The following is a 67560-nucleotide window of genomic DNA, read 5'->3' on the forward strand; positions in this document are numbered from 1 at the left end:
GAAAGAAAGATGCTTTAATCACAGCAGTCACACGTGTCCACTGCACCATCTGGAACTCTTCTTGTTTACACTCGTAATAACACAAACACTAAATCCTGCTTCTCTGGTGCTGTTGTGTAGCAGTGTGTACACCTGAGACTGTCACCTGTCTGTCTGTCCTGCACTCGCTCTCTGTTTCTTTCTCTCTGATTGTGGAATAAAAGTATGAACATGTGTTTATAAGTTACACTTGTGTTTGAATCCTGCAGCTTATCACACATTTGATGTCCATGTGTGACGACTGCAAGTGTCCAGAGTGAGGACAGACTGAGGGACCCACTGCTGCACATCATCTGTGAGGCTTTGCACCCCTGATGATCCACCAGGACAAACTCAGCAGTGTGTGAGGAAGAGGAGGAGGAAGAGCCAGCAGCAGCTGACAGATGGAGAGAATAGACAGACTGTTCCCTGTTTGTGAAGGACTGCTAGGAAAGTTTAACTGTCTGTGCTGAATCAGTCTTATTAGGTAATGTTCACATAATGTGATCATCCCAGTGTTTCCAGTGTGGGAGAAAGTACTCAGGGCCTTCAAGCTACACACTATGAAAGGCAGCAACAAGTTTAATGTTCAGAAACCTAAAGTATGTATCAGCAGCAGAATGGAGCTAAAAATAAATGTTTGTTTCAGTTCTATGAAGCTTTGAGTATTTTGGATCAGTAGCTGCTGTGTTTGTTGCATCATATTACTGTAATTGTTTATATGCTTTATATATTCTGAGCTAAGTTGATCTATAGTGTTACATCATATTCTATGAGGATGTTATGTGTTTGTAGACTTTCTGCCCAGTTTGACCCATTTAGCAGACGTCAGCCTGTTTAAGGCTCTGATATCTATTCTGTGTGACTTACAGCAGTTATGACATGGTCTGATTTTCTCACCCAATAAAGGAATATTTCATATATCAGTCGACTCTTCATTCTATCAGAAACAGTTATCACAGCTCGTACATTTGCTTTTTACACATATATGTAAGCATTGAGCCAAATTTAGTAATGCCAACATACTGAAGTAACAACATTTGTCTCTGATATATGATACACCTATATATACACTGTCAAAGATACTTGTCTTTGAGTGAAGATTTAAGGTGATAAGACATAACTGCAACTTGAATCTGTACTGCTCAGTATTTGACACAGAGTTCATGTTCACTGCTGTAATAGCTAATAATGATTAATATAATAACTATAATATTGGCCATATTATATTTACATTACCAAAGTGAGATGACTTTAGTCTCATGAACAACATCAGCTAATTCTTATTTACTAACTAATCTTAAATAACTGTTCAGTACAGAAATGAAGCCCAAAAATCATGTTTTACTGTCCTGTGGTCTCAGCCTCAGATACTTATCAAATCACACAAAGCTCTTGTAGAAACAAACAAACAAATGAACAAAATATATTCTCCCTCATTTCTGTCAAACCAAGTTGTATGACACGTTTCCAGCGGTTAGTATCATGGTTGCTAGGCAACCTGGGAAGCGCGACAGAGACTAGACCGTCCCATACAGACAAACTTGCCGTTTATTTTGCAAATAGAGCTCAACACTGCCCCTAGCGTCCTGGAGCACTTCCGTTGTGTTTTTGAATTTGCATGTGTTTTTGAGTTTGCAAGTGTTTTTGAGTTTGCAAGTGTTTTGGATTTTGCAAGTGTTTTGGAGTTTGTACGTGTTTTGGAGTTTGCATGTGCTTTTTAGTTTGCATGTGTTTTTTAGTTTGCAAGTGTTTTGGATTTTGCAAGCGTTTTGGAGTTTGTACGTGTTTTGGAGTTTGCATGTGTTTTTTAGTTTGCAAGTGTTTTTTAGTTTGCATGTGTTTTGGAATTTGCATGTGTTTTTTAGTTTGCAAGTGTTTTGGAGTTTGTACGTGCTTTGTCTCTAGGGGCCACCGTAGCAGCTGGAAGACTCAACACAGACCTAAGATTCAGTGTAACGGTTATCTAAATGTTGTGTGTCCTGTTTGTAAGCCCAGAAAAAGAAATTAAATAAAATGACGACCTTGAGCTTCAAGCTAATGTAAGCGTAATGCTATAGCATAAAGCTAATGCAATGATGAGGTTGTTAAATTAGTAAAAATACAGTACATATATCCAACATGAATCATTTATATTTTTGGTCTAAACATAATTAAGTCTCACGCCTTTCACTTGTTTTAGAAGGATGTTCAGTCTTTTAAAACCAGTCATATCAAAATAACAGAAAATAGTTATGTTTTCTGTTGAAACTCCACCCACTGCGAGGGAAAATTCACTGTGGTGGTCCGCCATTTTTTGTCTTCGCTTCGTTTACGTTTGGTGCTGAGCTTTACTTTGTCGAAGTAAACTGAAAACTACATGTTTGAGGAGAAACGAAGAGAACATCCATTAGATGGGGAAGTTTTTCTCATGAATGGCTGTTGAGCAACATAATGGAAAAAACGAGTAATTCCTTAAGTTAACTAACAATAATGCTAGCTTAAGCTGTGGGACAATATTGTAGCGGGTCAGGGCTGTTCGGGGTTCTGTTTTTACAGTTATGTTTTGTTTATGTTACCATAGTGACGGGTGATGCCCTGTCGCTGCGACGGTGTGTCCTTCCGGGGTCAGAGGGCGCCCTGTGTGTTGTTGTTGTTGTTGCTGTGCTGTTGCCGCGCTGAGCAGTGAGCTAGCGGCAGTGTTCTCCTGGCAGATGTAAATAAATGGCTGTGCTCCCTGGCTAAGAGGGCGGGGGAACAAAACCGAACAGAATTCTGTCTCCTCCTTGTCTGAGCTCGCCACATTGGTGTCAGAAGTGGGATAGCTCACCCTCGCCGTAATGGAGAGAGACATTCAGAGGCTGGAGCAAGCTGTCGAGGAGAACATTCCCCACTTGGGAAACTGGCGATTGAAGAGAGAGGATGTGAGTGGCCATGTAAGTCCCCCGACGGGTCCCGATGGCGCGAGCGCACCGCGGCGGCGGCCTGTCGCGATAGATGCTAGGGCAATGCTTCATGGGCTACCTCTGTCGACCCACACGCCGAGCCCCCAACTGCGAGCAGTTATGCCTACCACGCCAGTTAAGGTACCGAAATACAACGGGCTAACCCCGTTAGAGCCCTACCTCTCACAAGTGCGGCTGGCCACCAGACATAGTGGCTGGAGCGAAGAGGAGACTGCTACACACCTAGCGCTAGCATTAGAGGGAGATGCACTGCAGATACTCCTTGACCTATCCCCGGCAGAGCAGCATGAGCTCCAGGCCCTCACCGCAGCACTCGAGAGGCGATTTGGGCAGCGGCACTCCACTGATCAGAGCAGAGAGCAGCTGACCAACCGGAGCCGGGGGAGAGCCTGGGCACCTTTGCAGCAGACGTGTTGCTGTATGCTCGTCGTGGCTACCCAGAGTTTCCATCAGCAGCCCGTGAGGAGCTTAGCCTGCATGCTTTTCTGCGAGGACTTTTCCCAGAGCGACTACGCCAACACGTCCGCCTGGCCATGCCTCAGACCCCCCGTGAGGCGCTCCTTGAGGCTGAAAGGGCCGAGCCGGTGCTCACCTCGCGACCTAACCAGCAGGTGCCCCCCCCAAACTACCCCCAAATCAGAGCCGCAGAATGCGACGGGGAGATCGCAGAGATGTCCCAGCTGCAACCCTCGGTGCCCCGGAGGCGTCCTCGTCGACCGACCGACCGTTGCTACCAGTGCGATGAGCCTGGCCACATGGCGCGTGACTTCCCAGCACCAGCCCCGAAGACCAGAACTACGCAGCCTCAGGGAAACGAGGAGGGAGCGGTGTAGCGAGGGGACCACCGCTCCAGCTTCCTGCCCCCCTCCAAGGACGATGCACAGTGGTGGGCCGAGTTGGGCACCTCAAGGGACTCTACCTGAGCTGCTGTGTTGAGGACCAGCCATGCCAGGCCCTGGTGGACACGGGGTCTACCTGGCGTGCTCCCTGGAACATCCGGGCCACTGGTGGAGGGTTGGGTGCCCACAGACACCCAGCTGATGACAGTGACAGGGGAGAAAACTGTTATGCGGGGGAAGAAAACGTTGCAGATCCGAGTGAAGGATCTGGAGCTGGTGCACGACTTCTGGCTCGCCGACATTCAAGACCGGTGCATCATTGGCCTGGATCTGCTGAGCAGCTGGGGGGCCTGCGTCGACACCGCGAAGCTGGCTATCACTCTTGGCGCAGAGACTTTTGCCCTCCAGCACGGCCAAAAGCAGGGAGCGGAGGGGACCAGACGAGACAGGCGTCGGGCAGCTGCCGCTCAACAGATTTCGGATGCCGGTTGCTCCAGGTCATCTCCACTCGCCTCAGCTTCTCAGCCCGACAAACCTCCCTCGACCGAGAACATCGAGGCTGTTGATGACCTTTGGCAGCGCAGCAGCGTAGGCCTCAACGTCGACCAGCGCCAGCGGTTGAGGTGCCTCCTGGACGAGAATGTGGACATCTTTGCCGCCAGTGACAAAGACTGTAGGCAGACGAGTCTGGTCCAGCACACCATCGACACCGGCTCTGCTCAGCCCATCCGTCTGCGCCCACATCGGCTGCCCCTCTCAAAACGGCAGGTAGCTGAAGAGAAGATCCGTGAGATGGCTGTGGCTGGGGTGATCGAGCCGTCCAATAGCCCGTGGTTCTGGTGGGGAAGAAGGATGGCAGCCCGAGGTTCTGCGTGGACTTTCACCGTCTCAATGCAGTCACCAAGAAGGACTTGTACCCGCTGCCGCGGATCGACGAGGCCCTAGTTTACGTTACCGGCTCCAGTTGGTTCAGCTCCCTCGACCTAAGCAGCGGTTACTGGCAGGTGGAGCTATCCCCCGAAGCAAGGCCTAAGACTGCATTCACCATTGGACAGGGGCTGTGGCAGTTCAGGTTCATGCCATTTGGGCTCTGCAATGCGCCAGCAACATTTGAGAGGCTGATGGAGAAGGTGCTCGTGGATATCCCTCGTAGCCGCTGCGTTGTGTACCTGGATGACCTGTTGGTGCACGGTGGCGACTTCGACAGTGCACTGTCTCACCTGAGCGAGGTCTTGAGTGCCATCCGACGAGCTGGGCTGCGGCTCAACCCCGCGAAATGCCGGCTGTTGGCGAGAGAGACCACGTTCTTGGGCCATGTGATCAGCGCTCGAGGTGTCGCCACTGACCCCGCAAAAGTGGCTGCGGTAGCCTCCTACTACCGTCGGTTCATCAAGGGGTTCGCGACGATGGCCAGCCCCCTCCACCGCCTGACTGACAAGGGACAGCTGTTTGGCTGGGGGGATGCCTGTGCTGCGGCTTTTGCACAGCTGAAGGAGGCCCTCACCAGAGCCCCAGTCCTGTCCTACCCCGACGCCCGGCAACCTTTCATTGTGGACACTGATGCTAGCAATGTAGGAGTCAGGGCGGTCCTTTCCCAGCAGGACGAGGCTGGAGAACGGGTGGTGGCGTACTTCAGTCGTGCCTTGGGGCGAGCCGAGAGGAACTACTGCGTGACCCGGCGGGAGCTGCTGGCCGTAGTGCTAGCGGTGCGGCACTTCCAGCCATATCTGCACGGCTGCCGGTTCCTCCTGCACACTGACCATGCGTCTCTGACTTGGGTCCTGAACTTCAAACACCCAGAAGGGCAGGTGGCCTGCTGGCTGGAGGTCCTTCAGGGCTACGACTTCGAGATCCAGCATCGGGCAGGTCAACAGCATGGCAACGCTGATGCCCTCTCCAGACGGCCCTGCGTAGCCGTCGAGTGCCGCTACTGCCTGCGACAGGAGGAGCGGGCCCAGGAGGTGCTGGGGGTGGCTACTGCTCAGGCCACAGCCAGCGGAGGGGGCTGGCTCCCATTGACAACGCAGCAGCTGAAGCGGGAGCAGGAGGCCGACGCGACCTTGGTTCAGGTGGGGGCCTGGCTGGAGGCGGCGCAACGCCCCGCCTGGGCGGGGGTGTCGGGACAGGAGCCCGGCAGACGCCGGGGCAGGGGATGATGGTGGCACCCCATGTTCTGACCCAAGTGACTTTTCCCCCGCCGTTCGAGACCGGCCGGTGCGCCAAAAGAAGGCACCTGGACATTTGCAGGACTTTGTGTGGGGTAATGGGGTCGTCGGGGACGACTGACCCCTTAGGTGGGGGCTATGTAGCGGGTCAGGGCTGTTCGGGGTTCTGTTTTCACAGTTATGTTTTGTTTATGTTACCATAGTGACGGGTGACGCCCTGTCGCTGCGATGGTGTGTCCTTCCGGGGTCAGAGGGTGCCCTGTGTGTTGTTGTTGTTGTTGCTGTGCTGTTGCCGCGCTGAGCAGTGAGCTAGCGGCAGTGTTCTCATGGCAGATGTAAATAAATGGCTGTGCTCCCTGGCTAAGAGGGCGGGGGAGCAAGACCGAACAGAATTCTGTCTCCTCCTTGTCTTAGCTTGCCACAATATTATGTGCATTAGCAGTTTTTCAGTGTGTGCCCAGTCACATCCGCCTGTTTTTTCTCAGTGAATACAGACTAACAAACTTGTGTCCATTTAGTTAACTGGTTGTACCTAAAATGTTTTAGTTAAACAGTTAAACAAGCTAGTTTGCCATGGGGTGGGCTGTGTGTGTGTGTGTGTGTGGGGGGGGGGGGTCTTCACTAAAGTCGGTTTATTTGGTGCATGACACCTATGCAGTACTCATTAGGAGAGAAAGTGCATGACGTGGGGCTTTATTTCATGTTCTGGGGCAGTGAAGGTAATGTACTGATAACATGTTAAACACACACAAATACCCTACAAATTATTTTAACTGATTTATAGAGAGACTGAAAGGAGGGCTTAAAGAGATAAAAACATGACAACAAATACGTAAAATTTATTTTTTTCTGTATTGATATATGGTGCTTATCCCTGCTGAAGGGCAGATTGGTTTTGCTTCAGAGCAATTCTCTAGTGCTGTTATGTAGAGGTGTTACAGTTAAGGTTTTAATAACATTATTTTATTTATTAGTGAAGATTTACATATTTTATGTCACATTCTGTAAGTAAAATTTTCTGGAAAGGTCAAATTAACTACTGTAACTAAGTATTAATGAAAGACCTTGATGTATATATGACTATAATAGATGTAGTTTCTGGGTCATTTGGCAGAACTGCAAAATGGCCAGAAGGAGGCAACTGCTGTGGTTGCAAACAGGCTTTGGGTGGTATGGAAGCAAGGGCAACTATGGAACTGCTCAGCAACATGGGACCCATAGCTAATAAATAGTAATATGACAAAAAATAACAACTTTGTGTGGATGTAACCTTGTGAGATTTGAGATTTTGACAGCATTTTTATGTGACAACTTCTCTTTTTAGATAAATGCAGAGTTTAAGCGCATTACCACCATGCCACTGCAGTCTAGATTACTCTCGCAGATAGATGTGCTATCTGACAAACTAATAAAGGTCTTCAAAAGGTGAGGAGGACAGATAGGAAGAAGACTGCAGAACATTCTGGAGCCCACGGCCCAGGTAAGAAAAAAAATTAATTTGTGTATACACTTTAGGGAAAATAATAATTTTAACAAAATGCTGCTTGTCACTCTATACCAGGAGTATGTTGAAAATCACCTGGGATTTTCACAATTTACCATGGGTGCGTTTTTCTTTTTTCTTTTACCTGCATTAGGACCATGTGTGGAGTTCATAGTTGAACACCTCTCTATGCTCTGACAGTATTCTGCTTCTATGCATGGAGATTTCACTTCATGCATTACCTTTTTGAGCATTCTGAGGACTCAAATCACATGCTGTAATGAATCCATTTTTGTTCACCTAAAGTGTTAATGTTAACATTTTTGGGAATAGTGACACAGATTAAAATAAGATTTGGTATAATGTTCTTTGACCAGTGTTCTGTTGAATTAAAATTTGGAATTCTGCATTTTCTAGGCCACAGATGAAGCCATTATCCAACGATCTAATAAGGAAACAACCATGGGAATTTACATCATAAAGTCAAGAGATGCCAATGGCAGCCCTGAGGACATCGGGATAGTCCTTGAAGGCCAGAGAGTCTTGCTGGATTTGGATAACTATACCCTAGCAGCTGCAATGCTGTACACTTTGAACCTCACCTGCCCACTGGAAAAGTATACCTTTGAGGTATTATAGAAACTGGTTATGGAGCTCAAAAGCAACAGCCTTTCAAAGAAGGCCCATGTTTTCAGGACCAGACTGTACGATTGAACAGTTTTCCAGTTATGATGTGGGAACAACATGTTTACCTCTTTGAATATGTACCATCCTTTCTTTTAAGCCAGCACTGGTAAAGTTGCAGTACATGGTGAAACTTATTTTTCTGGCACTTTTCAACTTGGGGCCTTTATTACTGCAGTTTTCACTTTTCAATCCATGGCTCTTTTGAAAAAAAATTCAAACTTTGAATGTCCATTTTTCTCAATGGAAATGGTGCCTTGCACCAATTTCACCAGTTTGCAATTTTTTTCCCAAGGTGCACCACTACAAACAGATTGCATCGTCTAGTATTAGTGATTGTGATGTTTAGTGGGCGATCGTGGCTCAAGAGTTGGGAGTTCGCCTTGTAATCGGAAGGTTGCCGGTTCGAGCCCCGGCTTGGACAGTCTCGGTCGTTGTGTCCTTGGGCAAGACACTTCACCCGTTGCCTACTGGTGGTGGTCAGAGGGCCCGGTGGCGCCAGTGTCCGGCAGCCTCGCCTCTGTCAGTGCGCCCCAGGGTGGCTGTGGCTACAATGTAGCTTGCCATCACCAGTGTGTGAATGGGTGGATGACTGGATATGTAAAGCGCTATATAAATACAGGCCATTTACCATTTTAGTGATAGAAGCAAGCCAATACTAATCAGTTTAGGTCTCTTGGTTTTGTGCCTGTGGGTTATAATGTTATTTTAAGTCTCTTCTTTGTGTCATTTTAATAATTACACCCCTGTTGCCATATTACCTTATGGCTCTTACATTTAAAAAAACTATTTTTTACATAAGCGCGATGTCATAGGGCCCCACAATGTTGAATTCAGGTTCCAGCAGATAACTTTGAGGAATGTTGTGGAATGTTTTTCAAGAGATGCATTGTACAAATATGACTCATGTATATTTTGGAAGCCTGAATTGAAAGTCCATTGTTACAACTGTGTAGTATTTTCAAAAATACAGGTCATTGTTCAAAAATGTTTTGCTTATTTCTTTGATTGAAGAGAAAGTGTGCAGTACATACAGTAAGATCAGCCTTAATTTAGTTTTACTTATTGAACACTCAATTATATATTAGATTATATATTATATATTAGAAATTTGTTATAAAATAAAATAAGCTTACCATAAAATAATCTTGTCAATTTAACATATAGTAGTCAAATACAATTAACACAAAAAGTTCATGTCTGATAAACAAGTGGTTTCTATAAATATTTGACCAGAATGAAAAACATAACAACAACATAAAGCCATGTTCATGTTACCAGAAAAATGTGTGCAGGTATAACATAAAAAACTAAGGTTAACCAAACATAACTTAATTTCGTGCAACCGATGTACATATTTTTTTTTATGTTTATCCCACTGATTATTTTTTTCAGTGTGGGATCCTGTTTGTCCGTGATTTAAACAGCCCAGCGCTGCTCCCGACGAAGGGAAAACCAATTCTGCAGGGGAGACCTACCTCGGCACTTGTGCAGGTGAAGCCAAAGGGAAGATATGCTTCACCATATTTTCTAGTCTTTGGCTTAGAATGAAGTTGGTTTGGAAACATATTCAGCTATGCTTCATCTCCTGCTTTGTGTTTCTGTAGGCGCCCTGTGTTAGCAGTGTACAAGCGTTTTGTTTCCCCCCCCCCCTTGTCATCCCGCGCCCCCCTCTGCCATGGCTCTGCGGGGCCCCACACTTTGGGAAGGTCTGCGTTAGCACATGATTCTCCTTATGGGGACCTAGTGATGGCCCGCTTGAAGCTGACGCTCCGGTGCGTGTGTCAAAAAAATCAACACACTGCTTCAGAAGCACTGTGTCGAAGCTTGATTCGTTTAGCCAGAGTCACGTGATCAGTGACGTCCGAAGCTTCATTTAGAACCTAACTGCTTCGGTATCTGATTCAATAGAAGCGAATCATTCGCGGGATTTGTGGAGTGTTTTGATGGTGACAGATAGCAAACCACTGATATTTTAACTGAGTGATTTGGAGCCAGCGAGGAATAGAGGAGGTTCTGTTGTGTGGGAGTATTTTGAGTTGATTTTGGTCAATCGGGTGGGTTTTCCAGCTTTGCGTTCTTGTTGTTTGCTTTTGTTTTGTGCGTGTTTATTTTATCTGACAATGGGAAAAACGTAAAATGTCAAAAATCTGCTTTTCATAATATAAATATTATTAAATATCTTTAGAAAGACTTCTATTTGACTCTTTACATTTAATGTTATAAAAAGATACATTTTGTTTGAAATAATCTTAAACTGTTAGTCTGCAAAATGTGCAGCAGTTTAATTTATTTATTCTCTTTAGCTGAGAGTTTGTGGGACCCAGGTAGACTGTATAACTGCATCTCTACCAGTTTCTCTGCACTCCAGCCTCTTCTGTTCCATGTGAAAGGATTTTCCTTAAGGCAGGAGAAATGATCTAAATATAAAAGGAACAGGTTCGGCCATCGCACAGTGGAACAAATGTTCTTCTTAAATACAAATGGAAGAGGGTTACCTTAAATGCATCATGTTTTTAATTTGCAAGTTCACAATCAATTCTACCCCCAGGTCAAAAATATGTATAGGAAAATTTCCCTAATGTAATATTATTTATAAAAAAAATACCCGTCTACCGATTAACTGCATAAGTACATGGAGGCGGGACCTCACAGCAGAAGCATAATGTGTGTTGTACATTATTATATGTATATTATATGTAACGTGGTATTTTTCAATTATTGTATTTACCAACATCAAGACGTCACAAGCAAAGAAAGACCACGCCATGGTGCATGTTTAAACAAGGAGAGTTTACTGGTCAAAATTATTTATTAAAGAAATTAACAACATTTTTGTCACCCCAAAAAATACACGTTTAAAGCAACACAACGGTGGCCCAATATTAGACAGCATTCCACTCTGTAGAGTGGGCAATCATTACTCAGCAGTTGGTTTTATTTTGTGGATTCAAGCTGCCCTTCATATTTTTGGCCACCAGATGTCACCAGAGAGGGCTGTGTTGAAAAGCTTGGAGTAATGAACCGTTTTTCAATACAAGCTTCAATGTTTCAGAAAGCTTCATTCATCACTACGGGGACCTGATATGTCTAATATGCTGCTGAGAATATAGCCCAGAAGAAGCGTATAGTGTAGGTTTTATTTTGGAAAGAGCCATTTCTCTGTAATAAACTCTCTTTTCCAAAGATGAGTGATTTCTCGATCAGATAGAGTTATTGTTTTTATAACTTTTTTGTTTCAGCAACATTAAATTTAAAAACTGTACGTTTGAGTTAAAATATATATTTATAATTTTAATAAATGACAAATTAAAAAAGCATGAACATTTTTTTTGTATCAAAAAAATATCAAACCGTGACACCAAAGTATCGACCCGAACCGTGAATTTTGTGTATCGTTGCACCCCTAGAAAGGAGCCCTTCCCGACCCAGCAGCAACAGGTGATGCCACAGCAAAAGGCCTCTAAGTGGACAACCAAGTTAGATTAAGCAGATAAAACATCCACAAATTCTGTGCAATGGCAACAACATACATACCATGTCAATGCACCTGTTCACATGCAGCCGACCAAGCAGCGAGCGACAACAGATGCCAGGAAATTTGCAACATGTTCGCTCAGGGATTGAGAACGGGCCGGAAATTTGACCGTCAGTGAGCATAGAGAGGGAGGTGACAGAGCCTCCTTATATACACAGCGCCCCTGCTGGCACTAGGTCAGCATATTCAAAACGGGCATGTTACTCATTGAGAGCAGGCTTAAACCATCCTGCTACATCATGTCAATATTGTGAAAAAATCAGAGGAATTCTTCCAGCACCTTGTTGAATTTATACTATAAATTTAAAAAAGTCAGTTCGGAAGGAAAAAGGGGTCTAGCCTGCTACTAATGAAGTGGCCAGTGTAGCAGTGATTCCTTGTTTATAAAAGCCAAAAATAAAATGCATGATTTCAGCATTGTATAATCTTATATAGCTTTGGGAGGGAAACAGCTTTGTTGTGCTATCTGCTTATTTCGGATGACCCCGCAAAAGTCTGCTGACAGTCCAAGTTTTTGGACACTTGCCCACAAATAAAATACAGAATTACCAAAGTGAAAAGAAAAGTGCTATACTGCATTACTGAAGCTCATGTGATCAAGGTTAAGAAATTGTTACATGTTCTTGTTTTTAATTCAAGGCGCTCAGTCCCCTGCTATCCTCTCCTTGCCGAACACCCGTTCTTCCCTTTTATCAAGATCTACTGTGTGTGTGTGTGTGTGTGTGTGTGTGTGTGTGTGTGTGTGTGTGTGTGAGGGAATATTAGCGTGTATTTCGCCTCTGATAATTATGCCATTAAGTATGGGCTCAGATGGTGCAAAATTGCGCACAGGTTGCCATAGCAACTTTATGAGACGTCGGTCCAAGTTTTGAGCACGCTCAAACAAGGCGTGGCTTCTTCGAGTGAGTGAGCGAGAGATGGGTCATAGTAGAGAAGCTGAGAGACGCGATGGATGCTGGAGCCGTCCTGCTCTCGCTTGAAGCTTTGTTCGTTTACAGTCCGTTTATTGCGCCTTCGGTCTCAGTTTATTAACACCGTCCTTAAATCAACCAACAACATGGCTACGGTGGTCTTCCTCCGACGATTTATTTTATTTTATTTTTTGAGTTAATTTTTTCATAGCGACGCTGAACACAACGGTGATAGAAGAAGAAGATAGACCGAATTTGTTCTCCATACAAAGGCTTGGAGAGGCCCACATCTCAACATCATGATCTAGCACATGCCTAGGACTGCTCGTAGGTGCTTTTGGACGGACGTGTGATGGTTTTCCTGGATATGGAGCCTGCTGTGTGCTGTAAGGATCAGAGCAAGGAAAAGGCTCGATGGACTCTGCTGAAAACAGCTCAGGACACATCCGTATAACTGGCGTTTGGAGCGAAATGACTAACACAAAGGCATCGCTTGTTTGTGTGGACAGTGTAAGAAAACGACTGAGGTAAAAGGAGGAAAATACTGAACAAATAAAGACTTCACAAGCAAATAGCGAGCTTTAGACTATTGACATGGCTGCACCTCAAACGTACAAGGCTGTGAACCAGTCCGCCTATTTAACAGATAGGAGGAAAACATAACAGGTGAGGACTAAACGTATTTAGCTGATATTCAGTTTAATGATGTTTAATTAAAGATTTTGTTTCTAATAGCACAAGGGTACAACTGCTAACTAGCTTTGTAGTATAGTAAACAGATTTTCTTTTAATATTCCAACACTACCTTAGAAGTTATGTCTTTTCCAAATCACTGTAGCTACGGGGGTATACTTTAAAAAAAGTTACCAATATGAAAAAAAAGAAGCAAAAAAATGACAGAGGGAAGCACAAACTCATCGACAGATATGCATTTCAATTTGAAATGTGTATTATGTGTATTTATTAATGCATTAAATAAAAACAGGCAACAGGTGGCTCCACTTTGAACTAGCATCTTACAGTTTTGATCAAACAGTGAATCCCAGTTTGATTCTGTAGAAAGTTCTTTCTTACTGTATAAACTTTATAAACAAAGAAAGGAAATGCAAAACATCTCAAACAAAATGATCTACAAAACTAAAACAAAACGGAGCAGGAGGCTTATCCAGATAAGCTTGTCGACAATTTCTTAATTAAAATGGTTACTATATACAAATATACATATACAAATGCATAGATGTGCATCCATGTGTACAGATACATCTTTGAACCTACAGACAAATACTTTTTCATATCACCAATATAATGATATTCTCATTCTATACAATAGCACAGCTCATAACGTGAATACCTAATCTTTCATTTTTATACACATAAAATATGTATTGCTTATATTTATCTTAAATTGTGCAATATTTTTACTTTCTTTAATTTCTTTGTCTGGGCTGTTCGACAAAGTCACTCCACAAACTGATATGCACGTTTTTAAGAGCGTTGGCTGCACATGGCTGCTTTAAATTGCATTTTCTGCTCACGCCGTACCTTCCCTCTCTATTCTTAAATAAATTCTGAATATTACTTGGAAACATAGTATTTCTTGTTTTGAACATCACCTGTGTGGTTTTAAATTGTACTAAATTCATGAATTTCATAACTTGTGGTTTCAAAAAAGGTTTATTTGTGTGTTCACAATCCCAAACATTGTGTCCTTATTGCTCTTTTTTGCATCGTGCATATTTTTTGTAAAGAAGTTGTTCTGTGTTGTGTAACAGCTAAAACAGATTCATATAACAGGAAGGCTATAACGGCAAGAATATGTACTGATGATGCTTTCCTGGAGTCAATCTAAGAACCACTCAATGAGGTCATAGTCCTTAAAGCTGGGCTTTATTTCATGCAGGTCACTGTGGAGCGTTATTGAAATGGCTTTTACGTAAAGACAGAAAGGCAGCAGGCATGGAGTGCTCACAGAGCTATTTACAATCAAAAAATGTCCAACAAAATGGACCATACCACTATTAAGCAGCCAGTGTAACAGTGGCGTGGTCCATGTGGTTTCCTTTCCCGTGTTGATGGTCTTGGAGACAGTGAGAATAAAGACCACGATTAAATGAGTTACCAGCAGCTACTTTAGCAATCATTAAACCAACATAGAGACTCTAATCTAAAACTGTGTCTGAAGCAAGGGATGTGGCTTTTTTTTTCCTTCCTTCATTAACAGAGTTGCCTTTGAGGACGGGCCTGCAGGATAGTGTGCCTTTTCCATCTTTTATGCCTTCATAGAAATAAACACCCGTGCAAATTTTCATGAGACTGTCACCAAAATGCAGCAGCCAACTGAGTGAATCGAGAGCAGAAAGTTACTGATGCACTCCATTTACACAAGGAATAGCACCGATAACCAACGGCATCGACAGAACTGATATGAATTCTTAGAACTGACTGCTATTAGTGGTGTAGTGACACATTCAGGCCTTTTACAACAGCTCACCCAGGGGATGAAACAAAAATACAATAACGCTTGTTAAACATGAATTTTTTTTATCAAATTAAACTATAGTGTTGCTAATTAGTTTTATTCACATTTCTTTATATTTAACAAAATAATTTGTTGATCTAATGTAAGGCCATGTGAAACCTTTCAAAGGCCTTCTTTGCACCTAAAGACAGAAAAGCTTTTTTTGGTTTTTTATTAATGTTATATACCATGCCTTCCATTTCTCAGTTTTTTGTTTGACCAGGACTAGTGTAAAGTCTTTATATAATGCTTTAACAAAAAAAAATTTAATTATACAACTCAGTTTGAAAACCATCTGGTCCCACTTGTTTGCAGATTTTATACTTAACACCTAATTCCAATTTCTTCTTTGGCAATTTCTGCTACAGGTGTTCATCAATTGCTCTAAAGATTCAGTTTATTTCAACAGGCTCTGTAATAGTAATGTCGTTTTCTCTGGTCCCCTCCCCAATCAGACCAGGAGTGACATGTTTAGCCGCATGTTCTCCTTAAATTGCTGGCTGTCTGAGTGGTCTCCAAAAAACCATGTGGGCTTCACAGATAATTGGGAAACTTTCTGGAGGAAACCTGGTCTTGTTAGGAGAGATGGCATCCATCCCACTTTGGATGGAGCAGCTCTCATTTCTAGAAATCTGGCCAAATTTATGACCCTCCCCCCCAAAAAAAGAATAAAAAAAAATATGACTATCCAGAGTCCAGGAAACAGAGTTTCAGTCTTAGGCTGTGTCCCAATCCAGCGACCGCACGCTGTAGTATGAGAAGTGTGGAAGTGCAAGGCTTGTGAAATGGGACGGTCTGGCCTTCGTCAGGCTGCTCAGGTTGCCTAGCAACCTTGATACTAACTGCAAGAAACGTTTCATACAGCTTTGTGTGACAGAAATGAAGGAGAAAAATGTTTTTTTGTTCATTCATTTTTTTTATGACATCACTGTGATTAGTTGAGTATCTGAGGCTGAGACCACGGGACTGTAAAACATGATTGTTGGGCTTCATTTCTGTGCTGAACAGTCATTTCAAGATTAGTTAGTAAATAACAATTAGCTGATGTTGTTCATGAGACTAAAGTCATCTGACTTTTCTCAAATCTCACTTACATATAATATGGCCAATATTATATTCATTTATTACAGCAGTAATAAATCATAATAATCTGACAATAATAATAATCTGACATATGTGTAAAAAGAAAATGTACGAGCTGTGATAACTGTGTCTGATAGAATGAAGAGTAGACTGATATATGAAATATTCCTTTATTGGGTGAGAAAATCAGACCATGTCATAACTGCTGTAAGTCACACAGAATAGATATCAGAGCCTTAAACAGGCTGACGTCTGCTAAATGGGTCAAACTGGGCAGAAAGTCTACAAACACATAACATCCTTATAGAATATGATGTAACACTATAGATCAACTTAGCTCAGAATATATATTAAACCCAAGTTAGTACAAACATCGCTAAAGTCACATAACTTTGCCGACATGTGGCCAACAGGAATGTTTTAATGTTCTACATTATTAAACATTCGCACATAAATAAGTGACATAATATTCAGTACTTACTTTTAAAAGTTTACTCTTCAGCCGCTCCGCTTCAGCTGTCTGCCGTATTTTTCAGCAAAATTATCCACACCCGCCGCCGCGCTATGAATTGTGGGATATATGGGACCACGAAGTGTACACCGGAACACACTTCAAATTTGGGGAAATCGACGGCGCATTTGGAGTACACTTCGGATTGGGAGAGCCGTCGTCACGACGCTGTGACGTAATAGGTCTCAAAATGCGTGCGGTCGCTGGATTGGGACTCAGCCTTACACGCCTCTATGCAGCTTCTCTCCTCCTGCTACCCCCCCAAAACCCCATCTCCATTGAGACTGTGTCAGCTCCCAAACAGACAAAAAACAAACTAAAAACCAGCAAAAACAACTTAAACATAAAAATCCAGTATCCACATCTGAACCAAAGAGTAAAACAGTGAAATGTGGATTATTACATGTTAGGTCTCTCCTCCAAGTCTGTTAGTAAATGATTAATAATTGATCAACACATCGATTTACTCTGCCTTACAGAAACCTGGTTGCAGCAGTGAAAACTTTGTGTCCACAGTTTTTTGAACAATAATTTCTCCATCTTGTTCTTTAGGGTTATTTCCATGGTGACCAACCTCATGGCTACCGCTACAGAGACCATAGTGCAAACCACAGGAAACCTGTCAGACCATAAAGACCAAAGAGGAAGTGAATTTGGTCATACCCATCAGGAACTAAACCCGTCTGTGCTGAGTGCTGCTGAGAGTAACTCTGTTCTCCATGGAATCATAGTGGCAGCTCAGGCACTGATACTGCTGTCTGTATTCCTTCTCTCCTGTCTTGGTAACTCAGCAGTTGTCGTCGTTATCATCAAGCACAGGCAACTTCGAACAGTGACTAATGCTTTTATCATGTCGCTGTCGCTATCGGACTTCCTCACGGCTGTCTTGTGTCTGCCATTCTCTTTTGTTATGCTTTTCAGTAAGGATGGAGTCTGGATGTTTGGGGATCGTTTCTGTGTTGCCAATGGGTGTTTGAACACCTGCTTTGGTATTATCGCCACCCTGACAATGACTTTGATATCCTTTGATAGGTACTATTCCATTGTCAGACAACCACAGGCTAAAATAGGCAGACAGAAAGCAGCCCAGTTATTGATTGCAGTGTGGATAACTGCTGTCATTTTCTCTCTGCCTTGGTATCTGGTAATCCGAACACCTAAAGAAATCCACAAGCAAGGTTTTTACCACTGCATGTATGTGTTCCACTCTGGCACCTCACTCATGGGAACAGCTTATAGCATCTGTCTGATCATTGTATGTTATTTATTGCCTTTTTGCCTGATGTGTTTTTGCCATTACAACATTTGTAAGACTGTTCGGCTCTCAGAAATACGAGTCAGGCCTGTGACCACATATGCATACTTACTTCGATTTTACAGTGAAATGCGAACAGCCACCACAGTTCTGATAATGATTGTTTTCGTTATTTTTTGCCGGGGGCCATATTGTCTAATGGGGCTAGTTACTGCTATAGGGGACTACACATTTAATCCTGCAATGGACACAGTGGCCATTTGGCTAGCTTGGGCAAATGGAGCCATTAACCCTCTGATCTATGCTCTGAGGAACCCAAATATAGCCATGTTACTGGGACGCAGTAGAGAGGAGGGCTATCGGACCAGAAATATTGCTGCATACCTCTCCAGCCAAACTCAGAACCACGAGGCCCGGTTTAACAATGCAGAGAGGATAAAAGATCGCTACCTGAGTCGCGCAGGGCTTAACAGCCAGCTGTTGACTTCGAGTCCTGGAAAAACAGGAGGGGGAGGAGAAGTGTCAATGTGGGCTTGTAAAAACCCTGCTGTGTACTTCTGTAAGGACACTCAGCAAAATACTGCATCACTGCCAAACTCAGTTGGCGCTCAAAAGACAAAGAGACCTGACACGAGCCTTTGAGATTGTAGAGTTTGCATTATCTAAGAGTTGGTTTCATCATAAGTGTTATTGCTATGAATCAAGATTTGTTTTAAAGACTTGATACTGTGTATGACTCCTGAGACCAAAACTCTTATGTTTATGATTAACATTGTGCTCCAGGTATGAACAACACAAAGAATAATTTGAGTTGTTCATACTAAAATGATCATATTTACACTGTGCAAGTATCATCTTGGATGAGGCCAGGTTTGAGAACAACACAAACCCAAGGCAGGTCTGGGAGGGCATCAGGGCTATCACGGACTACAAAAGAAGAACACCATCACCCTCAGCCGACAGTTCTACTCTGGCTGAGGATCTAAATCTCTTTTATGCCCGTTTTGACAGGGAGAACACCGACCCTGTCCTGTCCCCTCTCCCCTCAACCGACCCTGCTCCGGTCCTGAGCACTCATGAGCTGAGGCGTGTGTTCCGGAGCATTAACACCAGGAAGGCGGCCGGGCCGGATGGAGTGCTGGGCCGGGTGCTAAAAGACTGTGCTGCGGACCTGGCGGACGTCTTCACCTCTATATATAACACCTCGTTGTCCTGTTCACTGGTACCATCCTGTTTCAAAGCAGCAACCATCGTTCCCATCCCAAAACAGTCAAATGTCACATGTCTGAACGATTTCAGACCTGTGGCACTCACCCCCATTCCCGCCAAATGCCTGGAGAGACTGGTCATTAAACACATCAGAGCTGCTTTTCCACCATCCCTGGACTCGCACCAGTTTGCATACAGGGAGAACCGGTCAACCGAGGATGCGATCGCCACAGTGCTGCACACATTACTGAAGCACTTGGAACACAGGAACACCTATGCACGGCTCCTCTTTGTAGACTACAGCTCGGCTTTTAATACCATCCGGCCATACAAACTACGTCCCAAACTCCACCAACTGGGACTTAACTCCTCTCTGTGCAACTGGATTGTGGACTTCCTCACTAACCGTAGACAGAGTGTCAGAGTGGGTAAGAACACCTCTTCCACCCTTGTGGTCAACACCGGTGCCCCTCAGGGGTGTGTTCTGAGCCCTCTGCTATACACTCTCTTCACCCATGACTGTATTTCCTCCTGCGCGTCCAATCTCATTGTTAAGTTTGCAGATGACACTACAGTGCTCGGACTTATATCCAACAACGATGAGACAAACTACAGGACAGAGGTGCAACAACTAGAGTCATGGTGCCACGACAATAACTTGGTCTTAAACACCAAAAAGACCAAGGAGATCATTGTAGATTTCCGGAAGAGGGGTCATAACAACCATCTGCCTCTCTTCATTGGCAGTGAGGCGGTGGAGAGGGTGAGCAGTTTTAAATTCTTGGGGGTAACTGTGACCGAGGACCTGTCCTGGGGCAACCATATCACCTCAGTTGTACGGAAGGCCCAACAGCGCCTCTACTACCTGAGGAGACTGCGGAGCGCACACATTCCCAGATCTCTGATGTTGAACTTCTACAACTGTGCCATCAGCAGCGTTCTGACGTATGGATTTCTAGTGTGGTTCCCCAGCTGCACCAAGGCCGATCAGCAAGCACTCCAGCGGGTGGTGAAAGAAGCTGGCAGAATTATTGGAACAAGTCTGCCAGAGATCAGTAATATCTTCCCCACTCGCTGTCTGAGGAGGGTGCACAGTATCCTGCGGGACCAACATCACCCTGCGCGCCACCTTTTCCATCTGCTGCCCTCAGGGAGAAGGTACAGGTCTATACAGGCCAGAACATCCAGACTGGCCAACAGCCTGTATCCACAGGCTGTGAGGCTCCTGAACTCTCTGCCCCCCTCTCACGGACAATAACCATATCCAACTTCTTAATAGCAATGAACTGGTCTGCATTGGTGCATCATATCTTTATTCTCTTCCCCCTCCTGCCCCCCCCCCCCCCCCTTTCTTAAATAGATAACTATCATATCTGATATCATATCTCACAGTACAATAATATTGAATGGGTTGCATTGTTGTATTTTGTCATGTTTCTCAGGTCTTTGTCTGAATTTCTACGAACATTATTGCTAAGGATTGTCTTATTGCATTGGAGTCACACTGGGTTAAATATGTACACTTGGGTTTTAAGGGGTATTTATTATTTTCTTCTTTTTTTGGGTTGTATGGAAGCCCCAAACGCAATTTCATTGTTCTTGACAATGACAATAAATAAATAAATACTAAATACTAATGATACCATTAGGTCCTCTCAAACATACTCATTTAAACTGACTGAAATGAGTATGTTCTTGTTCTGTGACACAGAATGCTAAAGGGTGCAAAATAGCTCATGTCTGAGTTTGAACATCTTTATATCTGTCCTTAATCTTAAATGTGCCACACAGCATATGTACTGTTCACGTCATTTCCCCTGTCCTCACCAGCAAATTAACATTGTCTATTGTTTGTTTAGCATATTAAAGCAACATAATTAGATGCCACTCTCCTAATATCCCTACCTATCAGTGGCTCCAACATGACTTTAGTTGGAGCCACTGATAGGTCAGTCAGACCAGGAAGTAGCATTGTGGCATTTTTCCACAAATGCTTCAAAAAGATATTCATTACAGAGCTGGCTATCAAACTGCTACTCTGGGGAAGCCTGTTAATGCGCCCGTTAACACGCGGCATACTACTGCCATGCAGTAACAATGGCTCATAAACCACAATGTGAGCCTGCTAGATTGTGAACACAACATATTCAGTAAATAATTCTACGACTGATTTCTCCTCTAAGCCTCTCTTGTGATGAATTTAGTGTTATAATAAAATTGATAGTTGAGTATAGGTAGTAGGCATTAGCCTCCTGTTGCGTGGCCTGTCAGCTCTTCACCGGCTATAGCCGGTGTAACACTGACCTCAAAAGTACTTTCCGAAGGTAAAATATGTGAACTTCTGAATAATGCACACTTGTAAATTTAAACAGCATGTGGTATCTACAAACATTTGTGTACAATGATGGTACAGCTTCTGAAATACTGATGTTTTAAAGTCCATAAAATTAAAATACTAAAGAAAAGAAAAAGGGTCTTATTAAATCTCCAAAAGTTGATTCTGTTCATCTGGACGTAGCGTCCAGATGAACAGAATCAACTTTTGGAGATTTACTTACCTGGATGATTGAGATGCATCAAGAGGTGTTACTAAATGTGTATGTGCTACATTGTTAGTAGCCTTTGTGTACTTTTTTTTTTTTTTTTAAATGAGGTGGCATTTCTGAATTATTTCCTGACTCAGATATTTTAGTTCCCAGCGTTACAAAGCAGTCACACATGATCCTTACCTTGTGAGAGACCGGCATTTCAATACAGTATACTTACATGTATTCTAATGATGGTGATGCCACTCTCATATACACCAAAAGAATTGATTTCCTGAAGTAAATGCAGTGTGAATAGATAGATGAATGTTTTGAGCTGAAATGTAATAATTTCTAACTGATAAGTTAGAAATGTTGAATGAGCTGAAATACAAATCATTCAGCTAAAAGTGCAGAACTGTTGAAAGTTCACATAGAAGTTGGAAAGTAGCTGGACACCTTTAAAATGTACAGTACATTAGAAAAAGCTGACTAATGACAAAAGAAAATTTAGAGTCAGAAACCATCTGAATGAATATTGAAAGCTCACATTCTTTAAATCACTAGAAGTGTGGAATTGTGTATTTTAAATTTCTAAACTGAAGCATCTTAAATTCTTAAAATAAAAACAATATTTGCATGTCTGCTCTAATCCGCTGTGTGTGTAGATCAGTGGCTTCTTCTGAAACTGAAGTGATGGACAACAGCCTCTTGCCAGAGGACAATGTGATAAACAGTTCATGTGAGGGGTCGTCAGCATCGTCTTAGTAGAGATGATGACGTGCTGCTTTCTGCTTTTGTTGCTTCCTCTCAAACAGGAAGTCAGAGATCCACCTGAAAGTGGGACTAAAGTCCTGAAAAAGTAGCCTGGCATAAGTTCCCGCAGAGTCCAGATTCTCTGTCGAGAAAGAGCTCATTCAAATCTTTGGAAAGTTATCAACTGACACTAATGAACCGTGTGTGTGTGTGTGTGTGTGTGTGTGGGTGCATGTGAGTGTGTGTGTTTGTGTTTGGGGGTGTGTTTTTGTGACCTCCTGCCCCCAAAAAGGTCATAAAAGCAGGAAGTTTACTAAACAAGAAAACAGAACCCTCACATAGGATGTCCCATAATAAAACACTAGAGCCTCCCCCACCAACAAACTGGCTGGGGAGGTGGTCAGAAACAGATCCTACAGTTTGAACCAAGACTTATAAATTTAAGTACAATAATGGCAACATTTAACAATTTGACTCCAACATAAGCCATAATTCAATTCAATTCAATTTTATTTATACAGCGCCAAATCACAACAAAAGTCGCCTCAAGGTGCTTTATATTGTAAAGTAGACCCTACAATAATACATACAGAGAAAAACCCAACAATCATATGACCCCCTATGAGCAGCACTTTGGCGACAGTGGGAAGGAAAAACTCCCTTTTAACAGGAAGAAACCTCCGACAGAACCAGGGTCAGGGAGGGGCGGGGCCATCTGCTGCGACCAGTTGGGGTGAGAGAGGAAGACAGGATAAAGACGTGCTGTGGAAGAGAGACAGAGATTAATAACAAGTATGATTCAATGCAGAGAGGTCTGTTAACACATAGTGAGTGAGAAAGGTGACTGGAAAGGAGTAATAAAGCAGTGACGTAGACGTTACACTGCTCTGTCATGGTGAAGAGAGAACCGAGCGTAATCTATGGTGATGAGCTTTATGGATAGTGACGGAAAGAATGAGATGAAATGAGGAAAGGCGCTTTCTCCAATGGGTGGCTGTGCTTTTCCTTATCAACTTACTAAACCATCCATTAGTACTGGTACTACACTAAAGCCTATTAAATACAACAACCAACCCATAATTATTTTAGACGTGTAACATTACAATAGTTGCTGTTACATTCCCTAGGATGATATTAGTTTTTACTTTGTGAAATAATGTCTGGTGTTTTGTCTAAGCGCCACCTCCTCTTGATTAGGAGCTGTTGCCTGAATCAAGCCAATCAGAAATCAGCAGAGCCCCATATAAAGTCCATGGAGCTGTGTTTCTGGTCCTTCTGGCCATTGTGACTGCCATACGTGTGCAGGCTTACATACCTTTGGAATTGTATGTGTATCTTATGTGACTGTGGCCAGACTGCCTGTAGGGGAGAGCTGCCTTTGCTTTGTGAATCCTTGTTTTCTCCTGTTTATGTGCTGGTTAGGTAGGTTATTGTTGTAGGTTGTATATTTGTTTTCTTTGGAATTAGGTAAGTTCCTTTTATTTTCTATTAGGGATGTTTTGTCTGTTATGTTGGCTTTAGCTCTCCCTGAAGTTAAATGTCAGTCTGAACTAGAGCATTAAACTAGGAGGAAATAAACCTTTAAAAACTGCCATCTTGACTCCTCAATCACTGCTTTAACTTTATATTAGTCCATCCTATCCCTAGCCTGATAGCTAAAGTTAACTTTAAAAGGCAGTTACAATTGATATCTTAAATTCACATGTTTTTTCATATACATTTCTAAGTCAGCACAAACTAACTACTTGGCCAAGCTTAAAATAAATTCAATTATATTAAGATTACTATCTCAAGTTATCCTACATCATACCTTATGAACAAATCATCTCAGTCAAATCAGGCCTGGAAAGGTGGAAGAATGGACCATAGAGTTTTCACCTCCTTACCTATGAAATAAGCATGATGAAAAGGACTTAGGTCCTATGAACTTTTAAGGATGTTTTGTTTATGGCAAATATCACAAATATCATTATTTTGGACACAAACTGTAATCTTGATTATTTAACAAGGTGATTAAGTTAAACATTTACTCAACTTTAAAAATATATATTTCTAAACAATTAAATTTCCTGAAATTTAAATTCAAATAAAAGAATTACCATCTAGCCCTGCAGGCTGGTCAAAAAATTCTCTCCACCACTTCTTGTCGGTTGGTTAGCTATCACCAGTTTGTCCATCTGTACCTGGAAGTCCCATAGGATCTTAGCTCAGTCATTGTGAACCACCCTAGGGGGCATACCCCTTTTAGACCTAGGTACTTCCAGGTTATACTTAGCACAAATGTTCCTGTACACCAGCCACCAGCCGCTGTATGTCGTTCTTACTAGTACAGCCAGGTTCTGCTATGGTTCCCTAGCAACTATGAAATTAGTGGCTAATAATGTTTTATACAGCATTGTTTTGGGTGGCTGTGGCTCAGGTGGTAGAGCAGCTCAGCTACTGATCGGAAAGTTGGTGGTTCGATCCTTGGCTTCCCCAGTCTGCATGCCAAATATCCTTGGGCAAGATACTAACCCCAAGTTGCCCTCTGATGCGTTCATCGTGTGAATGTAGTTTAGTTTGCACTTATGTTTAGAAGTAAATGGGTGAATGAGGCATGTTGTATACAGTGCTTTGAGTACTCCGGGAGAGTAGAAAAGCGCTGTATAAGAATCAGACCATTTACCATGTTTTACATAAATAAAGCAGGAAATCTTCATTTTATCTAATTTGTCTTACTTTAGTTGACATGTTTCATTGGTATAAAATGCATCTGAGGCTGAGAGACCATGGGACTGTAAAAACATGATTAGGCTGCAACAGTAAATTTAACATTAGCTAGTAAACAGCAGTTAGCTAATGTAGTTCATGAGACTAGAGTCTGTTACACTTTGGTATTATAATGGAAATATAATATGGAAATATAATATGGAAATATAATATGGCCATCATTACATTTTTTATTTTAACATATGAAATATATTTAATCCAAATTTTACAGCAGCGAAATGTAACTCTGTTTCAAATACTGAAGTTTAGTAAAAATTCAAGGTGCATTTATTTCTGTTTGATATCACTCTTTATCTTCTCACAAACAAATATGTCACAGCTTATATACGGCTGTATTATATATACACTACCAGTCAAAAGTGTGGACACACCTTCTCATTTAATGGACTTTCTTTATTTTAATGACTATTTACATTGGAAAATTCTCAGTGAATGCATCAAAACTATGTAGTAAACAAAAAAGTGTGAAAAAACATGTTTCATATTTTAGATTCTTCAAATTGGTCACACTTTGCTTTGATTACTGCTTTGCACACTCTTGGCATTTGCTCAGTGACTCGATGAGGTTCATTCATTGATGCCTTCAGCAAAATTCTGCAACATTAATAGTAATGAACATACAGAAAAACCATTAAATGAGAAGGTGCGTACAAACTTTTGACTGGTTTTGACTTGTTCTTTAGCACCACTCCATTTATCTAAAACATTTTAGTTCAGGGGCCACATGGAGAAAAGTCTATTCTCAAGTGGGCCGGACTGGTAAAATCATTGTATATATAACTTAAAAACAACAACTTCAGATTGTTTTCTTTGTTTTAATACGATCAACATAAAAATAAAGCTAGAGCCTGCGGACAGTATGTTCAAAATAGTACAGGCACAACATAGCTAATAATCATAAAACATCTCAAGTTATTTGAAAATTCTGAGGACAAAGAACAAGCACACAGTGCCTCAGTGATTCACAGAACTGTTTCACAGATCACAGAACTACATCAGGGTGTCTCTTGCAGCACTTTCAGTGGGGTTGCATAGTTTATTTGACTCCTGATACCTGGCATCTTTTAGCTTTCACCAGCTCATCAATATCAGGCTTCACATCCTGAGCGGCAGCTAACTTCAGGATGTGATTCAAGTGCCTGTGCGTGAGCCTTGAGCGCAGTTTTGTTTTATTTATGCTCATTACAGAGAAAACTTGCTCACAAAGATACGCGGTTCTGAATATGCACAACAGTTTTGCAGCGAGGGCTGTCAAGTTGGGGTAACCTGGCAAGAGATTCTGATAGAATGTGTTCAAGCCAGCTGCGGCAAATTTGCCCTTCAAATCCGAGTCACGCTGCAAGTCTATTATTTCAAGTTGGATCCGGACGGGCAGATCAAAGGGATTCACGGTGAACGGCGAGCAAAAAACTTTGAAGTCTTTCCCCAGTTCACCAAAAATCTGAAATCGTTGCTCAAACTCTAGTAACAGTCCCGTTATTTTATCTTTAAACCGCTTCATATCTGCCACACTTTGGAAGTGAGCTGCATCACCACCAGCGAGCTGCGTCTCCCACAATAACAGCATCAACTTGAAAGAACGTATGCTGTCATAATACTGCGTGACAACTTTGTTGCGTCCTTGCAGCTGTTTGTTCAAGTTATTCAGGTGCTCTGTAACATCCACCATAAATGCAAGGTGCTGCATCCATTCTGCAGAATGAAATTCTAACACTGGTTTGCCCTTTTCTTCCATAAACTGTTCAATTTCTTCTCGTAAATCAAAGAAACGCCTCAGCACAGCACCTCGGCTCAACCATCTTACCTCAGTGTGGTAACGCAGGCCATAGATGTGGTCTTTCTCTCTGAGAAGACTGTCAAACTGACGGTGATTGAGGCTTCTGGATGAAATTAACAGTTTGGATGACCACCTTCATGACGTTATCTATTTTCAGTGACTTGCAACACAAAGCCTCCTGGTGCCAAATACAGTGAAAAGTCCAAAAACCACGTCCTCCATTTGCAGATTGCACTTTATCTCTGAACTTTTTTACAACGCCTGCTTTCTTCCCGATCATTGAGGGCGCACCATCTGTAGCCAGGCTGACAGCGCGGGACCAGTCCACTCCGACCCTGTCCAGCGCGCCGACAGCTGCGGTCGTTGTATCTGTCATCGGTACCAACTCCACGAACTCCTCGGTGACGGTCAATGTGTCATCAACTCCGCGGATGAAAATTGCCAGTTGTGCAACATCTGTAATGTCCGTGCCTTCATCAATTGCAACTGAAAACACAATAGATGACTTTATTTTTGGCTTCAACTGGCTGTCCAAGTCCGCTGAAAGATCAGAAATCCTGTCGGCAACTGTGTTTCTTGTCAGGCTGATATTTGCAAAGGCCTGGCGCTTTTCAGGGCACACAATCTCCGATGCCTTCATCATACATGTTTGTACAAATTCACCCTCACTAAATGGTTTTGAAGCTAGTGCAATGTCGTTAGCAACGAGGTAGCTAGCTTTCACTGCAGCATCACTGATGTCTCGGCTGTGAGTAAACACAGACTGCTGTTTCTTCAGACCCGCCAACAGTTCATTCACCTTCTCTCTTCTCCGCTGTCCTTGAAAGTTGTCATATTTGTCGGCATGAAGACTCACATAGCGGCGATGGAGGTTATATTCTTTCAGCACTTCAACATGCTGGGAACACACCAAACATACAGCTTTCCCATTCACTTCCGTGAATAAATAGGAGGATGACCATTTTTCTTGGAACACTCTGGATCCACTTTTCTCTTTTTTGACAGAGACATATTGCACATCAGGTTTAAATTTTGCGGGCAAAACAAAGTAGCTCACAATTGCTATTGCACCATCCAATGGACACAATTGGAACAGCAGTTTCTTTATTTAAAAATTGCTGCTCATTTTTATACTTTACAAAATCATCTCACAGGCCGGATTAAACCCATTTGCGGGCCTGATCCGGCCCGCGGGCCGTGCGTTTGACACCCCTGATCTAAAAGCTTACTTAAGTGGGTAAAACGAAAATTCACAAGCTGTGATCAATTGCATCTGATAAAATGAAGAGTAGACTGATCTGCTCATAACCTCTCCAACAAATATGAATGAAAACACATAGCATCCTTATAAAATATGATGTAATTTGATCTTTTTCCACCGCTACCTGCATTCCAAATATTTTATTTTTGTGAGACATGTATGCCACTCTAAAATGATCACAGATCCATCCGTGGCGACCCCCGGCGCCTGTCTCCTCGCTTCCATCACACCTCCCCCGCTCTTCCTTATCTCCAGCCTAACCTTTATCAACGAATTCAACGTAACATCGCGCTGTTATGTACTCTGTGTCGTACTAACTACACTCCTTTATAGCGGCATGGTCAATGATGGTGCGTGCTGTCTGGGAAGACAAACTGTACAAACCATGGCACATGTGGTCTGTCGCCCCTGGTGGAGGTTCTTGTGCAGACAAAAACAAAACAAAAGCAGCATTCAAGACTGCGAATCACTAACAGCTTGATTGATTTGGCCTTTTTTAAACAAATAATTTATACCACAAGGTTTTACGTAGAAATAAACTGTGTTTGTAAACCAGTTTCATTACGATTTAACTTATCCGTTGCGCTGTTTACTTCTTGTATTTAGGCACTGTGTGCTGTGCAGCGTTCACGAGCGCGCATATCACAGACGTATCTAGCCACTGCGCGAGCTGTTGGTGTCTACTTCCTGAATTCAGAGCAACAGATGAGTAAGGCAGCTCGGCAGGACTCCCCCAAGGTTTTTTTTCTGATAAAAACACGATAAACCTCGGTTTGTAAGTCCAGCGTCGTCGGCTTGCTTCGAGGAGTGTCGGCTCTCTGCCACGATGGTGGAGACTCTAGCTGGGTGTATGTTTGAGGACATCCAGTACGCAGATATCCAAGTAGAAGCGGTAATTTAAAGATATATATTGAAACTAATGTTAGCTCAGCGGTGCTAGAGATCAGTGGCTGAGTTTGGATCAGCTACGTTTCTGTCTGAGTAAGGCTCGGTTAGACTGTAACGGACCAAAGAAGTCTGATCTGTTTGTTCGCTTTGAAGGGGTACTGTTCTTAACTGCGAAGTACAGTGAGAGTCTGTCACAAGATATAAAACATGACAGTGTTTACTACTGAATAAACCTGCTAGTAATCATAACGAGGCCCCGGTTTTTAAAGGACACAGTTACTCATATGTGAACTAGTGATTCCCAGTTTAGCTATTTTATATGATACGATGACGACTGATATACAATAAAATGTATTTTTAAAGTAAATGTTACTGTAGTCCCTCTTCTGGTATTAAGGGAAAATAACAGAGTATTGTCCCCCGAGTTGCAGCTGTTAATTTTCCATGTTCTTTGTCTTCAGGCTGTTGGCAGAGGGACTTTTGGGGTTGTCTTCAAAGCTGTGTGGAAAGGAAAGGATGTAGCAATCAAGACCATTGAGAGTGACAACGAACGGAATGCTTTCCTTGTTGAGGTACTGTGAATATCCTTTTTTGTGCCCATCTGTTGTACAGTATCACATATCTTAATGTAATAGGAAAAATAACTTTTCATAGGCAGTAAAGCAAATAAAATGTGGACAAGTAGATTTAACCAAATGACACTAAAACACCGCATTTGGCTGGAAAGCTCCACTCACTGTGAATGTACTGCCAGCACAGGCTACCTACCTGCTCTGCCTCCAGGCTGTGGCTCAGGAGGTAGAGGACGTCACCCACCAATCAGAAGGCTGGTGGTTCTGGCCCTGCCTGCTCCCGCCTGCGTGCCAGCTAAACCCAAGTTGCTCTCCAGTGCATTCATTGGAGTGTGAATGATAGAAAACGCAAACTCCTGGGTTTTCCGTTACAAAACAGCCGATCAGAGTTGGTTCAGTCAACTCTTAATATATTCATATTAAGCTTTCTTTCTCCACTCATCCACGTGCTATCATCAGTGAAGGTCCACAATTACCCAATGCCACGACATATAGTAGATGAAGTACTGTCTCCCATTTTAATCCAGTGGACCGAGAAACATAAATACCTGTCAGTACTGATACACACTAGATGAACCCATGGCACCATGCAACAGCTTCCCTGAGGCCTACAGCTATCTTTTCTTCTTATCTTCTCCTTGTGTCCCCTATATGGTGCCACATTTTTAAGGAAAATGCATTTGTTTGTTGAGCAGCAGAGTTGAGTAAATTGAAATACTTGCCAAGTCTTCTCTGTCAGTGCTAAATAGCATCTTCTGCTATTGACTCTTGCTAATCAGGTGTCTGATGGGCACCTGAGTAGTGGCATCTGTGCACACAGACCCCACTACAGCGGCCAGTTTTGTCTGCTCCAAACATTCCACATTTAACTGATCTGAATAGGACCTTCCCTATAGGGCAGCAGGCCCTATTCAAACTCTTGTTCTTGTTCTGCAAAACCAAATTGCAGCATTATTTGATGTGAACTCTACTACCATCTCTTAAATTTAAGGCCAAGTGCCATACAATGCACTCAAAAAAATGAAACGTTGACTTTAATTAAAATTATTTTGTCAACAGGTTCCACGAAATTGAATTATGTTAGTTTAAAGCAAAAATCTTTAGTTCATCTAATTTAAAAAAACTACTTAAGATTAACAAGACATATTTAAGACTAACTAAATCAAGTTATGTTGTATGAACATAGATGATATATTTTCAGGTTAGATAGTTTAGATTAGTTACTTCAACACATTTCTTATTTGTGGCAGTAAAATGTTAAATTTAAGTTAGATTAATTCAAATATTATATTTTCAGCCACCTTGTGCTTTATTAATTAGTTTTACATAAATCTATTTTGTCAACAGGTTCCACACAAATGAATTAAGTACATCCAACTTATTTTTTAAAATTTATTTTATTGCCAACACATTCAGTGAGCATTTGTGTAAACCCAGTCCAAAATAAAACACAACAGCTCATTAGGGTTAGTAATTAACAGTATGTAGACAGATGCAACATCAAGACTTTAAATTAAATGTCTGTATCTACCAGAAATAGAAGAAAAAAAAACGCATTGAAGATCACATAACACATTGATAAGATGACACTTGAGTTATGCACATGTGATGCTAGTAAGGTCTGTGAGTGTTTTTTTCTTTTAGTGTCTAAAATGGATAGCAAAGTTGCTATTTGCAATGATTGCTTAGGGTCAGTCCAGTAACACAATGCCAATGAAGTGCTTTCCTTTAACAATGCAAAGTGAAGTGTCCACCTCAACAGCCACAATTTAAAAAAAAAAAAATGCAACAACAACAACAACAACAACAACAACAACAACAACAATAATAATAATAAATAGTCCACTGATATTAGCAATCAAAGAAAATTACATCACCATCCCAAATAAAACTTTAACAAAACATGCCAACATTATGGTCTAACAATAAAACAGCTTGTCAGCGTTCAGTTTTTTTGCAACAGCACAGCAGTAACCATTTAACACTCGCCACTGTCAACATTTATTTTACCAGTGTTTGGGCAAAAAACTTCAGATGTAAACATTTTAACATGGAAACAATTGTTCGTCTTTAAAAGTCCACAAAATATACATTCATCCTGCATTCCCAACTTGGATGATCTGATATCCTCGTGTTGGTGTTGTTCCCAGACCATCATGAAAATGTTGTTCCAGGTTCAACATTGCAAGTGACCAATCACATTGTTGTGACGTTATTCTATTCCAAGCCATTCGTGCATTTATGAAATTCCAATGTTGCAAGGACAATATCAATTCTGCTTACTGTTTATTAAAGGGTTACGGTTAGGGTTAGGGTCAGTTGATCGGCGGACAGAGGCGGTTTCACGCAGCTTAAGTACAGTTTTTTGTTTTACGCCGGTTTTTCCCGAAGTCGCAAAAGTATGACGTCACAACATTCTGATTGGTCACTTGCAATGTTGATCCTGGAACAACATTTAGTATGATGATCTGGGAACAACACCAACACGAGGATATCAGATCAACCTCCTAACTTACCCTTATTTTTAGTATGTATTGCAATTACCTTTACAATGCACACAATGTAACACAAACTGAATATGAACATATTTCTACCTCATAACAATATGCCTTGAACGCTAATATACACACCACCCTTCAACATTTCTGGTGCAGTATCATCTCTCAATTAAATCCTTTAAATCTCAATACTTTTGATTGTCTCTTAGCTTTCAGTCTTGAGGTTAACTGAGATTCAGTGCATATATCCCACCCATTAAGAGTGCACATGCAGAGGCCAGGTCTTCCAGGTCATGCAGGACACACTAGATGGTTATACCCACATCGGCTGGAGGAGTGCTGGCATCAGCTCTTTCGATGGTAAAGATAGCAAGGGTAATTTGTTCCAGCTCCCTCTGAACAGCTGTAGCTTAGACACAAAAACATAGAAAAATGGCATCCAGTTTTAAAAAAAGAAAGAAAAAGGGCCAAAGCTACCCTTTAATGACGTAAACACAATATTAGGAACATGCACCCCAGTGCGCCACTATTTTAGACTACAGATTCAACGATAAATATAAATAGTTTGGGTATACAAGAAGATTTCCCAAAACATTTAAACAGGTTCCATGCAAATTACAACAACAACAACATTACAACATGCAACAACATTAGTTATTCAAAATTTGGTTTAATACAGATAAAAAACTAAACTAAAATTACCAACCAATTATTCTTTGAAGAGGATGCTTGGGTCTTCATTCAGGTAAAAAGGTAGTGCCCTGAGGACACACTCCCTCCCCTTTTCAATGGTTTCCTTCTGTAGAGAGTGGCAGAGATACAGGAAGAGAAAACAGATATACTTTAGGATGACAGAAACTCACATTATACGCAAAATGAATGACATATCCACTGCACAGATAGACATGTACACAAGACCAACTAATCATCACATGGACATGAATAGTTAACCTGTTGGGCAGGGTTTCCACCACATTATATATGTCCATAATGGAGGTAAAGACAAACTAATACATCATCTTTTTTGCATTCAAAACATAACATAAAAACATTCACTTCTGGTTTAACCTAAATCAAGGGATCAGATTTTACATATGTTTAGGTAATTTAAATTTTCCAACGTTTTGAGTACCAAACTTTGTCTTGCTTAATATAAATGTAAGTGCACTGTGCAGCTACCATACACTAGCTGTTTAAATTTGAAAATGATCTTATTAGCCATAATATTTTGCTACCAACAGAATAACGCACCTGTGTGGCTGGGGCCAAAGTTTGTCTAATTTTCTTCCCTGCAACGCCTCCTTTTTTCTTGAAGACTTTTATGAGCTGGTCAGTGTATTGGTCAAGTTGTGTAAAAAGCCTTGGAACATGTGCAGCAGTAGTAATCCTCACATATTCTGCTTCCACCTGAAAATATGTCAACAAACACAACATACTGTACTGTAAATATACATACTATATGTACACATATACAAACTAAAACTAATGTAGTAAGACCTCATTAAAGCTATAATTTTAACACAAACATTTACACAAAATGCTAATGGAGCCATTACAGCTTTTATTGTTATTTATCAAGTTCCAAAAAATATTGATCACAGCTGATCTGAAAAGAATTTCATGCCTCAGGCCCTTGAACTGCAACCATGGTTCAGATGTGGAGAAGAAATAACAGGGGCATGGGATGGGTCACAAAAGAAAACTTAACTTATAAAACAGTTTTGTTTTTAAAAGTATAACAGTTCACATACCACATACAAGCTCAGCAATACCACATACACCACATCAGTATAGGAGGGAGCAGGTAAAGGCAGGATCTGAGATTTATAAAGAAAAAAAAAATTAATTCCTTAATTTCAAGAAGCAAATTATTGTTTGAATTACAACTAAATAAAATACTACTCAGAAGAAAAGCAAGAGATTGACACTGCCATGTGCTAACTTTCTATAGAAGCAATTATCACCAGGTCTGTCGACCTCCATTGTCTGTCCACTCATATGTCTTGAATAATTTTATTAAAAAAAGTAAGTGTGTACTTTCACAAACTGTAATTTATAACTACATTGATATGTATAACTCCGCTAGGAAACATGCTGTATTTACAGACCATTTTTACATAATACAGATTACTGATAGAGCAGAACAATGGTGTCACAGTGGCTTTCGCCCTTGACTTTTTGGATTTTAAATGTCACTTTATGCTATCCTTGCTATCCTATTCGATATTTCCGACTCTCGGATTACAGAAAAGGAATCCCAAGAAAGCAAATGGAAAAATAACCCCTTGAAAGAATAACCCCATGAACCCCTGTAGCTAATCCCTTAATAAAACAAAAAACAATAAAAATGTTTCTTACACAGTCCACAAAATAAGCATGTCCAGAACCCAGTAAAACTAATGTAAAACAAGCACACGCAAACGATATAACATGTCTTGTAAGACAAACGCAAAATATAACCATGCTGGACATATAGATACTACACAACATAGTCAAAGAAAAAAGTGGTCTTACCTCTCAAAGAAACAGCAGCTTGGCGCCAAAACAGCCTTTTTCAGTTAAATTTGAAGTCTTGTGCATGAGCAGGCACAAGCCGTGAAACCTTCTTGTTCTGCGCGGTTTCATTACAACTGTTTTTGCATTACTGCCACCTTGTGGATATACAAGGTATATCGATCCTCATTGACTTAACTTAAATGTTATGCGATCAAGTAACACATTAGTATTATGTACGTTGAATAATAGACACAATTACGTAGACTTGATTAGAAAAACATATGTTAACTTAACAAAAACATATATTTTAAGTAAAATGAAAATAAATAATTAATATACACTGAACAATCCACCTCATTCATTTTTTTGAGTGTGGGGGATGTCAAAGACAAGCCGCGAAGTGGGCGTTTCAAGAAGATGACACCACAGTAAGACTATTTTCTCAACCTGCACTTGGGAACCATGGGCAGTCTTCTACAGGTTTGCACAGCACTCTACCCAGATAATCCGGATCAGACTGCACACAGCCAGTCTCCTATCTTATAGGACTGCCAGGAGGCCTGTCCTGACTGTCCTTCACCAACAGGCCCATTTGCTCTGGTGTCAATAACATGTGCACTGAAATCTGTTAATTTCTAAGAAAGACAGTATACTCTGTGTTTGGCGTGATTCTATTATGCCACTATGTAAACTACAATGTAAAGAAATTCTTTTCTTCCTTTTTTTTTAAGTGTGAAACAGAAACTTTTTAGTTTTACTTCAAATTTTCCCAGAAAGGAGGATTACAATGTCTAAAATTGGCCTGACAGTTCCTCCTTTTACAGTCTTCATCTCCACTTTGTGAACGTGTTGGTCAGTGCTTGGAAGGGTTTTGTCTTTGGTTAAAACATCTCCAACCTTCAGAGTTGTTGTTTGTTTTTTTTCCAGTATCCAAAAAATCAACCCTTTGTCAGTGAACTGAGGTTCTGCTGTGAGTATGTCAGCTGCCAACCTTTCAGATAATAGAAGACAAGCCATTTTTTCACAAATATTCCAGAAGCAAATCTGACCAAGTCTAAGGATGGTCTAGCACAGGGGTGGGCAACTCCAGGCCTCGAGTGTCCCTGCAGGTTTTATGTGTCCTTGAACCAACACAGCTGATTTAAATGGCTAAATTAGCTCCTCAACATGTCCTGACGTTCTCCAGAGGCCTGGTAATGAACTAATCATGTGATTCAGGTGTGTTGACCCAAGGTGAGATCTAAAACCTGCAGGACACCGGCCCTCGAGGCCTGGAATTGCCCACCCCTGGTCTAGCATGTCTAAAGTCAGAATTCTGACTTTAATCTCAGAATTCTGGAAAAGAAGAGAAAAAAGACGTGCCCACTTCTTTTCTTCTCCCCCCCCCCCCCCCCAGTGGCCCTAATCCTCTTCCGTAATAAACTTCAGTTATTCATGTCCAGTTTTTTTATAAATCAGTGTCTATTATGGATTAGCTGCTCCCACATAATGTTAGCGTAATTAAAGTAAACATCTCTAATTTTGCCCTTATTGAATGTTTTTGTTTTTTGTGTGTGTTTTTTTTTTTTTTTTGCAAAAACAAAATTAATATATATAAAATAGAATACTATTCCCTTCAAAGTAAACAGTGCTCAGAAAGTGAGCTTCCTTGGGGAGGTTTGCACTCTCTGACTGCTTTTTTAAAATGTGTATGTCCTTTACACCTGTGCTGCTTTTGTCTATGCACAGCTCCGCCAGCTCTCCCGAGTGAATCATTCCAACATTGTTAAGCTCTATGGCTTCTGTGACAATCCAGTGAGTATATCTAACACTCAACATTTGCAACAATAAAAGTTTGAATTAAAAAAAAAGAAAAAAGTTGTCCCATTATGTTTTTATCTTGTCTGGATGCGAAGAAGCAGTGATAGGTTTAGAGTTGTTTTGATCTTCATGATTTTGTTGTATTTACAGTGGCTTGCAAAAGTATTCGGCCCCTTGAACTTTTCCACATTTTGTCACATTACAGCCACAAACATGAATCAATGTTATTGGACGTCCACGTGAAAGACCAACACAAAGTGGTGCACACGTGAGAAGTGGAAGGAAAATCATACATGATTCCAAACCTTTTTTACAAATAAATAACTGCAAAGTGGTGTGTGTGTGTGTGTGTGTGTAATTATTCAGCCCCCTGAGTCAACACTTTGTAGAACCACCTTTTGCTGCAGTTCCAGCTGCCAGTCTTTCAGGGTCTGTCTCTACCAGCTTTGCACATCTACAGACTGAATCTTTGCCCATTCTTCTTTGAAACAGCTCCAGCTCAGTCAGATTAGATGGACAGCGTTTGTGAACAGCAGTTTTCAGATCTTGCCACAGATTCTCGACTGGATTTAGATCTGGACTTTGACTGGGCCATTCTAACACATGGATATGTTTTGTTTTAAACCGTCCCATTGTTTCCTGGCTTTATGTTTAGGGTCGTTGTCCTGCTGGAAGCTGAACCTCCGCCCCAGTCTCAAGTCTTTTGCAGACTCCGAGAGGTTTTCTTCCAAGACTGCCCTGTATTTGTTTCCATCCATTTTCCCATCAACTCTGACCAGCTTCCCTGTCCCTGCTGAAGAGAAGCCCCCCCAGAGCACGATGCTGCCACCACCATATCTGACAGTGGGGATGGTTCAGAGTGATGTGCAGTGTTAGTTTTCCTCCACACACAGCGTTTTGCATTTTGGTCTCATCTGACCAGAGCAGCTTCTTCCACATGTTTGCTGTGTCCCCCACATGGCTTGTGGCAAACTGCAAACTGGACTTCTTATGGTTTTCTGTTAACAATGGCTTTCTTCTTGCCACTCTTCCATAAAGGCCAACTTTGTGCAGTGCACGACTAATAGCTGTCCTATGGACAGATTCCCCACCTGAGCTGTAGACCTCTGCAGCTCGTCCAGAGTCACCATGGGCCTCTTGGCTGCATTTCTGATCAGAGCTCTCCTTGTTCGGCCTGTGAGTTTAGGTGGACAGCCTTGTCTTGGTAGGTTTACAGTTGTGCCATACTCCTTCCATTTCTGAATGATGGCTTGAACAGTGCTCCGTGGGATGTTCAAGGCTTGGGAAATCTTTTTGTAGCCTAAGCCTGCTTTAAATTTCTCAATAACTTTATCCCTGACCTGTCTGCTGTGTTCTTTGGACTTCATGGTGTTGTTACTCCCAATATTCTCTGAGGCCATCACAGAGCAGCTGTATTTGTACTGACATTAGATTACACACAGGTGCACTCTATTTAGTCATTAGCACTCATCAGGCAATGTCTATGGGCAACTGACTGCACTCAGACCAAAGGGGGCTGAATAATTACCACACCCCACTTTGCAGTTATTTATTTGTAAAAAATGTTTGGAATCATGTATGATTTTCATTCCACTTCTCAAGTGTAAAATTGATCCATGTTTGTGGCTGTAATGTGACAAAATGTGGCAAAGTTCTCTTGCAAGCCACTGTATCTGTAGGATATGTGATTTTTTTTTTCTTTTATTCCCCCTCAGGTCTGTCTGGTCATGGAGTATGCAGAATGTGGATCTTTATATAACCGTAAGTCCTACTGTGTCTGAGCAAAGAGTTTTTTAAAGGGAAGTTAAGGAGATAGTTACTGAAACATGTTATAGTTTTTTTCCGTTGCATAGCTTTTCCTAGTATAGCTAATAAAAACGTCCTATTATTAGTTCAAAAGGTTTTCAGACCCTTTCATGTTTTCCATATCTTCTTTGTTAACCTTCACAGTGTACTTCCTAAGACAAAAATGGATGTCATAAAGCGCCCTGAGTGTTCAGATAGTGTAGAAAAGTGCTCTATAAGAAACAGTCCATTTACCATTTGGCATGTTTACATGTTAAAGTTAAAAGTCTGAATTGCCCTGTTACATAAGTATTCCAAACTTACAAGGTTTTCTTATCAATGATTCTCTTAGTTTGGTTGACCTTTCTTTTGTCTCTCATTTATAGAAACCATTGGCTTACTTGTTTGACCAAGACTGGTCATTCCTAATTATTGTCTAGTTTGGCTGGGTAGCAAGATCTAAGAACTAGACTGGATTTCAGACTTATTCCATTTTAAGATAATAGAGGCTACTGTGCTCTGGGACACTTTCAGTGCTGCAAAAACATTTTTGGTATCCTTTCCCAGAGCTGTGCCTTGATACAGTCCAAAGTTTAGAATCCCACAGCTCTCTTAGTGTCATGGCTTGGTTTTATCTTACATAACATATAAACATAATAACATATATAATAAAGAAGAACATCAGTGAGAGGTGTTTGAGACTTTATAGAAAGCTGTATGGCTTTCCTCATCGTCTTCATTGAATTCAAATAGACACGGGTATCTTCGAATGCAGTTGCAGAAGCATCTTAACGATTGTTGACAAATGTACGATATTTCAGTTATGCTGGTTCTAACAGTGTCTGAATATCCGTGGGATATTTTAGTATATTTAAAAAAACTGCTTAATTATTTAATAAAGCACAATGTTACAACAATGTAAGTAGTTAATTTTCAAATAAGTCTGGAGGCTACCATACCGTACCATTCACGCTCTTTACTAATTAATTCCAATGCATTTGAAATAGCAGAAAAATGACAGTCTCACATTATTGTGCTTATTGATATAATCATTATTTCTTTTCATCTCTGCTTCTCACTCAAAGTTCTGCATGGTGCAGACCCACAGCCCTTCTATACAGCATCCCATGCAATGAGCTGGTGTCTGCAGTGTGCCCAGGGAGTTGCCTATCTTCATGCTATGAAGCCAAAGGCTTTAATTCATAGGGACCTCAAACCACCAAAGTAAGATTCTCAATGATACAGATAATGATAAACAGTGCAGAGATTTAAGAGCACTCAAAACCTTTGTGGTGGCATTTTGGAACATGTGTTTTTTCCCCCCCACGGGTTTAAAAGTATTTCTGTTACAATTTATCTAAAGTATTAGTCACTCTTGGTGTTACTTGCTGATCGGTCTGTTGCTGCTGACCGACATAGCATAATAACTATGGGATGGATTGCCATGAAATTTTGTCCACATGTTTATTTTGCCATGATTATGAATCTTTATTTCCTGAAATTTGGCATTTTGAAGCTGACATTTGCAATATCAATTGAAGGAACAGAAGACTGTAAGACTGTTAGACTGCCATGAAATGTCATGCACACATTCACGCTCCACAGAGCATCATCATCTAACTTTTCTTCTAGGCGATATCATATTGATGATGGTATTTTGATCAGTTTTGATGAAGTATACTAGAATATAAATTTTAGATTTTTTGAAAGTCTTAAACCCCTGTCTGTACTGTTCCAGTCTACTGCTTGTGGCTCGTGGTACTGTGCTGAAGATATGCGACTTTGGAACAGCTTGTGATATTCAGACCTACATGACCAACAATAAAGGAAGTGCAGCCTGGATGGCACCAGAAGTATTTGAAGGTCAGCCATGAACAATATTTTTAGATATTAATCAAATCTTTGTTTGTCACAATGAGTACTTAGATTTGTGTCACTCACATTGTTGTTTTAGAAATGGGATTTAACAATCAAGCTTGCTTAATAACACTATGATTTTTCCATTTGATGATCTGGCTAGATGGAAACCTCTACCTATATCACTCATGGGAAGGGTCGCTTCAATAAAAATGATGGTCTTGCCAAGAATCAATTATTTATTTACACATATACCCATTTATACATATACCTTGTATAATCCAAAAAAATCGAGTATTTTTAACCCTTATGTGTTCCTTAAATGAACACACAAAAGATGAAAGTAAACAGGAGTACTCGCAGGCTAAGTGTACGGCCAAGAGAGAGGTGGAAAAGGCTTATAGTGAGTTGTTTAAGATGCTGGACACAAAGGAGGGAGAAAAGAACTTGTATCGATTGTCTAGGCAGAGAGCTCAAGCTGGAAAGGATGTGCAGCAGGTTAGAGTGATTAAGGATAGAAATAGAAATAATTTTACAAGTAAGACATCCACCCATGTTTTTCCTGCAAGATGTTTGCAGTCACCACTACATTGGAGCCATTGTCATGGAAAACAACCACAATTTTGCTCAGAGTAATATCCGCAGTCTTCTCAATCCAAGAAGCAATGGTTGGCCCACTGTGTCCTTCACGGGACGTTTTTGTGAGGCAATAATAAACCTAACCCTATAAAGTGACAAGTGATATACCTCTGTGGCAACACTGATCCAGACTGTAGCTGTCATGGTAATGTTGTTCTTTGCTGATTTATCAGCATCTTTAATCTTACCAAGAGGAGCTTCATACTTTACCTCCACAAGCTGTGTAGAAATAAATTCTGGAAGATAAACCAGTGTTGATCTGCTCAAAACCCGCCCACCTCTTCAATCTTGGACTCATGATCTCATGTTGGTCTCATGTTGTTATATACCACATTAAGAATGTTCAAATCTTGATTATGCAGCTGCCAGGATGGAGGAAAGGAAGCAGACTACCAACAAAATTCAGAGATGTAGTGAAGGAGGACAGGTAGAAGATTGGTATGACGGTAGAGGCACTGTGTTGACCCCTAAAGGAACCAGCCACAAAAAGATGAGATGAACACACAAAAATTTAATATCATTTAATTTAATAACTTAAATTTATTTGATGAAGTATTTGCTGCACTTCACTTGTCCCAAATTTTGTAAGCCTTATTCCTAAACGGATTAAATAAATTTTTCATCTCAAAATTCTACATGGAATGTCCCAAAAACCCAATGTGAAAAAGGTTACAGTGAAATTCTTCATTAAAAATAAAAAAAAAACAAATATAGCGTGTATATAAACATTTATAGACTTTGGTTCTTAAAATTGAGCTCAGGTGTATCCTGTTTCCACTGATCATTTGTCAGATTTTTCTTCAATTTGATTGGAGTCCATTTGTAGAAAATTCAGTTGATTGGATGTGATTTAGAAAGGCACCCACCTGTCTATATAAGGTCCCATAGTTGATCAAGCAAAGAAGTCCAATGTATTGTCTGTAGATCTTACCAGGAGAAATGAAGCCAGGAAGCCAAAGGGTAGTGGTTTTAAAATATATGAGAAACCCAGGAAAGATCAGAGTGTTGGCAGGTGTTGAAGGAGGACTACACTTGGTGTCAGTTAATTAACTATGACACGAGGGATATATAAATTTATTTAGTACAACTGCACGACTTTGTCACTGTGAACTACCTAATGACCATCACTTTTAACCTGTATTTTGCTGGCTATAACTTTCAGATTATTTTAAATATGGTTTTGGTTTATATTCTTCAGGCAGTAACTACAGTGAAAAGTGTGATGTGTTCAGCTGGGGGATTATCCTGTGGGAGGTCATCACACGCAAGAAACCCTTTGACGAGATTGGTGGTTCTGCATTTTGCATAATGTGGGCTGTCCACAGAGGTGAGTAGATTCTATTAGATAGTGAGGACCTTAACAGAGTACAAAAAAAGGTCCTTACTCACCTTGGGGGTAGTCTTTATCCTTCAAGCTCAAGTCCTCCATAAGAGGCCTGGGACCTTGAGGGTCCTGTGCAGCATCTTTGCTGTTCCTAGGACTGCACTCCCCTGGACAGACATCTCAGATGTTGTTCCTGGGACCTGCTGTAGTCACTCGCCAGCTTGGGAGTCACTGCCCCGAGCGCTTCAATTACCACTGGGACCACTGTTGCCTTCATCCTCCAGAGCTTCTCAAGCTCTTCTCTCAGGCGTGTGTGTTTGTGTGAGATCAAAGTAGCATGGGGTGAAGTTGGCCAACTATCGAAGTTACAGAAAGGTGTGATGTGGAAGGTGCCTGAGAAGTACAGCAAGCTGTCCATATCTGAGGCCTTGGAAACTGCCAAGCAAAGACTCATAGCCTTCAAGCCAGGCGCTTAAAGAGGTATACCAGAGAAATAGAAGCAGAAGAATAAACCAGCTGTTCTCCACAGAACAATCCAAGGTGTATTCTCAGTGGCAGGAAACAGCATGACAACAGCAACACCAAGGCTGGAGATGGAGCAATACTGGAAGAGCATATGGGAGAAGGATGCAGCCCATAATGTCAATGCTAAGTGGCTAGTGGATCTAAGAGCAGACTACAGCTAGCTCACTGAACAGGGTCCAGTAACCATCAAAGTGGCAGACATCCAAGAAAGGGTCTCCAGTATGAAGGATTGGACAGCACCAGGCCCCAACATGGTTCATGCCTACTGGCTGAAGAAGCTGACTGCACTCCACAAGCGCCTGGCAGCACAAATGACCCAGCTGCTAGTCAATGAGAGACACCTAAAATGGCTAAACAAAGGCCAGACAGTCCTGATCCCCAAGGAGCCCCCAGAAGGCACCGGTCCCATCCAACTACCGGCCAATAACCTGCCTCAGTACCACATGATTGCTCCTGTCAGGCATCATAGCAGCTAAGTTGAACAGGCACCTGGCTCAATACATGAGCAGCGCATGGAAAGGAATTGGGAGTGAAACACCAGCTACTGATAGATGGAGCAGTCGCCTGAGACTGCAAGACTAGGCTGGCCAACCTGTGCACTGCCTGGATTGATTACAAGAAGGCCTATGGCTCGATGGCCCACACATGGATCCTGGAATGCCTAGAACTATACGAGATCAACAGGACCGTTAGAGCCTTCATCAGGAACTTAATGGGAATCTGGCGTACAACACTTAGACGCCAACTTCAAGCCTATAGCACAAGTCACCATCGGTGCGGGATCTGTCCCACTGTCCTCAGTGCTGTTCTGCATAGGCCTGAACCCCCTGAATGAGATCATTGACAAGACTGGCTACTGATACAGACTACAGAATGGAGCAATTGTAAGCCACCTCCTCCACATGGATGGCATCAAGCTGTATGCCAAGAGTGAATGATACATCGATTCACTGATCCACACTCCAAGGATCTAAAGCAGCAGCATCGGAATGTCATTCAGACTGGAGAAATGTCATCGGATGGTAACGAAGAAAAGGTAGTCAAAACTGAGAGGATCGCACTACTGGAAGTAGTGAGAATAGCTACAAGTACCACAGACAAATAGGAACCACTAAGAGGCCGCTAGGAAAGCTGCAACCATCAAGTACCTGCAGAGAGTAAGGCAAGTTCTGAGTAGTCAGCTGAATTCGAGGAACAAGGTGATGTCGAGAATGACTGTGGTATGATCCTGTGGGACTTCCAGATACAGACGGACAAACTGGTGATGGCTACCCAACTGGACATAGTAGTGGTTGACAAGCAGGGAAGAGCAACCATGGTGATAGACACATCAGGAAGAAGGAACACAAGAACCTGGAGAAGTACCAAATGGCTCAGAGAAGAGCTCAGAAAGATGTGAAGTGTGAAGGTAACAGTGATTCCAGTGGTAATCAGAGCACTTGGTGCACTCTTCTTTAGCTCTCAGCGAAGGCGGTCGCACTTTTCTCCTCTCCTCCTCACCCTTATCTTCCCTGCTTAGCCTCTATGTCCTTGTCTTGTCTTGTGTGCATTACTTTCCCTGGAATAGCCTCCCACTGTCGTTCTCTAAAACCTAAAAGAGAATTATGGATTTGATCAACTGGTCTCTGAATGCTATTGACACCCTTTTCTCAACGAGAAATCTGGGCTCGGGAGAGCCTGAGTGCCCTGGAGGGACTTTCCCTGCCGGATACACGATGGACGGGTGGCAGAACTGGAGGATCATGTGCCTGGCGGGACTGTCGATCGAGGACGCTGAAGATATCTATCTATTCGGAACCATGATAACAGGCTAAGCTGGCTTAGCCCTGGTTTATCGGAGAAATAAGAGAGCGGAACCGGCTGTTCAAACCCCCCCAAGGCTGCCCGCTGGAATCGAAATGGAACGAGGCGCAACCTCTCACAACGAACGTAATATGGTCAACACCTTGGAGACGCTTGCAGCTGCTGTGAAGGCTCAAAACAACACCATTGAGCGTATGAGGGGAAACATCAGAGAGAGGCCTGCTCAAAATGAGACCCTTGAGCGACAGTTGGAAAACATCGCGGAACGGATCACTGCAGTTGTGAGGTCTCAGAATCAAAAGAACGATAACACCATGGAACAGAAGTTTGATACCATCATGGGGAGGCTCGCGACTCTCCAACGGGAGATCGAGAGGCCAGTGTGTTAAAGAGCAGCCTGAAAAATTCTCCTGGGCTGCTCGCATGGAAATTAACAAAACCAACATAAACATTGCGGATCCCCATCACGGCGCCAGCTGCAGGCCCAAGGCTGGAGCCGAACAATCACTCCCTGATAATGACTGTGTTACAGCTATTCTTCCCATCCCATGCAAGGACACCTGGATTGGCTGGAGGACTGTTTACTTAGCCTGATAGGCCGAAGGACACTGTCTCAGCTAAACTATGGACACGCACACACACACACTTACACTGATAAGCACTCACTCATCCCCCCTCCCTTTCCAACGCCTTCGATGCTTGTGCCCTACCGGGGAAGATAGCAGTCAACTGGACCAGCGCAGATATACTGCAGGACCGGATGCGCTGTCTACACCGGCTCTCTCTTACCCTTTACCCGCCCCTGTTGCTTGTCTTGTGTTTCTAAGGTGTATTGATAGTCATGTGCTTTTGTGCTGAGGTGGGTTTTTTTTCTGTTATCAAACTGTTCTCCCACTAGGAGCTCAGTCTGAGTGGAGTTTTTTTTTTTCTCCTCCTCTTACCTCATGTAGTGTATTTTCGTTGTTTTTTCCTATCAGCCTACCTTTCTGACATGTCTGCCCAATGTGATGTTTGTGTAAAGTTGGTCAGATGGTTCCTTTGTGAGTGCGCATGCGCCATTAGCGTGCTGCCTGCTGTAACCCTAATTTCCCTCGGGATGAATAAAGTATTCTGATTCTGATTATTAAAAAGAGTATGCAAAAAAAGGCAACTACCATTCTGATATTGCTTTACCATTTTTTGTTGTTTTCATTCATCCAGAAATCTCTCTGTAACTGCAGTCTTCAAGTAATTTTTTCACCATCATAATTTTCATCATCTATTCGTGTTCACAGTCTGGTCTGAGAAACTTCTAAATTTGTTTGTAGAGCACGAACAAATTCACAAAAATAATGCTGAATTAAATATGTGAGTGAAATGTTTGTCGACGATTTACGAGACATTTGTGTGTACACACCGAATGAGGTCTTTTCTCTTGACATAATACGAAGTTTTGTTCATAATGGTGATAATGGAAACCATTGTTCTCTTCTGGCTGACTGGTTACTACGACAGGTACTCGACCTCCTCTGATCAAAGACCTTCCAGAACCCATAGAGACTCTGATGACACGCTGCTGGGACAAAGAACCCAGCCAGAGGCCATCAATGAATGAGGTCAAAAACACTATGAATCATCTAATGAAGGTATAGTGCCACTACATGGAACCACGAATTATCATTTTATTTCAGTTTGTGTGTACAGTAAAGAAATGAATTATAGCATTTGTTTTCTCAGAAATTCAGTCAAATTTAGGTTTTTTTATGATGTGGTTCACTCCATCTCAAATCACCATGAATCTCCTGCTCAGCCCTCATTGTTTTGAATTTTTTCTGCACATTGAAATCTGAGGCGTGTGTTTTAAACAGAATGATCTAAAAAGATTAAAGGCTGAAATTTTCACTTTTTTCTGTTTTGTTTTGTACCATCAAAATGAATCTGACATTTGGGACTGACTTCCCTGGAGGAGTCTGATAATAAACTGTCAAAGATACTTAGCCACATTAAAAACTCAAGTGCCAATGTAACTGTTTTTGTGCGTAAAAAGAAATATAGTAAAACAATTAAAAGTAATGACATGACAAATTGGAACTATATCTAGAAACAATTAAACAAATGATCTTTTGAGAAGGTTTTATAAATCAGATGAACCTAGAGCAGTGTTTCCCAACCACTGTGCCACAGCATATAGTTGTGCCGTGGAAGATTATCTGGTTCCACCTGATTACTACTCTAAGCCAGCAGCATGAGTAACGGGCAGAACAATTACATTCTCTTCCACTAGAGGGCAGTACAACTACCTGCTCAAATTACATCGGTTGCCAACTGCCAGTAAAACAGAAGACGAAGAAGAAATTACATAATAGTCATGCTGTGAGACAACCAGCGCCTAATAACAATAGATAAATATTTGAAAGAAAAAGTAGTCAGTCCGGTTCTGATAAATATTTATGCCCCGAACTGGGATGATGATAAGTTTATTGGCAAAATAATATCATTAATTCCAGATATGAACTCAAAACAGCTGATTTTTGGTGGAGACTTGAACTGTGTGATGAATGTAACACTTGACCGTTCCAGCTCTAAACCTACAAATCTCTCCAAAAAAGCCAAGATATTATCTGTTTTTATGGCCCAAATAGGTTTTGTTGACCCCTGGCGGTTTTTATTTCCACAAAGTCATTTTCTTTTTTTTCTAATGTACATCATTCATATAGTAGAATAGACTATATGAGTACTGAATATTTAACCATTGTAGAGTCAGATCATGCCCTGTACTTTTCTCTCTACCAATCAGAACGCCCGCCTTGGAAGTTAGACAGGACTCTCCTGGCAGAGAAGGGTTTGTGTGAAATGATATAAAAAAAAAAATAGATGACTTTCTAATTTTTAACCAAAAAGATAATGTTTCACCTTCTCTCTTGTGGGAGACACTAAAGGCTGTAATCAGGGAAGAAATCATCTCATATTCGTTTAGAAAACACAAAATGAATTGAAATAGGCAAGAACCATTTCTATGGTAGGTGCTCAGTACTCTCTCTCCCTCTCCTGAGCTCTACAAAAGGAAGCTAGACCTCCAAATACAGTATAATTTGCTATCAACTGAAAAAACCGAACGTCTTCTGTTAAAGTCATGAGGTTATGTATATGAGCATGGCGATAAAGCCGGACGTTTATTAGCACATCAACTTAAATGCCACTCAGCCGCACAACAAATCCCACAAATACGAAAAGATGATGGTGAGTTAACAATTGACCCCGAAGAAATTAAAGAAACCTTCACGGCGTTTTATTCAAATCTTTATACATCTGAGATTACAAGTGACTGCTCTGCTATGGAGCATTTTTTTGACAATCTTCAGGCTCCTCTTGTAACAGCGGCCCATAGGACTGAAGCTGAACTTCCACTCAATCATGCAAAAGTGACTACTGTACTAAAGGCGATGCAAAATGGCAAGGCACCCGTCAGGGCTGTCCGATCAGCCCATTGTTATTTGCCCTGGCCATAGAGCCCCTCTCTATTACACTCAAAACTTTGCCATCAATTGCAGGTATTTGTAGGATGGATAAAGAGCATAGAGTATCCCTCTATGCAGATGATCTGTTAATGTATGTATCTGATCCCGTTTCATGTGTCCCCCATATCCTCCACACCCTAAGCAGCTTTGGCTCCATCTCTGGGTACAAACTGAACTTCAGTGAAAGTGAATGCTATCCTGCTAATGACCTGGCTCTTCAAATATAGAGCAGTGCTATACCTTTCAAAACAGCCAAAAATGGCTTTAAATATCTAGGCATAAATATAACGAGATTTGCACAATCTCTATGAAGAAAATTTCTGCCCGCTACTTGAAAAGGTCAAATTGGACTTAAAGAAATGGAAACCACTTCATCTATCGTTGGCAGGGAACGTAAATTGTATAAAAATGAATATACTCCCCAAGTTTCTTTATCTATTTCAGTGTATCCCACTTTACCTTCCAAAATCATTTTTTAAATCTATTGATAAAGCTTTGGTCTCATTTATATGGGATGGGAAAAAACCTAGAATACGCCTGGATCAGTTACAGAGGCCTAAAGACCTAGGTGGTTTAGCCTTTCCAAATTTCGGCCATTAATACTGGGCCTCAAATGTTCAAAAAATAATTTATTGGCTCCACACCCCAGATGAAGATTGGTGCCAAATTGAAGCGGCGTCTTACATTTCCACCTCCCTTAGAGCCTTGGTCACCTGCAGCCTTCCAGTTTCCTCACGGCTGTACACCGACAGTCTTATAGTTCTTAACACCCTCAAAATATGGGCTCAATTTTAAAAGAACTTTGGGTTTAAAAATCTTCTCCATTTGAGCCCTATTCATAATAATCATCTTTTCCCTCCTGCCAGATTAGACTCTGAATTTGCTCTTTTGCAGAGACGAGGCATCCACAATTTTTTTGACATGTACATAGACGGTGTATTGGCAAGTTTTCAGGATTTGTCACAAAAATTTGACCTCCCTCGGTCCAGCTTATTTAGATACTTTCAAGTTCGCACTTCCTTCAGCATTATAACCCCAACTTTCCAAATATAACACCATTTACTGGTGTTGATGATCTGTTGAAACTCACATTTAAGCCTAAAGGTCTTATCTCAAGGATCAGTAATTGTATAGCCTCCTTTAAGAATATAACAATGGCAAAGATCAGAGCGGACTGGGAGGATGAGCCGGGGGTGGACTTAGAGCAGGAGACCTGGGAGAGCGCTCTTTTAAGAGTAAACAACAGCACTTCTTGTGCCAAATTAAACATCATAAAGTTCAAGATTCTTCACCACATTCATTACTCTAAGGCAAGACTGGCCAAAATATTTCCAAACATAGATGCAAGCTGTGAGAGATGTAGAAATCCTTCTGCAGATTTAACACATATGTTTTGGTCATGTCCAACTTTAAAAGCCTACTGCTCAACAATTTTCAAAACACTGTCTGAAGCATTGAATGCTGAGCTTCAACCCAATGTAGTCATGGGTATATTTGGTGCTACAGATAGAGGACATAGAACATTAAGGAAAAGCTACAAAAACATAATCGCTTTCACTACACTGCTTGCGCGCAGAAAGATATTATTGCATTGGAAGTCACAAAAGCCACCCAAAGTGGCTCTGTGGTTCAGTGACCTGTCACAATTTATACAGCTGTACTCTCAAGGGGTCGAAGGAGAGATTCTTTGCCGTTTGGGATACATTGCTAAAACATTTAGAGAAAATTTAAACCATACCCATCTGATACTCGCTTGGCAGCTACCGTATACCCTTATTGTTGTGATGGTGATTAATTTTGTGCAAACTATTGCCTTTTACGTGCACATCTTTAAATATAGTGAATTTTGATGTACCTCATTTAAATTTTTTTTTTCCTCTGGATTGGTGTCCAAGATGTTCTTGGGGTGGGGTATGCATATAAAAGAAGCATTGTGACTTTGTTACATGTATGTCTTTGTATTACATTCTTGACGCTCAATAAAAAAATATTTTAAAATATTTTAAAAAAGAAAGAAAAAGTAGTCAGTCTTACCTGGTCCTGGAGAAAACTCCTACCCAGATGAAGGCCCTAGCATGAGTAGTGGTCAGAAGAAAGCAAAAAGGGTATACTGGGGGCAAACCGAGCTAATTCTGCTTATACCTGGTGCGCAGGGAAAAATTATCGGAATGCTTTTTGTGACATTTTTGTTTGGTGGTGTGGCGTGTGATTTTTCTGATGTGAAGTATGTGCCGTGACTCCAAAAGGCTGAGAAACACTGGCCTAGAAAGAGTTCTTTAAAAATGCAGGGTGCTATGTGTGCATCTTCCAGTACTTTCCAGGTTCCGATGAACCACTGGATCTTCCTCATCAGTCGTCAGCCAGCAGAAGTGGCTCTTCGTCAGCCACAAGCACGGGTAACCATGCTACAGCTTCTACTAATGCATGATCACTTCAACAGCTATTTCAGTCTCTGCTAACTTTTTTTTATAATAAATGGAATTGAAATCATTCCATGTTAAATCATTAATATTATCACAAATGATTTCTTTATTTCTGCTCAGACTCGTATGCTGACTGCACTATCAACTGTAGCCGGAGTGATGACGACATAGAACACACAAACTCAGTTGGTAGAGAGGAAACCCTGAAAAGTCCCGAGTCCAAATTTCCACTTCAGTTCAAGCCCTCAAAGGTAATAGAACATAATCACACAGTGATCACACTTCTTCACAGTGTTTTGCTTTGAACCTGTTTTATGATTTTATTTTATTATTTTTTATTATTTTATGATTTTCAAATCCCAGAGTCCTGCATCGCGTACTGGTCTGCCCAGGACCTCAGGTGTGGACACTCAACCAGGGCCTTCCCAAAACTCAACCCACTCGAGCAGTTCTCCAATCAACTCTAGCCAGTCAGAACTGAAGATGACATTCAGCTCCACAGGTAGATTCACACAATATTATTTTCCTGCAAAATAATCATCAATTCAACCTTTAAAATATATGTGTCTGAGTAAATACTGTACCCGCCCCGCCGTGGACACATTGCAGTCATATTAGAAGATAGTAACTGCTGTTGACCTGAAGCAAGGTTTACAAGACGTCTGCCAAATTTAAAGACTGTGGTAAACTAATTTGTTTCTCTGTATACAGACAGTTTTTAGATTGTTTTCTATTTCCGTTTTGCCATCAATGTTCTATAACTCATTGGTTTTTAACTCTACATTTTAAAACATCAAAATAGCTCATGCTGTGTTAGACTTTTAGAAGCTCAAATTACTATACATGTATTTGGATGAGAGGGTGAAGTTACTGTCTAACACTAGCTGTTTGGTTAGCAACCTGCGTTTATAAATTGTATGAGACATGATTAATGCATAGCATTCTGACCACCAACAGGTGAAGTGAAAAACAATGATTTTCTCTTCATTATAGCACCTGTTGGAGGGGGGGATATTTTAGGGAGCAAGTGAACATTTTATTCTAAAAAGGTGATGTGTTAGAAGCAGGATAACTGGGGCAAGCGTACGGATTTAAGTGAGTTTGGAGGCCTCACTTTGCTGCTTACAGTGCTTAAATGTTGCTAACATTTTGATGCCCGATACAACAGCACACTTTCAGAATTGAATGGCTTGATGGAGTGCATGCCTCGATGGGTCAGGGCTGTTTTGGCAGCAAAAGCGAAACCAACACAATGTCTAAGGAGCTTGGAAAGAAAGCGACTGGACTTGTTAAAGTTTCGTGAAGATGTTTCATCTCTCCAACAGGCTTCTTCAGTTCTAAAACCAAATGGTGCAGCCACCTCTTGGTTGCACCTATAAATTGTTTCCATAAAGATTATGAATGGAAATGGAGAAAGCCAACATCCACTGGAAATGAGTCTGACTTGCTGCTGGCGATATGAATCAAGCTGTCACTACAGCTCTACAGAGGCTGAATGACCTGCATCAATAGGCATGATACCCCATACTCCCAAAGTAACCCTTGGAGATGGGGTCGAATGCCTTCACCAAATACTCAGAAAAACCTACCAGGAAGAACCCAGGGACCTACTGGGTCTGATAATGGGTCCAGTGATTTCATCCAAATGGTGCAGAGTGCAGGGTATTTAAACCTATTGGGGGCTATCCCTTAGGGTTCGTGATCCACTCGTGTGCTTCATCACGTGAGCCGAGGTGTGAAAAATGTTGGATCTCCAGTGTCACCTGTTGTAGCCAACCTTTACATAGAGGAAGTGGAAATTAAAGCTCTTGGCTCTTTCAAATGGACAGTACCTAGCCGCTGTCAAAGATATGCAGATACCTGCTGTTGCTCAGATACCCAGGGGACTGCTCAACTCCACTGCTGTTTGGGGCCAGTGAGAGTCATCTAATACCCTGGGTCGCCTACATGTTGGGTTGTGGCTACAGCTCCCAGTGTATCCGCACTTGCTGCTTCATCATGTACCCATCTCCACAGGACTTTACTGTATGTGTGAGTGTGGGTGGTTCACTAAGGGTTTCAGACCCAGCAGTGGTTTCAGACTCATTGGCTACCCTTACCTGGTTCGACCAGACATTTGAAGCTTTTGCCAGGGTGTGGCCACTGTTGCATGCTATTGAATTCAAATAGCTGCGAGGAGCCACAGGTGAGAGTACCAACAGGGAAGGAACTACTCAAAGGACAAACTGCTCCAAGGAGCATGACATGTCCCCTTATCAGAGGTACTACCTCTCCCTGCCACTCCATACAGCCCAACTTCCTTTGACTACCATGACCTGGATGACAGAGAACCTACACAGACAAACCAACACAATAATAGGCAGGTGGTCATAATGTTATGCCTAATCTGTGTAATACCTGGTCAGTACCTAGTGATAGACTCCTTGTTTGTCTTCTTTGGTAAAACCTAGCACCTCATAACACTTATCTTCTAGTTCAGTCACAGATGTGGCTCAGTGAATGCATTAGTCTGACCACAGTAGCATTAGATGGTTCACTGCCAGTGTTTGGATTTGTGTTTGAAAAGTAAAAGTGTGTGTGTGTGTGTGTGTGTGTGTGTGTGTGTGTGTGTGTGTGTGTGTGTGTGTGTCTTTAGCTACCAATGGAGTAGATGGCTATCTGAAACTGGATTATCAGCTGCAGGTAAGATGGTATTTTTATTGTGCTTAAAAACACAAAAACATAGCTGTAGTTCACCATGGTATTGGATTACAGTTTTCTCTGCCTTTTCTAGGTGAAGACATATACCCACACACTTACATTTAGTGTTTATGCATGTATTAGTTATTGTTTTGTAAGTATGAGAACTCTAAATTATAAGTAATGTAGAAGATCTGCTAAATTCAGCAAAATATATATTTTGAAATTTAAAATGTATGTAATACTAAAATGTGATGTTTCTATTTCTTATGTTTGCCTAAATAAGTAAAATGTGAATATGTTTGAAATTCTGGACATGCAGGCATTTTTGGCCACTACTCCGACTTACCATGGAGGCATCCTTGTCAAAGACCTGAACCACCTGAACACCATTTATTTCTGCCATTTGTATCTGTAGTCTCATTCTTTTAGTCACTACCCGTGCTTATGACCACAGGTGAGGATGGGGTCATAGATCAACCACTAAAACTTCACTTTCACACTCAGCTGCTTCTTAACCATGAGCCCCTGAAATGAGACCCAGGAAGAGGGTGATAGATTGCCTGAAGCAGTTAGGACAGGACAGTGCCACTGACCGGACTGGCTGTATCTAGGGGAATCTACACCAAGTCTGTATGGTTTACTGAAGATACATAAACAGGGTGCACCTTTAAGACCGATTGTCTGCATGATCAACTCAGTCACCTATAACATCTCAAAGTTTCTGGCTTCAATTCTCAATCTGTTGGTATCTGAACACCACATCCAGAACACCTTGGAGTTTGTTGAGAAGGTGAGAGATGTCATTATGGAGGCAGATGAAACCATGGTCTCGTACGACGTTACATCTCTCTTCACTTGCATCCCAGTCATGGAAGCGTTGGAGGTAGTCCGTAAGAGATTACAGGATAACCCCAACCTCAGCAACAGGACCGCTCTCAGCATCCACCAAGTGTGTTTGAACTGTGTCTTCATTCTACCCTGGAACACCAAGTCATTGGTTCAGGTATGTGGATGATACCTGGGTGAAAATCAAATCTCAGGACGTTCCACAATTCACTGATCACATTAACTTGGTGGACCAAGACATCAAAGGGAGGATACGAAAAGTGGCAGGTTAGCCTTCTTAGACTGTGAGATTTCCATCAGTAATGGGCGACATCTAAAACTGATGTGTACAGTAAACCTACACATACGGATCAGTATTTAAGGTTTGACTCTCATCATCCACTGGAGCACAAACTGAGTGTCATCAGGACGCTACAACACAGAGCGAACACCATCCCCACTGACACAGCGGCCAGAGAAGCAGAAGAACATCAAGAAGGCCCTGAGTAAATGTGGTTATCCCAGCTGGACTTTTGTCAAAGCTGGGAAGGCTCCTAAAGAAAGCTGCAGATGATCCAGGAGAAAAATACAACCTCCGACTAAGCGAAAACCTGTAGTGATCCCGTACGTGTCAGGAGTATCGGAGCAGTTGAGACGCATTTTTTCTAAACACCGGGTCTCTGTGGCTTTTAAACCCCAAAACACACTGCACCAAACACTGGTCCACACCAAGGATCGGGTCCCCCGACACAAGCAGAGTAACATAGTTGTTAAGTGCCAGGAGGATTGCCAGGATTTATACATCGGGGAAACCAAACAACCTCTGGCTAAGAGGATGGCACAACACAGAAGAGCCACCTCGTCAGGCCAGGACTCTGCAGTCTATTTACACCTACAGGCCAGTGGACACTCTTTCAATGATGAGGATGTAACATCCTGGACAGGGAGGAACGCTGGTTTGAGGGCGGAGTCAAGGAGTCCATTTACATGAAAAGGGAAAGACCATCTCTGAATTGAGGAGGGGGCCTAACGGTACATCTGTCACCATCTTACAATGCTGTGACTGCAGCCATTCCCCAACTCTCTGTGAATGGGACTCATGCTTATTGATTGGTGGTCATGACAATTTCCAAATTAATGATCAAGGAGCTGACGTAACAGCCCACTGTTCCTTCAGTGGGCTGGTTTCAGTCATTATGCAAATGTACTGTTTATAAGGTTGTGGAAACCTGCAGTCAGCTGAGACTGAAGAAGTCACCTGGATAAGTGATGAATCGTTTCTCCCACTGAAAACGCTACGTGGATGATTGAGCATGCATCCATACGTTACTTCAGATGCTGCACCAATCCATCTAGCTGTAAAAAAGAAAAAAAAAGATTATGGTAATTACCATGTGCCAGAATGAGGACCCACACACATGATCTGCACTTTCTGGTATCTTTTATTTGTAAGGTTTTATTTCCCACTTTATCATAGCACAAGCAGCATTTCAGCTGCTCTTCACACACACACACACACACACACACCCACCCCTCTGGTCCCGGCACCATCCTTAAAGGGGAGGTGTGTTTTGCTGATGGAGATCAGGTGTGTGTCAGCCTCCCCTGACACCACATCCTGAATCCACTGCTCCAGCCCTCCCCTGCAGCTGAGCCACAGACTGCACCCCACCACATACCAATATTGTTAATTAAGGGCAGCCGTGGTATAAATCACACTGTATCTCAAACACCTTGAGGTGACTGTGAATTATCTCTTTATAAATAAGATTTAATTGAATGAACTTCACTTGGTGATGGTCTGATAAATTTGCTTAACAAACTCTACTCCACAGCAATTGATTGTCAGTCTGAATTGGCCACACTGCTCTTTCTACCGGAAAATCATGGTATTGGACTTAGAGGTGCTAATTTTTATCCACACTGATTCACAGTCAGCTGTAAACCGCCCCGGTGCAAGCTGCAGGCCACCACTCAGTAAAGCCAACAGAACCACTTACCTGGAAAAATATATAAAGATTATGAATGGAAATGAGAGAAAGCCAACATCCACTGGAAATGAGTCTGAGTTACTGCTGGCGATATGAAATCTAGCTCTCACTACAGCTCTACAGAGACTGAATGACCTGCATCAATAGGCACAGGGTTTGATAATAAGTCTGCGCCTGCCTGATGTGGTCAGGCTGAACCTGCTTCTATCTGTGAAATGCACAGGATGCTAGTGGAGGACCTACCATTTCTGGTATTGTGTGGCAAATGCTTATTACGCTCCGCAGTGCTGGGCAGTGAGCGTAGAGCCCACTAAAGGACGTCAGACCACCCTCATGAAGTCTGTGATTGTTTGGTCATAGAAATTCGCACCAGTGGCTTGCTAAAGGTCATTTTGTAAGACTGGCAGTGCTCATCCTGTTCCTCCTAGGACAAAGGAGCAGACACCAGTCCTGCTGATGGGTTATGGATCTTCTATGGCCCTATTTAACTCTCCTAGAGTAACTGCCTGTCTCCTGGAATCTTCTCCATGCTCTTGAGACTGCTGGGAGACCCAGCAAACCTTCTGCAAATTGCATGTATTGCTAGACATACTTGGGGAGTTGTACTTACCTGTGCAACTTAGTAGGGTCCAGGTATTGCCTCATGCAATTAGTAGTGACACTGAACTCAGCCAAATGTAAAACTAGTGAAAAAAAGAGAGAATATGAGGAGGGAAACCTGTAAAACCATTCATTCAAACCATTTGAGGGTTGTCTCATTGTTGCCCCTTTACTGCACCTGTTATTAACTCCATAAACACCAAAACAGCTGATACTGAGTAACAACCCCCTCTGCTGCTAAACTGACAAGTTCAATATTCTAGAAGTTTAACTGACTTGATGTTGTATTCTGATTAAAAACTGTTTCTTTCTTTCAATTTAATTTAATTTAATTTAATTTTTTTGAGCATTATAGTAGTATTCTCATCCAGCTGTTATACTGAAGTCTGCATGTGTAGAGTGTTGCATTAACCACAGCGTGTCCCTGTGTTTTCAGCCTCTGGCTCCTTGTCCAAACTCCAAAGAGTCCATGGCTGTGTTTGAGCAGCATATCAGGATGGCTCAGGAGTACCTCAAAGTCCAGTCAGAGATTGCTCTCCTTGTTCAGAAAAAGTAAGTCACATGCACAATATTAACTTAAGCAGAACTGTGAACATCTTAAGATGTGTGATAAGAGTGCATGCTTTAATCATGCACCTGGAAATGGAAAAATCAATGCAAACATTTAATCTTCAGTTAAAAATGGTGGACTTCCTATTGGGTTTAGGTCTTCAGGCCAATGGACAAAAATGTTAAAATGATTTATGTGAATCCTAGCATGTGGGCTCAACCAATAAAATACGTAGTATGTTAATATGAGCCCATGCTGCTTGAATAATATTGCCGTCTGGTCTCTGGGGAGGCCAATCCATGGTTGACAGTGTTAGATTGTGTGTTGTTCTATCCATGTATGCTTTTACTGCACTGGCAGTAGGGGTGGGGGAAAAAATCGATACTGTGTAGTATCGTGATATTTTGTTTGCTAATAATGTATCGATACAGGGACAGCAGAAATCGATATTTTGTTACAAAAAAGGTTTTTGTGCTCTGACTTCAGAGCACGTTGATCCTTTTTCTGAGCAAGAATCCTGACATTCCTTCACTGTCCAAATGTGTTTAACTTGTTTTTTGGCAGCAATAAACTAAATTTAAGACATGTTTTATTTTAATTAAGTTTAAAACTTTTTTATTTACTGTAAAATTATATTTTGTTTTAATTTACTTTCAAATTCTTCAGTTGCTGAATGGGCTGCATAGTTTTCATAAATTGCATAGTTCAGAATAGCTATAGTTGTACCAGATGGTTGCATTCAGTTAAGTTGGACTAGACTGTAATACAAACCGTTCAGTTTGTCAACAATAAAACTGAAATGAGAGAAAGACTGAGTGTGAGACTTTGATATTAGATAAAATGAATATTGATAAAGTTTACCTTTATGTACAGAATCTGAATATCGCAAAATATTTTTAAAAATTGCAATAATATCGTATCGTGCGTTAAGTATTGTGATAATATCGTATCGTGGGATGTATGGTGATTCCCACCTCTAACTGGCAGTGTGTTTGGGGTCATTGTCATGTTGAAAATTGAAACTGCTGCCAATCCGTTAGTTTCCAGAATGATTGCATGGTGGATTAAAATCTGTCTGTTCATCATTCTCTGACATGATCTTAAAACACCAGCTGAAAAGCCGTGACTTCCTTTCTGTTTTACAGTTGGCTACAGACACGCCCTGTTGTAACTCTCTCTTAAATTCCACTGTATTCACAGTGATTTGAACAAAAAAAAAATCTAATTTGGATTCATCTCTCCTGTTGCCACTAATTTTCAGTCCAGTTTTTGCATAATTTGGAATACCTCAGCCTTCTCTCCTCATTTTCATTCTTTAAGAATGGTTTCTCTTCCACTGAGACCATTTGTGACGAGGCTTCAGCAAAGAGTAGACGGATCAACTGAAGGGCCTCTTTCTTAAGCACGTGACTTTGAGACACTATTCATAATTCATCTAGGGGTTGGGTTTTTTTTGGCCAGTTTCTTTTTATTTTCTTGGAGTGACACTGCACTACACCCTGAATTATGACATGTTATTAGAAAATTATTACTTTTTACCTGTCATAGTGTTGTCTTTGGCATTTTTCAGAGCATGCTAAAAATATGATTTTGCAATAAGCTGCTTGTAACAAAGGGCCTGAATATAAAATTTAAATATGGTTCTTTGCCAAGTTGTCTATTATATGTAGATGCAACAAATTCTATTCATTTTTGTAATGTAAATACACACTGAATTCATTGCATTTTTCTGAGAAATCCATCCTCTAAAAACACACTGTGAGTCAACAATAAGAATCGAACAATAATGAGCTGGTGTTTCTCTAAACAAGACAAGCAAGAAAGTGAGATTCTGAGTTCATTTGTTTCTCACCAGCAGGCAGCAGCAGAGAGAATTTCCACTGTGGTGCACTGAAGCAAAATTACAAAAACTGCATTGTCTAAATACTTTTTGGATCTTACTTTATGCATGTCATTGCACCCTCTATGTAGGAAGGAGCTAATGACTGAACTGGAGCAGGATGAAATGGAACAGCAGGCCTCGTTTCGACTCATCCAAGAGCGCAGCAATCTGCTGGAGGACAACAGCAGCCTATCAGCCTACTGCCAGGGCCTGAGGAGTAAACTGAGCCTGATGAAGAGCCAGAACTAATAGCACAGCTGGAACAAAATGATGGGTTGCAGCAAGCAGTCCACACCACTGTTGTTTTTACTGTGATCGCTCCCCTTTTAAAAGAAGAGAACAATCACTGGCAGAAAAGCCCGTTATCTTAGAAAATGAGACTCTGCTAACTACATAAGGTACATCAAGATAATATTAAAGGGAAAGTTGTTAATTTAGAATTAAAGCCTTTAAAGTAAAGCTGAATTATAAGTTGATATTCTTTGTTAATGAACCACACTGTGTGTACAATTATTAGGCAAGGTGTATTTCTGAGGATTAATTTTATTATTGAACAGCTACAGTGCTCTAAATCTGAATGTTTAAGACAGTAAAAATGAGGTTTTGTCTTTCATAAGAGAATATATATATGAGCACAATTATTAGGCAACTATTATTGTGCAGAATTATTATGCAACTAAATGAACAAAACGAACATTTTTCCATCTCACCTGTTTATTTCCATCTGTTAAAGTGAGAATAATAAAACGACTCAAAATTTACATATAAACATTTCTGACATGTCCAAAATAATAATAATGATAATCAGGGACTAATATAGCCACCCTTCTTTTCAATAACTCACAAGCCTTCCATTCATGGAGTCTGTCAGTGTCTTGATCTGTTGATGATCAATGTTTTGTGCAGCAGCAGCCACAGCCTCCAAGACACTGTTCAGCGAGGTGTACAGGGCCCACAGGTTCTCAATGGGGCTTTTCAGAGTCCTTTAGATCTCTTTTTTTGGCCCATTTTGCCTGAGGAAGAGAAGCTGCCTGAAAATTATGCACACCTTTATATAGAGTGTCGGTCTCCTTAGGCCACACCCTCACTCATCACGCAAATACACATCACCTGATATGCAACATTAAGTTTATACAGCTTGAAGTTGGAAAATATGCATAAAATTATGATATGGCCAAAATACCCAGTTGCCTAGTAATTGTGCATGCAGTGTATGGATTTATGATGTGATGTGTAACATTCTTTGAGGCAAGCTGCTTTGAAGGATCCCGGTATTTCTTATAAGATACTTTCGGACAACAGGAACTTTGTCATAGTTGCAGTAACTGTTGACGGTAGATTTCAAAGGTCCAATTTTATTTGATTTTATCATTTGCATGATAATGGTCATGAGAATTCTCATTGATCAAGGCCCACTGATCAAAGACCACTGATGAATTATTTGCATAATTATGATGAAAGAACTGACCTCCCATTGTTCCTTCAGTGGGCTGGTTTCAGTCATTATGCAAATGTACTGTTTATAAGATTGGAAACCTGCAGTCAGCTGAGACTGAAGAAGTCACTTGGATGAGTGACGAAACGTTTCTCCCACTGAAAACGTCCAGATGAACAGAATCAACTTTTGGACATTTACTTACCTGGATGATTGAGCATGCATCAAGACATTATTGATTGTGGTTACTCAGCTTATGGTTCAGCAGCAAACTCTTCCATCAGCTGGCAGAGAGGAATGTAAAATTCTTAATAATACAATAAGATAATACTCCATTACAAATAAGGCAGTGTAGTCAGACATAAAAATAAAAGTGTACAGTTGGATTGGAGCAGTCTTTTAGAGTTGCAACAATGAGTAAAACTTAGTTCCTCCTGTAAGATTATTTCTGTTCTCTTTTGTACTAATGTTTGTCAGCATGATGCTTTCATCTGATCTTGTAGCAGACCTCTAAGTCTGCAATAAATGAGTAACATCGGAGATCTCTGTCCAGAAGAGCGCAGTCCTGGGAACAGCTAAGATACTGCGCAGGACCCTCAAGCTCCCAGGCCTCTGGTAGAGGACCCGAGCTTGAAGGATAAACCGCCCGCAGGGGCGTGCTGGATGTTTTTTATATATATATATATATATATATATATATATATATATATATATATATATATATATATATATATATATATATATATATATATGTATATATATATATGTATGTATATATATATATATATATGTATATATATATATGTATGTATATATATATATATATATGTATATATATATGTATGTATATATATATATATATATGTATATATATATGTATGTATATGTGTATATATATATATATATATGTATATATATATGTATATATATGTATATATATATATATATATGTATATATACATATATAGCAGCTGGATAGCGTAGTAGCAGCTGGATAGCGTAGTGGTTAGACTACACGCCTTTGGAACAGAGGATCGCAAGTTCGATTCCTGCCTGGGGCGTCTGTATCCAGTAAGGGTCCTAAGGCTAGACCCCCTATGCTAAGCAAGCCTACCGCAGACATGAGCGAGACAGATAAATATGAAGGCATGCCGGCTCGGACGTCGCCCGGATCAACAAGGTCCGCGTCAGGTGTTGAGGAACCAGGGCACCCTGACGAAAAGTGGGCTACTGGAACAAGAAGGCATCGGTGGGCAAGAGACGAAAACGGCATTGTTGGAATGCTACTACGCAAGTAACCCTGGCGGAAGGGGCTACATGAATAGGATGAGGGACCTATGGATTCTTCGATACCCAACATCCACAATGACGGCGAAACAACTAGTAGCTCAGTGTTCCAACATTCGAAAGAAGGGACTGCTCTCACAGCTAGAGATTGACGAGGTACAACACAAATGCTACGGCAAGGAGGAGTCAGGACGCCAGGTCAGGGGGGAGATATCATCACCCGAGATTGGGTACATAGCCCCAAGTGCGATAGGAGAAGGATCGTTGAGTGCGAGAGGAACTGACCTGAAAAATAGGATCATGGCCAAGCTTGAAACCTGGATCCCCCGTAGCCGGTTACCAAGATTACGTGAAGTACCCTCAGAAGGTCTGCTAGATGATGTTAATGCAGCACTACGGGCAATACCTACAACCACGATTACCGACACTAACAAGCTCATCTACAATACGGCAACAGTGATCAGTGAGATGCTTGGCTACAAGTTGAACAGCGACAAGGGGCAGTACCCTCCATGGAGAAGGAGGCTAGAGGGCAAGATCAAAGTAGCACGGAGGGAGGTTAGCCAACTAACGGAGTTGCAGAAAGGTGCGACAAATAAGGTGCCTAAGAAATACAGCAAGCTGTCCATACCTGAGGCCTTGGAAACTGCCAAGCAAAGACTCACAGCCTTGGCCAGCCGCTTGAGGAGGTACACCAGAGAGATAGAAGGCAGGAGAATAAACCAGCTGTTCTCCACAGAACCAGCAAAGGTGTACTCTCAGTGGCAAGGGAACAATAAGAGAACAGCACCACCAAGGCTGGAGACGGAGCAATACTGGAAGAGCATATGGGAGAAGGATGCAACCCATAACGGCAATGCTCAGTGGCTAGAGGATCTGAGGGCAGACCACAGCGACCTCCCTGAACAGGGTCCAGTAACCATCACAGTGGCAGATATCCAAGAAAGGGTCTCCAGTATGAAGAGTTGGACAGCACCAGGGCCCGACATGGTTCACGCCTACTGGCTGAAGAAGCTGACTGCACTCCACGAGCGTCTGGCAGCACAAATGAACCAGCTGCTAGTTAACGAGAGACACCCGGAATGGCTAACTGAAGGCCGGACGGTCCTGATCCCCAAGGACCCCAAGAAGGGACCGGTCCCCTCCAACTACCGACCAATAACCTGCCTCAGTACTACATGGAAGCTCCTGTCAGGCATCATATCGGCTAAGATGAACAGGCACATGGGTCAATACATGAGCGGGACACAGAAAGGAATTGGCAAGAATACCAGAGGCGCAAAACACCAGCTACTGGTAGACAGAACAATCAGCCGAGACTGCAAGACCAGACTGACCAACCTGTGCACTGCCTGGATTGATTACAAGAAGGCCTATGACTCAATGCCCCACAGCTGGATACTGGAATGCCTAGAATTGTACAAGATCAATGGGACCCTAAGAGCCTTCATCAGGAACTCAATGGGGATGTGGCGTACAACACTAGAGGCCAACTCCAAGCCCATAGCACAAGTCACCATCAAGTGCGGGATCTACCAAGGAGATGCTCTGTCCCCACTGCTGTTCTGCATAGGCCTGAACCCCCTCAGTGAGATCATTAACAAGACTGGCTACGGATACCGACTACGGAACGGAGCAGTTGTCAGCCACCTCCTGTACATGGATGACATCAAGCTGTATGCCAAGAGTGAACGAGACATCGATTCACTGATCCACACTACCAGGCTATACAGCAATGACATTGGAATGTCGTTCGGACTGGAGAAGTGTAGTCGGATGGTAACAAAGAGAGGGAAGGTAGTCAGAACTGAGGGGATTGAACTACCAGAAGGCAACATTGCAGACATAGAGGACAGTTACAAGTACTTGGGGATCCCACAGGCGAATGGGAACCATGAAGAGGCCGCTAGAAAAGCTGCAACCACCAAGTACCTGCAGAGGGTCAGGCAAGTCCTGAGGAGTCAGCTGAATGGTAAGAACAAGATCCGGGCCATCAACACGTACGCCCTGCCCGTGATCAGGTACCCTGCTGGGGTAATAGGCTGGCCAAAGGAGGAGATAGAAGCCACTGACATAAAGACAAGAAAGCTCCTTACCATGCATGGAGGGTTTCACCCCAAATCCAGCACCCTGAGGCTGTACGCTAAGCGGAAGGAAGGGGGCCGGGGACTGGTGAGTGTCAGCACCACAGTCCAGGATGAGACAATGAACATCCAAGAATACATTGGGAAGATGGCCCCAACTGACCGAGTGCTCAGTGAATACCTCAGGCAGCAGAAACCCAAGAAAGAGGAGGGAGACGAGGAACCATCATGGAAGGACAGGCCCCTGCACGGTATGTACCACCGGCAGATAGAGGAGGTGGCTGATATCCAGAAATCCTACCAGTGGCTGGACAAAGCTGGACTGAAAGACAGCACAGAAGCACTAATCATGGCAGCACAAGAACAAGCTCTGAGCACAAGATCCATAGAGGCTGGGGTCTATCACACCAGGCAAGACCCCAGGTGCAGGCTGTGTAAAGATGCCCCAGAGACAATCCAGCACATAACAGCAGGGTGCAAGATGCTAGCAGGCAAGGCATACATGGAACGCCATAACCAAGTGGCCGGCATAGTGTACAGGAACATCTGTGCCGAGTATAACCTGGAAGTCCCGAGGTCAAAATGGGAGATGCCCCCAAGGGTGGTGGAGAATGACCGAGCTAAGATCCTGTGGGACTTCCAGATACAGACGGACAAAATGGTGGTGGCTAACCAACCGGACATAGTGGTGGTAGACAAACAGAAGAAGACGGCCGTAGTGATCGATGTAGCGGTTCCGAATGACAGCAATATCAGGAAGAAGGAACACGAGAAGCTGGAGAAATACCAAGGGCTCAGAGAAGAGCTCGAGAGGATGTGGAGGGTGAAGGTAACGGTGGTCCCCGTGGTAATCGGAGCACTAGGTGCGGTGACTCCCAAGCTAGGCGAGTGGCTCCAGCAGATCCCGGGAACAACATCGGAGATCTCTGTCCAGAAGAGCGCAGTCCTGGGAACAGCTAAGATACTGCGCAGGACCCTCAAGCTCCCAGGGTAGAGGACCCGAGCTTGAAGGATAAACCGCCCGCAGGGGCGTGCTGGGTGTTTATATGTATATGTATATATATATATATGTATATATATATATATATGTATATGTATATATATGTATATATATATGTGTATATATGTATATGTATATATATGTATATATATGTGTATAAACACCCAGCACGCCCCTGCGGGCGGTTTATCCATATATATATATATGTGTATATATATATATATATACACATACATATATATATATATATATATATATATATGTGTATATGTGTATATATATATATATATATATATATATATATATATATATATATATATATGTATATATGTATGTGTATATGTGTATATATATATATATATATATATATATATGTGTGTATATATATATATATATATATATATATATATATATATATATATATATATATATATATATATATATATATATATATATGTATGTATGTATGTATGTATGTATATATATATATTAGGGGTGCAACGATATTCGTATCGATATTGAACCGTTCGATACAGTGCTTTCGGTTCGGTACACATATGTATCGAACAATACAACATTTGTAATTTATTTTATCAACTTTCCTTCTGACGATGCTGTCTGTGTTGAGCGCTCAGTGAATCTGCGTTCGACTACTCCGCCTAGGCTGCACTGTCGAGCGCAGATCCACTGAGCGCTCAACACAGACAGCATAGTCAGAAGGAAGAGCGCAGGGCACCTCCCCCACCCCTCATTCAGATCTGGCGTTTGGAATTATTTTGGTTTTCATGTGACGTATGACCCTGAAGGTAAGCGAGTCATGGACTAAAGTAAAACAGTATGTTGGATGTGCCATGCAATGCTCAATTACATGGGTGGGAACTAGTGTGTTAGCGCAGTTAGCTCGTTAACGTGTTGGCCGTCTAGCCCCATGCACGGGGCGATCGGCGGTAGCTCATTAACGGAGATTTGCCGTGTTGTGGCGTTAAGGTCATTTCAACGAGATTAACCTGAAAGCACTAGTGGGAACACAACGAATATGACTGCACATTTACGCCGACATCATCCTAGTGCAAAGACAAAAACAATAAGCATGCTACTAACTTTAGCCGAGTCATTTAGACAGCTGTTAGCACATGATTCTCCTTATGCTGCTGAGAATATAGCCCAGAAGAAGCGGATAGTATAGCTTTTATTTTGGAAAGAGACATTTCTCTGTAATAAACTCTCTTTTCCAAAGATGAGTGATTCCTCAATCAGATACAGGGCTCGCAAAATCGCTAGCCCGACATCCGGGGGCTAGCGATTTTTTTCAGACGGGCTGCCCTGCCCGTCGGGCTATTGTAGGAAGGAAAAATATATGTCAATGCTTTTGCATTCTTTCAGAAATGTAGCTGGGTAATTATGTCATTGGCATCGGTGAGCCACTGTCAATATGTGACATATTGAAATCGCGTTTGAATTTGCGCTTGTTTTTTTGCTTTCACTTTGCAATCGTGCAAACTGTGTATAGAGAGCGACAGCACTGATCTGTGAGTGATGATAATTTGTGCACCAATTCCTCTGACATCGTCTTATTAATCGTTAGCTTACTATGCAAACATGACAAGTGAAATCTCCCGCAGCTTAAACATGTGAGAGGTTGATCGCGCAGAGAATCGCTGAGCTTATGTGAGTCCGTGTGTAAAAGCAGCAGGATATATATTTTAGTTCTGCTGAGCCAAATAAGACAGGTCAGGGTGAAGAAGTGACAGCCAAAGAAAAGCTTACCACAAAACGGAGAAGTTATGACAAATCAGACTATAAGGCAAAAAGAAAGTGCAGCTTCATGGTTTCATGGACAAAAGAATTTCTGTGGCTGCAATATGACGAGCTAAATAACCAGGGCTGCACATAAGTGGTCCGCAGGTGCGCATTCGCTGTCAAAATAAAAAACGCGCACAAGGGTTAGGGTTAAATTTAAAAACTGTACTTTTGAGTTAAAATATATATTTATAATTTTAATAAATGACAAATTAAAAAGGCATGAACATTTTTTTTGTATCGAAAAAATATCGAACCGTGACACCAAAGTATCGAACCGAACCGAACCGTGAATTTTGTGTATCGTTGCACCCCTAATATATATGTATGTGTATATATATATATATATATATATATATGTATATATATATATGTGTGTGTGTGTGTGTATATATATATATATATATATATATATATATATATATATATATATATATATATACATACACACACACACACACACACACACACACACACACACACACACACACACGTGTGTGTGTGTGTGTGTGTATATATATATATATATACACACACACATATATATGTGTGTGTGTGTGTATATATATATATATATATATATATATATACACACACACACACACACACACACACACACACACACACACACACACACACACATATACACACACACACACACACATATGTGTGTGTGTGTGTGTATTATATATATATATATATATGAGGGCCTATGACTGAATGCCCCACACCTGGATCCTGGAATGCCTAGAACTATGTGGCGGACAACATTACAGGCCAACTACAGTGCTTTGCTCCACTGCACCTGATGCTTTGTTGTAAGGCTTGAATGTTGCTGTTCGGTCATGGAAACCTATTCCACAAAGCTCTCCACGAACTAGTAGCCAGGAAATTTCATCACTGGACTTGTCACACAGGTGGCATACTAACATGGTACCACGCTGGAACTCAATGAGTTGAGGAATGATTGGAACATCTCAATTAAATGATTTGGGTGGGTGAGTAGACACTTTTGGCAATATAATGCATGTGAAACTGTGTTTCATGTAGCTGTCATACTGGCCTTCTAC

The 67560-nt window shown here is 41.7% G+C and overlaps 3 protein-coding genes and 1 long non-coding RNA gene across 4 annotated transcripts; 2 read left to right on the plus strand and 2 right to left on the minus strand.

The window, feature by feature from the left end:
- Positions 1 to 17242: 17242 nt before the first annotated feature.
- On the plus strand, positions 17243 to 18592 carry gpr135 (G protein-coupled receptor 135). The gene has a single exon (XM_085343692.1). The coding sequence runs from the start codon at positions 17258 to 17260 to the stop codon at positions 18590 to 18592; it is 1335 nt and encodes a 444-aa protein (XP_085199818.1). The 5' UTR covers positions 17243 to 17257.
- Positions 18593 to 27065: 8473 nt separating this feature from the next.
- Positions 27066 to 28156, minus strand: LOC146611550 (general transcription factor II-I repeat domain-containing protein 2-like). The gene is made up of 2 exons (XM_085343520.1): positions 28139 to 28156; positions 27066 to 27884 (listed from the first exon to the last, which is right to left on the minus strand). The coding sequence occupies exons 1-2, from the start codon at positions 28154 to 28156 to the stop codon at positions 27066 to 27068; spliced, it is 837 nt and encodes a 278-aa protein (XP_085199646.1).
- Positions 28157 to 28914: 758 nt separating this feature from the next.
- LOC146611551 (mitogen-activated protein kinase kinase kinase 7-like) lies at positions 28915 to 60725 on the plus strand. Its single transcript, XM_085342623.1, has 14 exons — positions 28915 to 29139; positions 29597 to 29707; positions 36430 to 36495; positions 38217 to 38262; positions 39372 to 39510; positions 40025 to 40149; positions 41981 to 42109; positions 45929 to 46059; positions 50243 to 50327; positions 50475 to 50605; positions 50718 to 50856; positions 52990 to 53036; positions 56889 to 57004; positions 58974 to 60725. The coding sequence occupies exons 1-14, from the start codon at positions 29074 to 29076 to the stop codon at positions 59131 to 59133; spliced, it is 1491 nt and encodes a 496-aa protein (XP_085198749.1). The 5' UTR covers positions 28915 to 29073; the 3' UTR covers positions 59134 to 60725.
- LOC146611552 (uncharacterized) lies at positions 32911 to 34806 on the minus strand. Its single transcript, XR_014904930.1, has 4 exons — positions 34720 to 34806; positions 33957 to 34022; positions 33457 to 33612; positions 32911 to 33004 (listed from the first exon to the last, which is right to left on the minus strand). It is a non-coding gene; the product is annotated as an uncharacterized LOC146611552 (long non-coding RNA).
- Positions 60726 to 67560: the final 6835 nt, after the last annotated feature.

Source organism: Diplotaxodon limnothrissa, linkage group LG19 (genome assembly GCF_057381915.1).
Source record: "Diplotaxodon limnothrissa isolate DT_005_m linkage group LG19, D_limnothrissa_male_GT1.1, whole genome shotgun sequence".
NCBI classification, from domain to species: Eukaryota; Metazoa; Chordata; class Actinopteri; order Cichliformes; family Cichlidae; genus Diplotaxodon; species Diplotaxodon limnothrissa.

Coding starts and splice junctions, on each gene's coding strand:
- gpr135 (XM_085343692.1), top strand. CDS start 17,258: ATGGTGACCAACCTCATGGCTACCGCTACAGAGACCATAGTGCAAACC.
- LOC146611551 (XM_085342623.1), top strand. CDS start 29,074: ATGGTGGAGACTCTAGCTGGGTGTATGTTTGAGGACATCCAGTACGCA. Junction 29,708..36,429: donor GGAATGCTTTCCTTGTTGAG/GTACTGTGAATA, acceptor GTCTATGCACAG/CTCCGCCAGCTCTCCCGAGT. Junction 46,060..50,242: donor CTATGAATCATCTAATGAAG/GTATAGTGCCAC, acceptor TGCATCTTCCAG/TACTTTCCAGGTTCCGATGA.